Raw genomic sequence first — 63179 nt, 5'->3', positions numbered from 1 at the left:
CTTCCGAGATGAGATCGAGGAGCTCATCCGACGAGGTCGGCTCGACAGATTCATTCGACGCCAGCCTAAGGGTAGAGAAGATCAGCCAAGGGCCCTGCCGCAGCCTGAGCCGCCAAGGAGGGAAGAGCAGCCCGGAGATCGACCTCCAATTGGGATCATCAACTCCATCTCTGGAGGACCTCGACAGGGAGCAGACCTTCCCCAGCGCTAGGATTTGAAAACTTGTAAATGTACAACGAACGACTCTATTTTAAATCAAGATTCCTTTCAGATCTACACATCTTTTCTTTTTGGCACGGACTTGTAACGACAGGGGACGACCCCCTCGGGAAATAAAACAAACCCTAATGTGGGCAAAGTTGAAGGCCCGGTTCTCCTTAGACTGGATGGGGGGGAGAGGCCCTGCAACGCCCACACGTGCCCCCACAACCATGTTAGGGACAGGAGGAAAACCTCACCCTAACATGAGCAAAGTCGAAGGCCCGGTTCCTCTTAGATCGGATGGGGGGAGAGGCCAAACAGTGCCCACATGCGCCCCCACAGCCATGTTAGGGACAGGAGGAGAACCTCGCCCTAACATGAGCAAAGTCGAAGGTCTGGTTCCTCTTAGACCGGATGGGGGGAGAGGCCAAACAGCACCCACATGCGCCCCCACAGCCATGTTAAGGACAGGAGGAGAACCTCGCCCTAACATGAGCAAAGCCGAAGGCCCGGTTCTCCTTAGACCGGATGGGGGAGAGGCCCTGCAGGCCCACATGCGCCCCCACAGCCATGTTAGGGACAGGAGGAGGACCTCGCCCTAACATGAGCAAAGTTGAAGGCCCGGTTACACTCAAATCGGGTGGGAGGAGAGGCCATACAGCGCCCATATGCACCCTCACAGCCCTGTTAGGAACAGAAGGAGAACCTCGTCCTAACCTGAGCTGAAACTGACCACATCAAAAATAGGAGAAGAACCTCGTCGCGATGCCGACTAAGGTCCAACCGTTCGAGACCCGACAAGAAAAAGAAAACTTTCATGACGATCCCTCTACGCCACCGCGACTCCCTACCCCAACGAAAAACGGAGGCCGAACTACATTAAAAGCACAAAGGACCTCGTCTCTATGAAGAGAGAGGAAGAGAAAGTAAGATCTACGGTCGCAAACGAAAGGCAAACCGACACGGCGATAATCAGGAACCTTCAAGCGGCATCGATGTTGAACCAGAAACTCGGCAATGATGACCTAATACACAGATGAACAAGGAATCCTCGAACAATACCTACATCACGTGGGACAAAAATGAAAGAAGTCCGGCACACGACAGTTCAACATGACATACGGGTAAGATAGCAAAGACCTTTTCATTTCATTAGCAAAACATGCGTTACAGAGCCTGGAAGCCCGGAGAAGAAAAAATAACAAAAATAACAACGACAGCGACAACGGCGACAACAAACAGACAAGCGACAAAAGAAGATACTTAGAGGAACAAAGGACAAAAAGAGCCCTAAGGGGCCCCGACTTCCTCCAACCTTGAACTTTCGGCTTCGACCCTCGTCAGGGAGCACTTAAACTTTCGACTTCTGCTTCCAATTCCTTCTCTCTCATTAGTATCTCCATATATCTTCGGTGAAATCGCTGGCTTTTGTTCTCCGTCTCTCGATGTCTTTTTCTCAGGACCTCGGATTCTGCCTCCACGTCCTTAACGGCCTGCTGCTCATATACCAGCTGGATCTTCAATTACTGCAGCTCGACCTTCCCCTCCCCAAGGGCGACAGATAGCTCTTCTACGATTCTTCTCAGGGATTGGAGTTCGCTGGAATCCAGAGCGGGAGCAAGCTGAGCTCCTTCAGCCAGCTGCCTTTGAAGGCGGGCAACCTCATCGACCGACATCCTGAGATTCCTCCTATATTCGTCCACCTGCTTACACCAACCGACCCGGTACACGTCATAGCTCACCTCGGCATCTTGGAGCTGCTGCTGAAGGTCGGAGACTTTCTTCGACCACTCCTGCTCGCTGTCAGCCCGAGTGGAAGCCGGGATGAGCTTCCTTCCAGCTGGCTAATCCTCTCCCGTGCAGCCGACAACTCCACTCTGAGGGAACTGATCTTGGCAGCTTGAGCCCAAGATCGATCGCTGGTGCGCTTCTTGTGTTCCTCAAGCTCCTTCTCGAAGTTTGCTTTCCTCCGACTGTACTTTATGATCCCCTTCACGTGGAGGTTCCGAAAGCGGGTGGCCTCCGCGGTGGCTTCAGAGTGGCTCTCCCTCAACCTGCGAAGTTCGCCATCCATCTTCTTCGATCTCTTTGTCAAATGATAAACTTTCTTCTTCAGACGTTGGATCATGGACTTTAGTAGAATTTCCTGTGGCAGGGAAGCGCTTCGGCAGGACACTGCCATCGGGAGACAAAAGCGTCAAGGCGCGTCCCATTGCAGAAAGAAAAACAAAAAGGAGGAGGAAGGAAGAGTGGGGAAGCCCTCCAAAAGGAGAAATCCGATTTTATTGATTGAATGTTTCTTAAAGACAAGAGGGAAAAGAAAAATTGCAATAAAAGAAAAATACAAAGTCAGAGGTCTCAGACCTCTGAAGTAGGGGCTGGGGAGCTCGGTGTCCCAGGAAGAGGGGTTGCGGTGGCAGTAGCAGTGGGAGAGGGACCGACTTCATCTTCAGATGCCTCGTCCAAGAAGCTGAGGTTGAGCTCGAAAAAACTCTGAACCACCTTCTCCTAGCAGAGCTCGAATTCTTTAATGAAGGCCTCTTGGCCGAACTTAACGTTCAGGTCCCTCATCTCCGCAGAGGCCTTGAACTCCTCCACCGCCAGAACCCTGGCCTCCAAGACCAGAACCAGGATCTGCTCCGCCCAATTGGCGACCTCGGCCTCCGCCTTCCTCGCCGTCTCCTCCGAGGTCTGCTTCTCTTGCTCCAGGGCCTGCTTTTCTTTCTCCAGGGCCTCTTGGAGGTTGGCTACCTCAGCAACCTTTTCTTGGAGGCGGGCGACTTCGGTCCGACGATGCTCCTCCGCCTGGATGGCATCCCTTCTCGTCCGGTTCATCGCCTCGATGTTGGCGAGGAGCTGGTGCCCAATCTGCATGGGCGGCCAGGAGGTCAGAATAAGAGTTGGAGAATTAATTAAACAAAGGCGTGAAAGGAAGGAGGGAGGTGAATCTGTTTACCTCGAGAAAGGACCCAAGAGAGTCCCAAACCCGCTGTTCGAGATCGGCACGATCAATCCTCTGGACGACCTCGGACAGGATGCATCCGTCAATCAGTCGCTTTATTAAGTCCCTGTCATTGAAGGAATTCTCTCCCGGCTCTTCTTCGGAACTGTGGGACTCTTCGATGGTGGCACGGTGGCCACTCGCCCTGCGGACCACCAACTTTCTTCTCCTCCCCCTCTCGACCCCAGGCGCCTCCACGGAACGGACCCCCAGAACGGAAACCTCAGTGGGGGAACTCCTGGAAGAAGCCCGGGAGTCAGAGGTTCGGCGTCCGAAGAACTTCAACTGCGAAGGCCGCCTGGGCAGGTGCGGCGAGCTCGTCTCCTCCACTCTGACCTTCTTCATCGATCCGGAGGCCGCAGCACCTTTTCTTTTGTGGGCCTTGAGACCCCTGGCGAGCATCCTGCTGCTTCGACGTCCATCCCTAAAAAAAAAAAAAAAAAAAGAGAAGAAGAGAGGAAAAAAGAAGAAAAATTAGTGACGGGATAAAAAAGGAAGAAGTGGCCAAAAAAAAAAAAGAGAAGAGAAAGAAAGAAAAAAAAAAGAGGAAAGAAAGATAGGATACTCGCAGGATCCAGGGGGCTCAAACCGATGTTGAACAAAAACTGCTCCTTCAGAAGTTGGGAAGGGAAGGAGCCGAATAACCAAGAAGCCTCCGGGCGGCCTGAAGGTCATCCTCCCCCAGGCTAGGAGCCCGGCGGACAGAGTCCCTTAGGGAGCCCCAAGGGGGCAATCCCAGCCTCAAGGTCGGGCAATGGACGAAGAGGTACTTCCCTTCCAGTTATGGATTGAAGAAGAGCACCTTTCAGCAACCCCTTCTTGCCAAACTGGGGAAAGAAATTCCACCAGTCCTTTGCCGAGGGGTGACACTTGAAGGTGTAAAAGTGCCTAAATAAAGAAAGAGATGGCTGAACTTCGACTACATGGCAAAGGGAGAGGAACCCTATCAAAAATCTAAAGGAATTTGGTGCCATTGAAGCTAAAGAAATATCTAAGAAACAGAAGAGGGCGACAACGAAAGGCGGAAGCGGAAGCCGGAGTCCGGCACGGAAGGCCTCCTGATACAGGCAGAAGCGGCCAGGCGGGGGGGTGCTAGCCCGGTCCGCAGGATCGGAGAGCTTCAGATCGTACTCCGGAGGAACTCCATACTGAACCCTTATCAGTAGGAGTTCATCCAGAGTCAGAGAGCAGGGATGGCACCCGGCACAAAAATCGGGCGAGACCCAGCTCCGGATGTGGGTTCGTCTCAGTGTGGGGGTCCTGGGGGGCTGACGCGGACAAACTCCTGAAACCACTAGAGGCGGAGGTGCCGGAAGATATTTCGAACGAAGACCCTAAAGATCCCGGAGAAATCAGGTGGACAAGGGGCGAAGGGTTGCGGGAGACCAAACCAGAGGAATGCGGCAGAAGAAAAATGGAGGAGAAAAGGCCCCTAAATGGCAAGAAGAAAAATGAAGGTTTCGGGACTAACCTAGATCGCTCTGAAGGATGCAGAGGGACGAGGACAAGGATGACTTGAAGAATGCATGGGGCCAAGGTGGACGCCAAAGGGGGTCAGAGCTTTCGGAGAAAAGGCAGACACCAACGAAACTTTCAGGCGGAATGAGACCTCTAAAGGCGAAAAAGCGGGTTTAAATAGACCCTGAGATCCGGTGCTATAATGATCGCGGATCTCCCCAGGCCGACCCACGCGTGCCACATGTCCCACTTACCACGGCAGGCGGCTAAAAGCGGCTGACAGCTGTACAGAGCCATTACTGCACCATACCTGGGCCAATGTACCAGCGAAAATTTTGAAAGATCCCTTCGAATTGTCCCGATTCGAAAAGACTCCAGCACGCGTGTATTTAATGCCAAAATATCTGGGGGCGATCGTGCGCAGGATTCAAGGGGACAACTTCGGCTGCGAAAATTTTTCTGTACTTCCTTCATTCGAAATTCAAACTCGAAAGTAGGAGGATTGGTGTTGGGTATAAAATATCCCCCAGCCGAAGTTCGTGGCAGGAGTGACCCTCCAGAGATCCAACCGACTTCCGACCTCCGACGACGTCTCTTCAAACCTCCCAGGCGGCCGAGCCTCTGCAACACTCCTAAGTTTTGCTGACGGATAAGCCCCCACCAGCGTCGACCGGATTCTTCGCGATGGACGGATTCTACCCAAATTTTCACGATGATCGACCATCTTCTAGATTTCGCCCGGACTCCTACGGGAGCCGGACCTCGTCCCCAATCCCGGCCGCAGGCAGACTTCGTCCGGACTCCTACGGGAGCCAGACTTCGCCCCCAACTCCAATTGTAGGTAGACTTCGCCTGGACTCCTACGGGAGCCGGACCTCGTCCCCAACTCCGACCGCAGGCAGACTTCGTCCGGACTCCTATGGGAGCCGGACTCCGCCCACGACTTCAATTACAGGTAGACTTCGTCCGGACTCCTACGGGAGCCGGACTTCGCCCCCAACTCCAATTGCAGGTAGACTTCGCCCGGACTCCTACGGGAGCCAGACCTCGTCCCCAATCTCGATCGCAGGCAGACTTCGTCCGGACTCCTATGGGAGCCAGACTCCGCCCATGACTTCAATTACAGGTAGACTTCGTCCGGACTCCTACGGGAGCTGGACTTCGCCCCCAACTCCAATTGCAGGTAGACTTCGCCTGGACTCCTACGGGAGCCAGACCTCGTCCCCGAATCCGGCTGCAGGAAGATCTCGTCCGGACTCCTATGGGAGCCAGACCCCGTCCCTGACTCTGGCTGCAGGAAGACCTCATCCGGACTCCTACGGGAGCCGGACCTCATCCTCGACTCCGACTGCAGGAAGGCCTCGTCCGGACTCCTACGGGAGCCGGACCTCGCCCCCAACTCTAGCTGCAGGAAGGCCTTGTCTGGACTCCTACGGGAGCCAGACCTCATCCCTGACTCCGACTGCAGGAAGGCCTCATCCGGACTCCTACGGGAGCCGGACCTCGCCCCTGACTCCGACTGCAGGAAGGCCTCGTCCGGACTCCTACGGGAGCCGGACCTTGTCCCCGACTCTGACTGCAGGAAGGCCTCGTCCAGACTCCTACAGGAGCCGGACCTCGCCCCCAACTCCGGCTGCAGGAAGGCCTCATCCGGACTCCTACGGGAGCGGACCTCGCCCCCGACTCCGGCTGCAGGAAGGCCTTGTCCGGACTCCTACGGGAGCCGGACCTCGTCCCCGACTCCGACTGCAGGAAGACCTCGTCCGGACTCCTACGGGAGCAGGACCTCGTCCCTGACTTCGACTGCAGGAAGGCCTCGTCCAGACTCCTACGGGAGCCGGACCTCACCCCCGACTCCGGCTGTAGGAAGGCCTCGCCCGGACTCCTACGGGAGCCGGACCTCGTCTCTGACTCCGGCTGCAGGAAGGCCTCGTCCGGACTTCTACGGGAACCGGACCTCATCCCTGACTCCGGCTGCAGGAAGGCCTCGTCCGGACTCCTACGGGAGCCAGACCTCATCCCCGACTTCACCTGCAGGTAGACTTCGTCCGAACTCCTACGGGAGCCAGACTCCGCCCACGACTTCAATCACAGGTAGGCTTCGTCCGGACTCCTACGGGAGCCAGACTTCGCCCCCCGACTTCAATTGCAGGTAGACTTCGTCCGGACTCCTACGAGAGTCGGACTTCATCCCCGACTTCGATTGCAGGAAGACTTCGTCCGGACTCCTACGGGAGTCGGACTTTGAGCTCCTGTTGCAAGCGACCCACTCCAAGTTACCGCTGCAAACGAACTACTTCAAGTTCCTACCACGAGCGGCCTTGGCCGAGACTCCTCGACAATCCGGGCTTCTACGGAGATCGGACTCCAACCGAACTTCGGCCGACAGGCCTGGACCCCCTGGCAGGCCGCAGTAACGGCTACGACTCTGCTCCACTTCCTGCGATGGATTTCACGTGGCTCCATCACTCCCTGGCAGGCTGCAGTAACGGCCACGACTCTGCTCTACTTCCTGCAACGGATTTCGTGCAGCTCCATCACTCCCTGGCAGACCACAATAATGGCCACGATCCTGCTCCACTTCCTACGACGGATACCGCGCGGTTCCTCCACCCTTTGGCAAGTCACGATAACGGACGCCGCTTCACTCCCCGCAACAAACTCCATGTGGCATGTCCCGGTGATAGCCATGATTCCACTCCACTACTCTTCGCAACAAACTCCTCTTGACCCCGGGCAGCCCACTGCCAGATGTTACAAACATCACTATCAGTCTGTTGCTCCCCCGCCTATAAAAAGGAGGACCCCAGATACGTTATTCTCTAAGCTCTCATTTCTTACCTAAAAACTCTGCTAAAATTTTCGTTCGAGCACTCCATTCTTGTTGAGGCAGAGAACTGACTTGAGCGTCGGAGGGTCTTGCCGGAGCAACCCCACTTCTGGTTTAGACTTCTTTTGCAGGTCCCGGCGGCGACCGCGACTCCCTCGACTCCAGCTTCTCCGACGCAGGCGGATTTTTGCACCAACAATACCAATCCCCATAAGGTCGTGTGCCACATAATAGTGCAAACATCATAAAAATCATGACCAACTACTACGGTTCTCGTCTTCACAAATGATAAATGATAGAAGATAGATACTCCCATTTTTATCCATTCCCACAGCTATCATAAGAGTACCCTCATATCGATCGTATAGATACATTATGTCAAAACTAATCAGTGGGCGGCAGAATTGGAAACCCTGAATGTATGGACCAAATATCCAAAAAATTTGGTGGGACACCTCTGTGTTTGCCTCTGTTATAGAAAATTTTATAAAATCTACCACGGCCCTCTCATTGGCACAATGAACTGCAACTAGCCAAGGACCCAATGTATTATAGGACTCTGTCCAATCTCCAAACAGATCGTCCATAATAAGTTGTTTAGCTATCCATTTTTTTTTGCAAGATGCCTCGTACTGTCATGCATCACGTACATAAGCCTGGTAAATTGATATGGATATGAATATCTCTACTCTAACTAATTTTCTGATGATATTGGCAATGATGCATGCATCAAGCTGTGGATGATCTCGCATCACATCTGTGTTCAAGCATGTGTGTGATCTTTTACATACTGTAATCTTCCATCGCTGCGTCTTGATCTAAAGAAATGCATGGAGATACTAACTGCAAGTATCAAACTGTTTACACACGATGCTCTATTTAACTCTATCTGACTCGATGACTTTGAAAGGATGGTGGGTGCGAATGGCATATTGTTTCATGATACATTGGACTTATTCTTTCGATCCGAATACCATTCCCTTTCTTAACTCTTTATTCCCATCAAAGAATAGATGTTGTGGCAATGCTCCATAGGATGCAGCCTTATCATCGTTGGATGCATCAACTAGCCTGAATTTAGGAACAAAGGGTGTCTCATGTGGTAAGACATCCTCTTCTGCACTAGACTCTCTACTATCACTGACATCGGACTCTACATTATCATCCTCATCTTCATTATCAATAGGATTAAGATGATAACTAACAGTGGCTTCATTTTCAAATAAAATTATATTAGCCATTGCAGTTCCCAAACCTTCAAGTCCGACATATGTTGTATGTAGCTGATTAAGTGATATAAGGTCATAAGATTCGTGCTCCACGTGCTCTACGATAGTTGCCACAGAATTAGGATCGGCCACCATATCATCAAATATGGTGTTATATGGATATTGATATGCAGATTCTGTACCTACATATACTAAGGACTATCAGTCATGGATACTGTTGGTCCACCAATAATACATACAAGAATGCCTCTATACTCATCCCAGCTTCATCAGCCATTGGAGCTGCATCAGATAAAAAACCACCCATCCTCGACTGTGTAAGTGGGTAGATACAGTTTGAGACACACTAACATACTGTTCGCCACCACCCGAAACTCCTACCACTACCAGCTCAATAAAAATTTTAACTACTCGAAAATTTTCTCTTATGAGATGCCCAAGATGGTGTTCGTGTTCTGATCATCTTTAATAGATAAGTCAAATACTGTCTAACAATATGCATCATAAATCTATATAGTAGAAAAACTCTACAGTGATTGGGGTTCCATCTGGTGACAGCATAACAGACTTACACAAATTTTAAGTATATTGCATTACGGTCCACTATGGTCATCCAGATCCTTCCACCATCACAATATGCACTGTTAGCATTCTAACTGATCCTTCCATCCCAATAAAAGATAATAGTGACAAGACTTGGATCCATTTTATTGAAAATTATTGTGAGAAAAACTGTATGAACATATAAACAAATATTCACTAGGAGGAAGTACTTAACATTTAAAATGACTTACATAATAAATGCATACTATCACTGTCTAATAGGTAAAGTTAGATCCTATCCCATTCAAAAATTATATTAATTTTATAGATAATTACAGTAATTAAACGATACATAATAGGGGCTGAAAAAAATTTCGATAATATTTTTTCTTAGTTCTCCCTATACGGCTAAAAATATATGGAAAAAACTAAAGAAAAATACTGTCTGAATTTTTTTTTCATACCCTCTGTGTATCATTTGATTACTGTAATAATTTATATAATTAATTATAATTCTTAAACTATCCAAACTGGACAATCAATTAACCAATATACATAATTCTACCATCCATATAAAAATATAAAATATACGAATACCGTAGAATATGTACATTAATCAAAAGACGGATCTATGGTTCTATGCAATATAAATTTTAATATAAATAATATTTATTTATAAATAAATTATTAAAATAATTTTCTACTTGGGGCTTATTTGGTTGGCTGGCCTAAAGTCCCATGGGATTCGTGGCCCAACCATCATAAGTATTGGATTACAAGCCAGCTAAGCCTATGTTTTCAAGAATCCATGGTCACCTTTTGAGTGGTCTGGCTCGAATCCCATAGGGAGAAAAAAATGATCTGCGGAGATCATTTTTTTCTCCCTATGGGATTCAGACCAGCCCACTCAAAAGATGGCCCGGGATGCTTGAAAACATAGGCTTAGCTGGCTTGTAATCCCATACTTATGGTGGTTGGGCCATGAATCCCATGAGATTTTGGGCCCAGCCAACCAAACAAGCCCCAAGTAGAAAATTATTTTGATAATTTATTTATAAATAAATATTATTTATGTTAAATTATCTTCATCCTGTATAGTGAAAAATAAATTTATAATTCATATAAAAAAAATAAATTATAAAAATAAAAAAAATTACCATCCATTTGCTCTCTGGATGGGGATGGGGTGGTGCATCGAGGACTATCGAGGACCATCAGTGGTGGTACGTCAGAGAGGAGGGAGGCAGGCCGAGAGGAGGGAGGGCCATTGGGGACCGAGAGAGAGGGGGGTTCTCATGCTGGGGACCATTAAGAGGAGGAGGGAGGGACGGTGATACGTCAGGGAAGAGGAAGAGGACGGGCCGAGAGGAGGAGGGAGGGCTGTCAGGGGCCGAGAGGGAGAGGGGGGTTCTCACACTAAGAGAAGGAGGGAGGGCCGTCGGGACCGACAGGGGGGCGTCTACACCGAGGACCGAGAGGGAGAAGAGGGGGCTCTTGTGCTGAGAGGTTGAGGAAGGACCGCTGTGGATTGTGAGGGAGCGGGGGTCATCTATGTCGGAGATTGAGAGGGAGAGGTGGGGATCGTGTGGGGGAAAGGGGGGTACCGAGAATCAGTTAGGCTTTTTTGTTTTCCCCAAGTCATGGAGAGAGGAGGAGAGGGATGGAGAGAGGGAGCTATATAGATGACTATAAGAGTCGCCCTTTAGTAAGACGACTCTATAAGTTGCCTTATGGAAGGGCAATTTATATAATCGCACTTCCATAAAGTGACTCTATGAGTCGCCCTTCGGTAAGGCGGCTCTCTTTTTCTGACTTACCTTTTCACATGATGTGAAAAGTGATGAGTTGACATTGATAGGATGATTTTTTTTTGAATAATATTTTGATAAATATTTTTTAAAAATATTATTTTGATAATTTTTTTAAAATAATTATATTTTGATAAAAAATTTTAAATAAATAAACAACACAAGTAAAATAATTTGGTAGAAAGTAGATGGAGAGAGAGTAAGAGGAGTCGTAGAGGATCTGACATTGCATAGAATCTACTTCAGATGGGTATCGCACTGTTGGCGATTGCAAGCCCGAGGCCCGTCCCTTCCTTCCTCTCTTTTCTTTTCCTCTCTACCACGTTGGATAGAGGAAATCGCTCCTGTGATGAGGGTTCGTGTCTTCAGGTAGCACGGACCTGACCCGAATCCAAGAATGTCGGGTGCGGATTTAGAACCCGACAGGAAAGGACCCGTTTTCTTTTACGTGGCGCCTGTCCCAGCGGCCATATCCGAAAGGGGGTGTGGAAGAAAGAAGAAGCCGGGGGGAAATAATTTGTTTGGTTTTAATGGCTACGGCTAGTTTCCAGATCTTCTGGCTTCGATTACCTTCGAGTGGTTACTCCAATAGCTTAAAATTTGATGCTTCTCTCGCCTCCCTTTGTTCTTCTTCTTCTTCTTCTTCTTCTTTAAAGCTCTGCTGTCCTACCGCCTTCCTGAAGAGGGGCAATGAACGATTTCCTCAGCAACCCAGGGTATCATCAGAAGGTACATTAAATTCTTAATTTCTGCGTAGAGTCTGAAATAATTCTATTTTCTAGTGCTTACAGAATAACTATTAATATTTGGTAGACTTCCATTTAAGCGGAGCTAAATATTGAAATAGTTTCATGAAATTATGTCGCATGTCTTTAATATGTGATGCTGAGTTGATGAATGGAGAGATGTTGGTGTGGAGTGATACTTATAATGTTGCTTTTGCAATGTAAAAGATCCCTTTTATTGCAAAAAAAGGAACTGCAAGGAGGTGTTGAAGGGATCAAACAATGGCTTTGTTGTCAACATTTTAGAAGCAATTCTGTTTGCCATGATATGAGATTGCACAGAAACCTGAAGCACTAGTCTCATCTTTGATAGTGTAAGATTGGAAAATTTTGTTTGGCCCCAGAGAAATAAAGTCAAGCTTTTGAAGGTAATTTGGGGGAAAACTCCACCTCCTAGCTCCTAATAGTGCTTTGTTTGCACATCTTTGTGAGATAGGATATAGACTAAGACAAGCAAGGGAAGGCAGAAAGGTTTCCCTTTTTCCTGAGAGGAAGAACTGGGCATGGATTCCTTATTATTCTTAAAAAAACTAAGAATAGTTAAACGCTTTTCTCTTTTCTTTTTCCCCCCTTATATTGGAGGATAAATTGGGCGGTAGACTTTTGTGGAAGGGGATACACTTTGAAGACAATCATGGCCCATAAGGTTATCCATATGGCCGAAATTGGAAAGGGGGATGAGATACAAAGGGAAAATGTGTTAAATTCCCCAAGGTTTTTCACTTAGTTACCTGTAGAAGGAGCTGCTTGGAGTGCCATACGAAGAAACAAGTCTCTCTCTCTCTCAAAGAAAAAGGGAATAAGATTTGCTTAAGATGCAGATGCAGCTTCCTGTATAGAAGTTTACCTAAAAATAATGTTTTCCATATCCTTGGGGAAACTGTGACATCCTAAATCAATGTTTCCTGCTTCTAGGCTTTCTATTTCTTGGGGGAGTTGGGGCCCCTGCTGTTCCTCTAGATCTGCCATTAACTAGTGCCTACAAGACCATTTGCTCTTTCACTAGTAGCTCAAATGATTGACTGTGTCACGTTTTTTCCAATCTTCTTGTTGCTAACCATCATAATCCTACCTCTCAACCAACATATGAGCTGGCATCACATGATGCTGCAGCAAAATTTTCATCTAATAGCCCAAAATGATGAATGTTGAAGATATGGAAGAACATCAGGAAGGTTAATTATATTTATTTTGACAAAAATCTTCGAGTCATATCATAAAAATGACTATGATAGTATTACATAAGGAAAAATGAAGTTCAATTCTGATGATTTTCTATAGATAAATTATATCAAGAGGTGTTAATTTGTTGCCTTCTGTTTAAATTCAGAATAAATATGCATTTATTATTGAAATATGATGAGGTTATAAGTAAATAAGGAATACAGGATATTCATTTCTAGGGCTTTATAAGTGAGGACCTTTGATAGATTGACTAATCTTTTGTTCTCTATAAGGTTTTTGAGCCACTTCACATCTTCAATCTGCTTGTTTTCGCTTCTTACCAAGGTTGATTGTGTTGGTATTGGAGCCCAAACTGATCGACTGGCAGCATGGTTCGGTATGGTCCTATGGCATTCCATGACGGGCCCAAACTGACATAGCAGAGAGGGCCGGGGAGAGGGAGAATGGGAGAGAGGAAGAGAGAGAGAAGAGAGGGAGAAAGAGAGCAAAGGAGTGGGAGAGGCTACTGGAGGGCTGCGGAGACCTTCGAATGATCGGAGAAGCGGCTCTGTCCTTCTTCTTTCTTTCCCTCCCCCCTCTCTCTTTTCCTCTCCTTCTCCCTCTCTTCATCATTTTCTCACTTCGACTGTTGCAATCTACCAGTGGTACGGTTTGGTACATTTAGAATTGGACTATTCAGGATGGTTCCATGAACCATGCTTTTTACAATTTTTCCTCTGACATGCATTACAAATGCTGGTCTTTTTATTGTAAGTTTCAATATTTTGAGAATAAATTGTAACTTTTCTTTGGAGACATCCAATAATATATTATAACATTTTTGAGAATATGTCTTAATATTTTTATTGGAGACATCTGATAAAATATTGTAGCATTCAATTGGACATCGAGTAAATTGATCCATACTTTCTAATATAATGACGTTTCAAAACACTTGTATACAAAATTTTAAATCCCGTAGGATAGGGGTGTCTCAATTTCTCCATAAAATGGGACGCTCTACTCGTGTATCCCGGTAGATATCCTTCATCTCTCTCCTCTTCTGCTTTCCTTTCTTTTCTTCCTTCCTTCTTCCTTTCTTTTCCTTCCTTCTTCCTTTCTTTTCCTTCTACCTTCTTTCTTTTTCTTTCCTTTTTCCTTCTAGTATCCCTTTATTTCTTTTTTCTTTTTCTTCTTCTTTCTCTTTTCTTCTTTTTTGTCTTCTTCTCTCTTTGTTTCTTTCTTGTTTTTAATTATTCTTCTTCTTCTTCTTTCTTTTCACTTTTCTTTTTTTTGATCTTTCTTTCCTCTTTCTTCTTCTCTCCTCATGTGAATAGGTTTTGGACTCCTGATCCCATCCTAGTTCCATTTTCTTATAGAAATTGGATCGGATGGCCAGGTTGCCCCCTTGTCTTCTCGGAACTTAAAACCTTGCTTGTATGAATCTCTCTTTATGGATGTTGGTAGCTATAAACTCTATTATGGTAAGAAAGATGATTTGAAGGTTGAATTTTGGTATCATCATACTTTGATGCAAAGAATTCCGTACTGGCTTGAATTGATCGGTATATCCTGTATCAAGCCAAACTGGCAGGGAATCGAAATGGTTTGGCCGGAGCAAGCGGTATACCGGAGGAGAGAGAGGGAAAGAGAGGAAAAGAAAGGAAGCGAGAGAGAGGAGAGGGAGAGAGAGCAGACGCCATCAGAGATCAGCGGTGGCCTGCTGCGGCCGCTGGAGGGCTGTGGAAGCCTCCACGGCTCAACTGTTGGCCGATAGGGCTTTTAAATGAGTGAGAAAGAGAGAGAGAGAGAAAGAGGGAAGTGACGTATCGGAGGGAGATGTAGTCGATGGAGTGGCCGTCGGAGTTTGTCGGATGGCCGTCGTGGCCACTGAGTGGTAGAAACCGTGCGGGTGGAGCCACGACCCTGGAATAAGGACGACTACCCCTATTCTTTCATCATATTTTTTTAAAAATAATGATGAATAGTGAAGCCGGCAATCGATTTGCCAGTTTGAATAGTAAAACCGGCAATTGATTTGCCAGTTTTACTTAAATGAAGTCGACAAACCCATTGTCGACTTCAGTTTTTGAAATTTTTTTTAAAAAAATCGAAAACAGTGAAGCCAGCAATGCGTTTGTCGGCTTTACTTAAGTGAAGCCGGCAAACCAATTGCCAGCTTCATACTTTTTTGGATTTTTTAAAAAAAATATCCATGAAACAAGGGCATCTGTGGTGCCGCATGCGTGGAATGCACTGTCCGACGGCCATGGCAGTCAATCGGAGGCTGTCCGATGGCCTCTTCAATGGCTTCCCCTCCCTTTTTTCTTTCTTCCCCCCTCTCTCTTTCTCTCTTTTCCTCCTCCTGATTCATTTTCTTTGTCTATGTCAGTTCGCACCGATCTGATCCGGTACGGATTCGTACCAACCTATACCATCGGTCAGTCGGTATGGGTTCCGATATCGAATCCGCGAATCTTGCTTTGATGTATATTAGTACGTGCATAAGTTAATCCTCGTGTTTTTTTGATCACTTTATACGTTTCCTTTTTTTCCCTTTTATCCTGTATAAGTGGAAGACAAAATACGAACTTTTTCTAACAGAAAAAGTAATGCTCTTTGCATGATGGAGTCCTAATCTATGGATCAAAAACTCAAATGCTTTATTTTGTACTAGTAGCTTATGTGTAAAATAAAATGATTAGCAGCTGAAAGAAGCAACTTCAGCTTGAGCAATGCCTACTTGACTATTTGAAATACTGCAAATTATTAAAATGATGTTTCTATGAGGTAAAATGGCATTCATATCTTTTGCTCCGCTAGATTGTATGATGTAACTTACAGGCTATTGTCTCATTCAACTACCCTACAAGTTCAATATGGATTAGTACGGATGTTATATGCAAGCTTATCAATCTATGCTTTGTCCATGCAAATGCTTTTTTGGATGAGATTTGGTGATTGATGGCATGTTGCAGAGTTCCCAAGTGAGTTAGTTGAAGATTCAAAATTCGTTCCTTTGAATGCTGATGATCCTGTGTATGGTCCACCTGTAAGTCTCCAGAGTCTCAATTGATGATTAATTATCTAGACTAGGACTTTGCCATACCCTTAAATCCATGATTATAAGACTATCTTTTCTGAAAAAACTTGCCGTAATACTTTTTATTACAACAACTTTCCACTTTCATGTAAGTACATGTTGAAACAAATTAGATTTCTCCTTGACTTTCACATTTTCTCAGTAAGATTAAAATTCAGTAGGCCGTTACTATTAGTCAGATTGATTAAAGCAGAATACGGGACATGTTTTCTGAAATATTTTTATAAAATAACTCCAAATTCTTATATGATAGGCTTTTCTAAGACATGAACTTAGAACAGTACCATGAAATGGAAGCTTTAAATTAAATTTGTAGAGCTCATCAAAAATGATAAGGAATTGTTCACTCTGAATTTGTTTTGCTCATCATCTAGAGGATTGCAAGCTTTCATCCTATATCTCTTTTGAAGATATCAGTGTTGGTGAACCTTTAAATATATGAATCCTTTCTATTATTTTTTTGGAACAGTGAGTGTTGGAGCATGTCACAAAAAATATTTTCCCTCTCTAGCATTACCAAACAATTTAAAGTTAATTAAAACAAGGTAATGAGATGCCAGGGATTGAAAAACTGCCCTTACTAATGCCATACTGGCCAGTACGTACTATAGCAGTCAAGGACTGGTACAAAGGACCCCAGCATACCCTGATTTTAGCAAGCCATGCCCAAATCACCTTAAGTCATCTATCATTTACAGTGACTGATACATGCCCATTTATTGATATTTAAATCCATAAGGCATGCATGATACATCGATGTAGAGACCTTGCTTATGATGATCTTACTTAATGTTTTTCTCCTTATTTTGAAAAGTGGAAGTCCAGTTCTTTCATTTTTCATGAAATAAAATTTGAAAGATAAAAAGAAAAACATGCAGCAATTGGAGATGCAGGGGATCGAACCCTGTACCTCTCGCATGCAAAGCAAGCACTCTACGTCTCTACCATTTGAGCTACATCCCCATATTAAAATTCAGCAGGCCCTTACAATTAGTCAGATTGATTGAAGCAGAAATGGAACATGTTTTCTGCAATGTTTTTTATGACTCTAAATTATTATATAATAGGCCTTTCTAAGATATGAACTTAGAAGGGTTCGAGAAAATGGAAGCTTTAAATTAAATTTGTAAAGCTTATCAAAAATGATCAGGAATTGTTCACTCTGAATTTGTTGTACTCATCATCTTGAGGATTGAAAGCTTTAATCGTATCTCTTTTATAAGGTATTGGTGTTGGTGAACTTTTAGATATACCATTCCTTGCTTCTAGCCTGGAACAGCAAGTGTTGGAATTAGTTGCAAAAAATATTTTCCCTCTCTAGCATTAGAAAACAATATCCTTGCTTCCAGACTTGAACAGTGAGTGCTGGAATAAGTTGCAAAAAATATTTTCTCTCTCTAGCATTAGAAAACAATTCCAAGTAAATAAAACAATGTAACTAGATGCTGTGGATTGAAAAAGTGCCCTTACTAATGCCATGCCGGCCAATATGTATCATTATAGACCTTATTTATGGTGATCTTACTTCGTGTTTTCCTCTTTATTTTGAGTAGTGCACATTCTTTCACTTTTTATGAAAACATGTTTTAATTGGAGATGCAGGGGATCGAACCTTGTACCTCTCACATGCAAAAAAGCACTCCACCATTTGAGCTACATCCCCATATAAATCTTTTCCAACAAATATTTCTTATTAATCATGGTGGGATGATATCCCGCAATCTTCAACATAGCTCAAATATTTCTCAAATGCTTCTACCGTTTGAGATACAAAAGGCCTATGGAAGATTTCCACAACTTGCTTTCTACGATAGACTAGATGAGAATCACAGTGGCAATAACTGTTCCTCTGCTTCATTTGCACATCAAACTTGAATATCGGTTATATGAATAGCGTGTACTTTTCATGGGACAAAGAATTTTCTTGATCCTGCAGAGATGAACTGTCAATATGGTCTCAAGTTCTTAACAATCACATCTTTGAATAGAGATGGATAGCATAAACTTTTTTACCACACTACCTTGTTACTTTCACAGCTAACCAAATTTGCAAGGTGGGAGGTACTGACAAGGCCTACTTTATTGCTGACACTGCAGAATGTCAAACTGCTGCATCAAGGGTTGCAAGGTCAGAGGAGGCGAAGCTCGATGAGACAAGTAAAAGGCACTAAATAGGCAAATTTAGAGCAAAGCATGGCAAGAAGCTCATATAGAGAGCTAAGATAAGGAATAAGAGTCTGAAAAATACTCAAAGGGATCTTAAGGAATAAGATGGTAATCTTAAAGCTGCAAAATTCCTATGTTAGAAGAAGAACCATTTGATGGCTCAAACATTTGAGTCACCATGTAAAACAAGGGTTGAAAAAGCTACAGAAGGCAAGAAAATTGAACAACACCTATCACCTCTCAACTCAAAGAAAATCAAATAGAGATGAGACTGATTCATACTGATATGTAAGTTTAACCAATTGAAGGAAAAAAAAGATATTTTACTTGGCAAAGTAAGCTTTCAAAGAATATCGGAGGTCATTTTCATTTCTTACATGTAGAAGGCATGCTGAAATATATCACCTAGTGGATGAATTTATCATATTGGGGTTACCGAAGGAAGAAACATAATTTCTTAGATGAAAATATGTCATCACCTTCAAATACCTCATTTGAGAAAAGTTAGAGGTTGAGATGGACAACCACATTCAGATTTCAACATCTGTGATATTTTAGATGCAGCAGACTTGGAGAAGCATCAGTGGAAGTGTCATCAATAAACTCTTGGTTTTACTTTTAGGAAACAATTGGCTAAATCTCTAACATATTTGAGAAATAGTGAATATGAGATCCTCTTGTGGAACCAAACCAATTTTATGTTTTTCTTTTCATAGCTCTAGCATACTTGCAAGCATAAATCCAAAAGGTTATTCCAGCAAATTGACTGCAATTTTTTTCGTTCTTTTTTTTTTTTTTTTTTTTTTTTTTTAGAGAACTGGGATGGGAAGAAGCCCAGCCAAAATCAGGGTGAGGGTGGGACTTGAACCTAGGTCATGGCTACTCAACCACTACTGATTTTACCAATTGCACTAGTTGGCACCCTTGACTAGCATTTTTTTTTTCTACCTAAGTTTTCAATGCAATAGAGAGATTCAAGTGTTGGTTACTTGTCATGACAAGTTTTTGAAGCCATTTTACTTAGCATTAGAAGATAAAACCTAGCTTTTATATCTCTTGAGTTTGAAGAGACATTTAGGAAAAGTTGAAAATGGGGCAAAATCTACTAAAAGGAAGCAATAATTTACCTTATATAAGGTGTATGGGTAAATCATTGCTACTAATGTAACATGTGAATGCAATACATGATCAAAATAAGGAGTTCAAAGACTGTTCCTATTCCTATAAGGACCCATGTGAGCATTTATATGGTCTCATATTAGCTATGTACGGAATAGATCTTGGGTACTTTTGTAGGACTAAGGAACCCAAATAATATGTTATGGCTAGCCATTTTAAGTGAGGTACTAGGTTGTTGCAGATAGTATTGTTGGGTGGATGTCTGGCCAGGACACCACCTCCCAAGATCTTTTCAGTACCACACGATGCAGCAGGAAGAAAGAAGAAACAAAACAAAACAATCAAAATACGTGGATCAGCCCTTTTCACGGGGCATGCAAACTTCACTATGAAAAAGAACTTTTACAAGAGGAGACCTCGCCCTCAACCTTTGTACACCCAATTCTCTCTCACTAGAAGTTTCCCTCTCAAAAGCTCTCTCTCTCTTGGAAAACCCTCTGAACCCCTGAAGTGCCTGGCGTCCACTGTCCAGGAGCCCTGCTCCTCTCTCAGCGGCCTCACGCCTCTCTCTTTCTCTTCTCGGGTTCCGCGCGGCGTCCTCAGCAAAAACCGAATCACCACACTTTCCCTCTGTGCCTCACAGGCCTTTTTAAAGGCTAAAACTTGTACTAGATTAGGATTCTCAATCCTAATCGAACCCAAACACAGCTAAAATAACCCAGATCAAGGCCTTAGACCGTTGGATCAAGACCGGGATGTCCCTGGGCCCTCCGATCGCACTTCGGTCCACGGAATAGTACCATGGACCGCGAGAAACGCGTGAGAAACGCCCACGCGGTCCACAGGCCCAGCCGTGGACCGCCCGGTCCATGGTGGACCGGGGTGCAGGGCCCAGGCAAGGCGCCTGGGCCTGGGCCGCGCCCCCGTGCGGGCCCGGGCATGGGCTGGGCCGCCTGCTCGCTTGGGTCGTGCGTCCCGCGTGTTGGCCCCGCCTGGGCCGTGCGCCGCCACCGCTCCACCGGCCATCAGCGGTCCTCCGCCACCTCGGGTCTCGTGCCGACTTCAAAAGCTCGTATCTCCTCCATCCGAGCTCCGTTTGGGATGATCTTGGTCTCGTTGGACTCCATTTTTCGCTGCGAACCTCATTGTGGGCTCAATATGGGCTGAATCTCGAGGCATCAAATCCTAACAATCTTCATCTCGACTCGATATTCGGCCTCCTCCAAACTCCAAGAGCTTCTGGATCTCCTCGTCCCCATACCCTAGGATAATCGCCTGCTGATCATGGATGGACAAACATGGGAGTCGAGCCAGACTGCTCGATCCCATCTCCGTCGTATGCTGTGCTCCTCCTGACCTGAGACTTGCTCGGGACATCGTCTTGTGGCACTAGAAATCTCATCTTGCGACGTCATCTCTCGTCCTCCCGAGTCTCTTGTCTCGTGCCCGATCCACCTCCTGGAGCTCCACCTCGCTCTGGGCTCCACCTGGCTCCTGAAGCTCCACCTCGCACTGGGCTTCCTGTCAGGTAATAATGTCTTTTGCTCTTTTTCTTCCCCTCCAGCACAATCCTATTGCCGCGTAGCACCCTCAGGATTCCTCCACCAGTTACCGTCCTGTAGCCTCTCGAATCTAGTCTGCTAAGTGAGATAAGATTCCACCTGAAATCGGATATGTATCGAACCTCTCCCAATCTCCTCACTGCACCGTCATGTGTCCTCCAGTTGACGTCCCAATGCCTCTGATTGCACAGTTCGATCCATCCAGCAGATATACAGTGCCCTCACTATTCTTCAGGAAGTCAAACTGCTCCTCTCTGCAATATACATGATAGAGGCATGCAGAATTTAATATCCACTGCTCGAAAGAAGTAGATATCTCATCAGATATCTCCAGGACATCTCCATCAAATCATTGCCGGCCGTCGCTACAGCAGCCACCGTCCGATTTTTGAATTGAGGGCAATTTCTGGCTAGATGTCCCAACTCTTCATATCGGTAACACCTGATTTTGCTCAAGTCCCTCTTGGACTTGGACCGCTCTAGTTGCGATCTCCTGTCGCTCCGTCTACCGTCTCCTGCTCCTCCAGAAGTCATCAAAGCTGAGCTACTGCCATCTGAGCTCGAAGCTAGGTTCTCCCTCTTGAGAACCTCATTCTGGAGTATCACCGTGGTGACCTCGTCCATCTTGATAATGCTCTTCACCACTAGAAGAGCAGTCACCAAGGACTCGTACGAAGGGAGAAGCGACGCCAGCAAAACCAGCACCCTGGTCTTCTCCTCAATATTCTCACCAACGTTGAGGAGGTCGGTGAGGATCTTCTGGAAATGGCTCAGATGCTCTTGCACGCTCTGTCCCTCAGTCATCTGCAGTTGGTAAAACTGCCTCCAGAGGAAAAGAGTGTTGGTGAGAGACTTTGCCATGTACAACTCCTTGAGCTTCGACCACAGCACCGTTGGAGAAGTCTCGCTCAGCACATGGATCACCACCTCATCCGTCAGGTACATGCGGATGGTGCTCACCGCCTGTATCTGTAGCCGTTTCCAATCCCGCACCTCCATGGTGGTCGGCTTCTCATTGCACAAGAGAGTATCGATCAACCCCTGTTGGATGAGTACGTCCTTCACCCTTGCCTGCCACAAAGAGAAATTGCTCTTACCATCGAACTTGTTGATCTCCATCTTGATTGTTCCTGTCTTTTCCATCTTCAGTCTTGCTCACCACCGCTGCAATCTGCATCCTTGTACCGTCTTGCTCTGATACCACTTGATGGGTGGATGTCTGGCCAGGACACCACCTCTCAAGACCTTTTCAGTACCATGCGATGCAGCAGGAAGAAAGAAGAAACAAAACAAAATAATCAAAATACATGGATTAGCCATAAAAGGGCTCGCTTCCACGGGGCATGCAAACTTCACTATGAAAAAAAATTTTTACAAGAGGAGACCTCACCCTCAATCCTTGTACACCCAATTCTCTCTTACTAGAAGTTTTCCTCTTAAAAGCTCTCTCTCTCTTGGAAGACCTCCTGAACCCCTGAAGTGCCTGGCGTCCGCTGTCCAGGAGCCCTGCTCCTCTCTCAGTAGCCTCACGCCTCTCTCTTTCTCTTCTCGGGTTCCGTGCGGCGTCCTCAGCAAAAACCGAATCACCACACTTTCCCTCTGTGCCTCACAAGCCTTTTTAAAAGCTAAAACTTGTATTAGATTAGGATTCTCAATCCTAATCAAACCCAAACACAGCTAAAACAACCCAGATTAAGGCCCCAGACCGTCGGATCAAGATCGGAACGTCCCTGGACCCTCCGATCGCACTCCGGTCCACGAAATAGTGCCATGGACCGCGAGAAACGCGTGGGAAACACCACGCGGTCCACAGGCCCAGCCGTGGACCGCCTGGTCCACGATGGACCGGGGTGCAGGGCCCAGGCATGGTGCCTGGGCCTGGGCCGGCCCGCGCGCACGGGCCTGGGCCGCGCCTGTGAGTGGGCTGCCCACCCGCCTGGGCTGCGGCCTGGGTCGCGCGTCCTGTGTGTTGGCCCCACCGGGGCCGCGTGCCGCCGCCTGCGGCCGCACCCCCGCCGGCCTGCTGCCGGCCGCCGGCAGTCCTCCGCCGCCTCGGGTCTCGTGCTAACTTCAAAAGCTCATATCTCCTCCATCCGAGCTCCGTTTGGGGTGATCTTGGTCTCGTTGGACTCCGTTTTTCGCCGCGAACCTCGCTGTGGGCTGAATCTCGAGGCGTCAAATCCTAACAAGTATCAAGGTGGATCTAGCCCATGTGCATGAATCACAAGCCCTTTTGGGGTTGATCATGAGCCAATCATGGTGTTTCTGATTGGATTTATGTAGATTTGGATCCTTAACTCGGTGAGGATGCCAAGGCTTAAACAAAGAGAGTATGTGAGGACTGGTGTGGACGTGTATTTAGTCTCACATTAGCTATATACCAAGTAGATCTTAGGTACTCATACAACGCCAAGAGATCCAGATAATACCTTCTAGCTAGCCTTTTTGCGTGAGGTCCTGGGTCATTATGATTCTTGCATATGATAACTTATTTAAATTTAGTATAGTAGCTTTTGTGAAATATTGTATATTTGTATGTATTGGGGCCTATATTGGGGTCCCTTCTAATGGAAGTTTTAACATTTCTTGAAAATGTTGGGTGTTGTATCCTCTTTGAAACTCTATAAATAAATTTCTTTTTCTTTCAGTCGCAGCATTCCAATATGTTTGTATTTCAATTTTTGTGAAGAGTGGTGCCTAGATGTTGATTGATAAGAATTTGCAAGATATCTAATGGGTGTTAGGTTACGTCACCATAATACTCTTCATGGCCAGAAGTATTGGCATCATATGTTTGTTGGTACTCTTATGGGTTGCAATGAGGAATCTTGATATGCTGGTAAAGAATCCTATAATCCTTTAAATAAACCTCAGAAGATTCAATGTCTTCTTGTATTTCTTTATTGCCTCTAAACTACTAATGACCAAGATTCATTTAAAATACTCTAAATGTGATTAGGAGACATTGATGGCCTTCATTGGGGTCTACAAATGGTTCCATATGTCTTCAAAAGGTGCTTATTAATTGGTTAGCTATGTCAAATTTTGGCATAATTAGTAGTAGATGTTTAAGTTCGTAAGCAGTTTTGATCCTTATTTTGTGTGGGAGTAGAAACATAATGACAATGGTTTTTCCTTGATTCCTAAAACCTCATATACATGCACATATGATTGTTAAATGAAAGTAGCTATTTGTAGATTCCTATTTGTAGAGTTCAGAAGTCCTAATGCTAGCACAAGCGCACGATGGTAGCTTCCATTCTGTTTGCTAAACAAGATAGATGTTCCATCTTGAGAAATAGTTTTGACTTCATATGACATTACTCTGATGAAAAATCTTATCATTATGGAAATCCCATTTAGTTATCCCACTTTATCAAATTTTGACATGTTGAGCAATTTTCATATTTCAGGCTTTATTGCTACTGGGATTTGAAGCAGATGAAATGGACAGGGTATCTCCCCCCCTTCTCTTTCACACATGCTTGCAAGGAAATTATATAAAAAGTAGGCTCTAGCAAGGATTCAAAAACCGCTACTTGCCATGGTGCCAATGTTCTGTCAGACCAGTTCAATACCAGTTCATCACTTAGTAGCAAGAATCTTCCATTTAGGATGGTGAACCTGCTTCCCAATCTTCTCGGAAACTTGTTCCTGCACTCGCTTTCTATGTGTTTTGTTAGTAATTTTTTTTTAAGAGACCTGCTTATGCATACCTGCACCTCACATGCCTCCGATAACTAAGATTTGCTCCATACCACACATAATATGGCATTGCATATTGGTACTTTAACAATATGCAATTTCGAGTATCTTTTATATTTTTATGCTTTCAATTTTTTGTTTTTTATGCCTAATATGCTTATTAGGGTGACTTTATTCTGTTTTTTAATATTTTAGTGGTATTTGAATGGATGTATGGTATCAGAGTGTTGATACCCATATCGACATCTAAATTCTTTAACAAAAAATGTCATCCATCCAGGATGGCCTTGGTGCCAACCTAACTGGCCTTGGTGCCACCATTACCAGCCTATTGTGACTGGGATGCATGATTTGTGCATCATATTGGCCAAACCAGGCTTGTTATCAGCTGGTTTCAATTGACACAGCTAATACATCTCAATTTGACACATTTTGGTGACTTGGACCCCATCCCAGTCCCATTTTCATGCTACAGTGGTACGGTACTGATGGTACCATCTCGTTCCAGTGGTCATGGGCTCTAGATACCATGTACAAGTTTCTTACAAGTTGCTAAAGGCATAAAAGTGTCAATTTATCTTATCTAGTAAGCAAATATTCACAAAGTTTCTTTTATTTTTTTTCTTATTTTTTTATAATATTTTATATGTGTTTAAAATTAACTTATTTTCAGGTGGGTATGCGCATTAGTAGGTCTTTTATTCATCATCAATTGCTTCCCCTGGTGACTGTTTCCACCTTTAATGTATATATGTTTCTGTTACAGATTAAGAAGTTCCTAAGAGAGCTAGATGGTGAGTTTTTAAAGGTAACTTTCCAACAATCATGCTAATTCTCTTCGTCTCTTGCCATTTTTCGCTCCTAGAAACGTTGATGTTCCAATTATTTGTCATCCATCAATAAACAAATTGCTTCTATTACATAATTATTGGTGTTGCTTCGATATGTTCGATTAAGCATTTATGTTTTTAATATGATGGTTCTCTACGCTTCTTTAGATTATGATGGGAGCCATATTACTTGTGACAAAGCTCATTATGATGTTTCCTAATAAAGCTGATTGCATGATATTGTACTGCACAAATGACATTTTTAGCCATATCTGAAACAAAGTAGCCATAAGTTTTATGCATCCAATTTTGCCACTCTTTCTCATCCAGTTCCATGTCATCTGGCATGAAAAGCCTTCAGAAATCCTATATATTGTCCTTATGTCTAACAACCAGTGAAGTTCTTTACCACTTCACCTGGTTTTATGTTCTTCTTTCTTTTATCTTTAGATGTAAATCCAACCATCCCACTTTGCCAGGGCATCTCTTTTTAGGTCATATACATAACCAGGAGAACTTCCTAGTTTTACCAGACAACTTCTTCACCTCTGCTTCTCTCATTTTCAAGAAGCAAAAATGTATTGATATTTGCCACCTAAAAGTGGTAATATGAACTCTATTCATATGGTTTATTTGTTGGGAAATATGTCCCAAAAGCCAATCGTCAGCCTGTTGACGGTTGAGCAATCTTGTATTATAATTGATTTGTTAATAAATAAAATATATTTTTGATATTTTCATCATAAGTTTTCATCTTCTAATGAACTCCATTGTTGTGATGAAATCTTTAGGACTATTTAGGTTCGATAAAGAGAGGATTTATTGATTAGTCCTTAAAACTGTTCACGATCAAATGATAGACTGTTAATAAGGACGACAGCTTCTATCGAGCATAGGTCGCTGTAGGCCATATGGGTTGGTTGTCCTCTTAACCAAGGAGTGTGGAGACACCGGTATGGCATATAGGTGAGATGTAAGAGTACATCGTCATTGAACGTGACCAACTCCACACTGGTATGGCATACAGGTGAGATGTAAGGGTACATCATCATTGAACGTGACCAACTCCAGAGCATTCTGCTGTCGAGAATATCTCTGATGGGATATAGGTATAAGTGTCCCTTAGACCTGAGATCGCCTCAGTGACTTGCAAGCAACTCACTGTGCTTTGGTACTGAACTAACTGAATTTCTAATTCAGTGACGGAAGGCTTCTGGGCACAGTCAAGTACTTGCGAAGTCGGAGTGTGATCAAGATGGGATTGATCACTCCAAGAATTGGAGAAGAATGAGTCACTGTATTTCAATTTAGCAAAATCTTGGCTAGGGTAATCCATCAGATGGATTTGATATTTTGAAATACAATGTGGGCAACCTGATCAGAGTTGACAGTTGAACTCTGAGGTGTCCTATGAGCATTTTGATCAAGGGGATGAATTATATGGAAACTATATTCGTATGGGTTCTAAGGATGTTGTTCTACACATTCGACCTATCCGGCCGTCGGGTACCATTGCTAGATGGTCACTTCGATTGGTATAGGAATTTATTTCTGTGCTACCGGCTTAGGTTCGGACCTATGAGGTCACACACATTAGAGTTCACGATCCGATCGGATGGTTGATCAACGATTAAGAATCATTTTAGGGTTAAACAATCAATACGATTGACATTTAACCTAGTGCAAGTATTGCAGGAGGATCGATTAGCAATTCGATTGCTAATTGGCTTAATTTGATTAAGCCAATGGGCCGAGATTAAGTCTAATTGAATATGATTTAATTAGATTTGGTTTAGGCTTGATTGGATCAAGTCTAATTGGTTTATTGGATAAGCCAAGTGCAAGGAAAAACTAGTCCTAGTTCAATTAGGACTTGGGTCAACCTAATTTCTAATTCGATTAGAAAATTAAATCAGATTTAAATCTAATTTAATCTGATTAATTGGGTTAAGACCTATTTTAATTGGGTTGATTTGATTTTGGTTTGAAAAACCAAATTTGAACAAGTCATAGATTGAACCCTAGTAAGACTAGGATTCCACCTTGCGCCCTTAGCCCCCCACGCCCACTCTCTTTTATTTTGTGCGACAAAACCTTCTCTCCCAGGCCTTCACGCATGCCCAAAGCTTTCCACTCTTTCTCTCTTACATGGAATGTGGTTGTGGACCAAGTCAAAGTAGGAATTAGTTTGGATTTCAAATTCTATGAGATAGAATTTTAGGAAACCAAAACTTTTTCCTTATGGCACTGATTTTATCCAGATTTTTTTTGGAATTTTCGTAGATTTTATGGCACATATTGTGTGCCCTTTGCTGGTGGTCCATGGCAGAAAAAGGAGGAGGCGCCCAAGAGTTGGGCACCCCTTGTTTTGCCCTGTTTGGATTTTCCTTGACTAGGTATTTAACCTAGACAAGGATTTTTTATATCTCTTGATTTAAGATGAATTTCTTTTTAAAATTTTTGGGGATTACAGAGCATTGAGAGACCTTTGGGACATGTGAATCAAGGAGAAAGAGTGTTGGGGCGTGGAGATATAATGGACACAAAACTAAGTGTCTGGGTTAGAGCAAAGAGAAGAAGAAGAGGGTCTTCTTCTAGGGTTGCTGAGTTCACCTCTTCTCTTCCTCCATCTGTGAGTTTTCTGAGAGTGTCTCACATTTAAAACTCCTTCTCCTACTTCTCATCTTTGAAAGAGTCCAAATCAAGAAGAAGGAGGCATCTGATCGATCATCGAAGAAGGATCAGCACAGTACTAGCATACTGTGCTGATTTCCTGGATCAGGATTTCTGATCATGATTCGTGAGCTCGTGTGGACGACTCCTAGAGACCGGACGCGTGTGCGGCTCGCAACATCATCCTCAAGCTCGGATCAGCAAAGTTAGAACGTCTAACTTGCAAGGTAATAGATCTGATCTATTATATTTTACATATATTAGATGTAGTATACAAACATGTTGATATGATCAACATGTAGTTCTTGCTCTTTATATTTTAATTTTTGATTTAATGTCATGTAATAATCATGTAATAGGATCTTAGATCTAGGGATTCTTTGGTTTTAATAAGATAAATTTTGATTTATTTTAGTCTTCCGCTGCCTGATCTTGAAAAAGTTTCAAGATCTATCCCTGAAACCCTAGATCTGGTTCCTTCAATTGGTATCAGAGCTTAGGTTGTTTATTACATGATTATTTATACATGCTTAGATTATTTCTTAGATTAGATCTAATTTATAATCTGATTGTTAAATCTGAAATTAAAATTTTTAGATCAATCATGAACTGTAGGTTGTCCTGCTGTAAGGTTTACTCCTCACAGTGCAAAGGTTGTCCTAGTTCGTGTAGATCTATTTTTAATCATAAATTTGTTAGATGTGATCTAGATTAAATTTATGATTTATTAGATTTAAAAGGTGTTTAAATCTAAAATGAAATCTCTTTGTTAATAATTCCCGTGCAAAGAACCATTAGCAGTTCTGCTGAAACCAGCTGGGCCGGCTCAGGGATTTATCGAGCCGGCTCGGTGCTGATTCGAGCCAGCTCTCTCAGGCAGACAGAACTGATGCTCGGGCGAAACATCGTCGAGCCAGCTCGACTTCAATAAAGAGCCGGCTCGACCATCATATATTTGTCTGAAAAATTTACACAGTTTAAAGTTGAAATTGTTTCAATTACTTGAACCTGTTTAGATTAGATCTAAAGTAGTTTCATGCTTATTTCACTTGCATTTTGATTATGAATCAAACATACAATTTGGTTGGTAGAACCATGTTGTAAAAATGTTTTACAAACATAAAAATTATTTTCGAAAAGCCGAACCCCAACTCTCAACCCAAAACTTAATTGAGAATTAAGAAGTTGTTTGATTAGATTCTAGGATTGTGAATTGAAGAACCTAAGACACAAACCATAACACATTGGGTTAATGGGTTAGTGGGAATTAGGTCCATTAATTGGGTTAGACCTAAGGTTAGATTAAAGATGGACTTAATTAGAGAATTGACTAAATCTAATCAATTGTTGTCTTAGATTAGGTCAAGGATTCTCTAGATCAATTACAATAGTTGTAGTTGGTCAAGTCCATGTCTTTAACGAGAACCAAATGGACTTGATTCTTGGCTAAGCGGTCTAGCACGAACTGTTAGGTTGATCTAATCGAAACTAATTAAACCAGTTGATGTCTAAGGTAAATTAGGTCGGTGGTTTTTAATTGGCAGCCCGCTTACCTGACCATTTCTGATGGTGTCTAAGGCAAACTTTGGCAGACCCTCCCACCGATTGAACTTATCTGGCCTTTTGGTGAAATTATATTTTGATCGGATCACTTGACTATTCGAGCTAACCCATGTCAGCTAGGTAAATCAGTGTGACTGATTTAGGTGCTCTTAGACCTGCCCTTTTAATGGTCTCTCTTAAGCTGACTTGGTGAAGTTAGTGGGAGGATCATGATAAGCTGGTTCATCTGACCTCCTCTAAATTTATTAAATTCTTTAAAATTATTAGGTCCTTAAAATGAAATAGTTATGGTGATAACTAGATCATAGCCTCCCATTAAGTGGATGATAATGGGTCCATCAGTTGGATAATCATTGGAGGCCCAGAGGTCTGGTGCTTATCGGCTGATGGAATTGTCATTTATAATATGATTTCTTGACTGCATCTTTCTAAATGGTGGTTAGATTAGCCAACCAAAGTTGGGCTTAATCATTCATTGGCTAGATGGACCAAGTATGGTCATGTTAATGGTTGTACCTAACCAGACCTTTTCAGTGGAGGTCAAAGCCTACTGATTAGGGACTGGGATAATTAAAATTACTAAAAATTGTTTAGAGAAACAATTGGTTATGAACCTATCCTTAGATGTACATGAGTTGGCCAACCAAAGTTGGATTTGTGTGCAGTCTAAGTAGATTCTAGTATCCACTAAGGAATTAGGGTAATTCCTCGAATTGGAGGTAGAGACTACCAATTCGAATAAAATAGTGGAAGAAATTTTTTGATTAAAGTCCAAATCTTTAGGTTTAATGAATCAATTACTAATTAGGTTATGGTTTTCCTTTGTGCAGATATGGCCACTTCCCTATCGGTCCGATCATTGTTGGACAATGATAAGTTGGTGGGACCCAACTTCGGTAGCTGGTACCGAAAGTTGAAGATAGTCCTGGAGCATGAATGGATCCTATATGTGATAACAAATCCTGTACCTGAGGAGCCAGCTGCCAATGCACGTGGAACAGTCAGAGACACTTACTAGAAGTGGCTCAGTGATCGGATCACGGTGCGCTGCATCATGCTGGCTGCCATGAGCAACGAGTTCAATTGCAGATTTGAGACGGCTCAGCCAAAGGACATGCTTCAAGTGTTGGAGGATGTCTTGGGCACACCCGATGACGTAGAGAGGTACAAGACTAGTTGTGCCATCTTCAATGCCAAAATGCGGGATGGTGCCTCTGTCACTAATCATGTATTGTACATGATCGAGCTGATTGAGCATTTGAGCAAGCTCGGCTTTCCTTTGCATGAGCAGCTTGGGAAAGATGCAATACTGAACTCGCTGTCCAAGTCTTATCTCCCATTCCTCACTCATTATAGAATGACAAAGCCTGAAGTAAACTACCATGGGTTACTGGGGTTGCTTCAGAACTTTGAGAATGATCACCAACTCCACAAGAAGTCGGTGAATTTAGTGGGAGGTTCGTCTTCTGGTTCTCGACCCTTTAAGAAAGGGAAGAAGAACAAGAAGAAAGTGAAGGTGCAAGTTCAGGCTAGGACATCAGTGTAGGGCCAGACCAGAAAGATCAAGCCTGATAAGAGTCAAATTGAATGCTTCTTTTGTAAGAAGCGGGGGCACTGGAAGAGGAACTATCTTCAGTACATTGCCTCCCTGGACCCGAACAGGTAGAGAAAGAAGCAAGCTGTTGCTGGGCAAGGTATTTATACGATAACTCCTTGCAATTTCTCTATTTGTGATATAACTGACTGGATATTGGATATCGGTAGCCCTTACCATATTTGCAATTCGTTGCAGGGGTTGCAGGTCAGTAGGAGATTCGAGCAAAGCGAGAGGTTCCTGAACGTTGGAGATGGAAGACCAGTTCCAGTTCTAGCATTAGGAATTTTGAAACTAGTATTTGAGTCCCATACCGTTGTTCTTAATGATTGTCATTTCTGTCCCAGTTTCTTTTTACATGTTATTTCTGTAGGCCTTCTGACCAAAAATGATTATAAAATTTTAATAAAGAAACAAGTTTGTAATATCAATGAATGGTGTTACTTTTTTTTGTGGATATTTGAACAATGGTGTGTATATGTTATCACAATCTATTAATGTAGTCTATTCTATTGGCAAGCACCCTAGATTAGGTAGTGTATCAGATATCTACTTATGGCACTATAGGCTAGGTTATATAAACAAGAAAAGGATAAACAGGTTGACTCAAGAGGAAATCCTCGAAGTCAGTGATTGTGAATCACTTCCAACCTGTGAGTCCTGTCTTCTTGGTAAAATGACCAAGTCACCTTTTACTGGAAAAGGTGAGAGAGCTACTGAGCTCTTGGGCCTAGTACATACTGATGTATGTGAGCCCATGAGCACAAGTGCTAGAGGTGGATATTTCTACTTCATCACTTTCACGGATGATTAATGTATTGCATTTTTATAGTAATTATTATTATTAGTTTTTAATGATTTTGATGAAATTGGTATAATAATTAACTAAATAAATATAAGAATCTGATATGTTTTATGTTAATTGCAGGTAATTGAGCCAGGTCACACCTAATTGGGCTTAACCATGTTTTAAAGGTCAAATTAAGTGAAATTGGTTGAGTCCGATTCAGCAGGGTTTGTCATCCGGAGTCATCAGGTCTTGCATCAAAATCAGAGTCTATCTCAAAGCAGAATAACCAAATCAAGATATCAATGGACCCCACACTTTATCCTTTTTGGCATCATCAGCCAGAAAAGAAACTAGAGGTGCAGAAAATAAATCAAGCAGTTAATCTCTCCCATCTAGTCAACCAATCTAAATTCTGGATATTTTGGTGTGAGGATCCCTAAAAGGCAAGCTACAGGACTCCAAATTGAGCAAGATTAGATCCTACAGAATTTTGAGAGAAGCAAAAAAGGAACATAATTTACAGAATTGAATTTGGATTCCAGATGAGGTGGCTACAGTAGGTTGAAGTTGGTAACAATGTTGGACACAACAAGAAACACCCGATACACCCAGATTCTTCTTAGTGTTTCTTGGCACAAAGATCTGATATGGCAACCAATTTTGGGTGGCAAAGAGCTATCTTGGAAAGAATTAAATGAAAGAAAATCAGAGTCCAAACTAATTCTGCTTGAGGAGCAAACTTAGAAAGAATTGGAATCAATTCTTGGAAAACTTGATTTGGGCAGTCGAAACTTTACTTTGTTTTGCAGATTTTGTGGACCCAGGAAGGAAGAAATTCTTCTCCTCTAATTAACCATGCCTCCTTTCCTTCTTTTACTATGGAAATCAGAATAAAATCAGAAAATTTGGGCAACATAAGGAGTAGATGGCTGGTGGTTGCTTAAAGCCTATCCAAAGGAGGAGAGATTCTATATCAAATAGAAAGAATGATATATAGAATAAAATCAAGAGAAAAATACCACCTTAACCCTAGCCCTAGCCCTATTTAAGGATCCTAAAACACCAGCAAGAGGGGGAGGAGAATCATCTTTGAAAGCTAGAAATCAAGCAAGGAGAGTTTGGAGTATCTGGAAGATTTGAAGAGAGGATTCATTCGGCTCTGCAATTCCTTCAGAGTTTTTAATTCTTTCTCTTATTTACTTTGAATTTATTTTCTAGAACTCATTGTTAGGATGATTTTGGAGTTTTATTCAAGTATACTTGAGTTTGATTTTGATATGATGAAAAGCTAAATTTCTAGCTAGGGTACCTGATGTAGCTTGGATTTAATTTCAATTCCAGAATCTTGTATTAATTTTCTTTGTTAATGCAATTGTTTGTTGTTTGCACTTAATGCTTTTAAGTATTATTATCTTTGGTACTTGATTGATTTCGATTTATAATTGGTACTGGGAAAGAAGATTATAAATTGGAGTTAATAACAAACATCATAGGAATAATAATTGGAGCGGGAGCAGAAGATTTGACCTGTGGGATTTTGGAAATAATCACTGTGCTTATTGAACTAATTGAAATCTATTTTACTATTGGAAGATAGATTATAGGTTTTAATTAGTATATTTAATAAGACTCGGGAGAGATTATTAAATAATTTAGGATTATTTATCTTTGCATTAATAATTAAATTTGGATTATTAATCGGAATAGCTGGAATTGATAATTGGTCCAAGTGAAATCAGATATACCCTAGTGCTTTATCAATCGAATTTTGATTCAGCTTTCATTGAGTTCTTTAGAGTTAATTTTATTTTCCACTGTCATTCAGTTTCGATCGTTTAGATATTAGTAAAATTAGCATTCACTTTTGGTAATTAAACTCAGTCCTCGTGGGAACGATCTCTTATTTATCATTATATTACTTGAGCGATTTCGTGCACTTGCGAAACAGGCTATCAATGATCTATCCAGATATGGATATGTCTATTTGATGAAACATAAGTCGGATTCATTTGAAATGTTCAAACGATTTCGAAGTGAAGTAAAAAAACAAACTGGAAAGAGTATTAAAACTCTTCGATCTGGTCGAGTCTGGTGAGTTTCTCACATATCTAGGAGAGAATGAGATTCTCTCCCAATGGACTCCTCCAGGAACACCACAGCATAATAATGTGTCTGAAAGGAGAAATCGGACTCTGTTAGACATGGTCCGATCCATGATGGGTTTTGCCAGCTTGCCGATGTCCTTCTAGAGATATGCACTCGAATCGGCCTGTTATCTATTAAATAGGATTCCAAGTAAGTCTGTAATTAAGACTCCATATGAGATATGGACAGAGCGTAAGCCAGCACTTTCACACCTTAGGGTCTGGGGGTGCCCGGCCTATGTCAAACGGTTAGTTATAGACAAACTTGGATCTAGATCTGACAAATGCACATTCATAGGGTACCCCAAAGAGACCAAAAGATATTTTTTCTACCATACTGATGAACAAAAGGTATTTGTCAGCCTTAAGGCAACCTTTTTAGAAAAGGAGTTCTTTGGTGAAGGAACCGTTGCCTCTAAGGTTGAACTTAATGAAGTTCAACAGTAAAAGGACCGACACCAATAGCTGAACCTGAGTCGGATTTGATTAGATCAGATCCGGAGCCCAATGTACCTGCACCATTAAGGCGATCCGATAGAGTATCGTGTCACCTATATGGATGCAATGTAGAACTAATCCGAGAAATGGCTTGAAGCCATGAAATCGAAATGGAGTCTATCAAACTCGATGAGAACGATGAGGATCCGATCACCTATATGGATGCAATGTAGAGACCTGATTCTGAGAAATGACTTGAAGCCATGAAATCCGAAATGGAGTCCATGAAGGTCAATGATGTATGGACATTGGTTGACCCACCTGAAGGGGTTAAATTCATTGGGTGTAAATGGGTATTCAAAAGGAAGAGGGCGCAGACGAAAAGGTGGAGACCTATAAAGCTCGTCTGGTTGCCAAGGGGTATCGTCAACATTATGGTATTGACTATAACGAGACGTTCTCCCCTATGACAATGCTCAAATCCATTCGGATAATGCTTGCAATAGCTGCCCATCTGGATTATGAGATCTGACAGATGGATGTAAAGACAGCTTTCTTGAATGGAGAGCTAACCGAAGAGGTGTATATGATATAACCTAAGGAGTTTACATCCACAGATGAGTCCAAGGTGTGCAAGCTTCAGAGATCCATTTATGGACTGAAGCAAGCTTCTCGGAGTTGGAACATGCGTTTTGATAAGGTGATCAAAACGTACGGCTTCGTTAAGAACGGAGAAGAGTCCTGCATCTATAAATGGGCAAATGGTCCAGTTGTGGTATTCCTTGTCTTGTACGTGGATGACATTCTCTTAATCGGGAATGACATTCCCGCACTACAAGGAATAAAAGTTTGGTTGTCATCACAGTTCTCCATGAAGGACTTGGTGAAGCATCCTACATCCTAGGGATGAAGATCTATAGGGATAGATCTAAAAGGATGCTTGGGTTATCCCAGTCCACGTACATAGATACTGTGCTGAAGAGGTTCAGCATGGAGAATTCCAAGAAGGCTATCTACCGATAGGCAATGGAATTTCTCTCTCTAAGAAGGATTGTCTAACAACTCCTAGAGAGAGAGCGTATGAGTAGAGTCCCATATGCTTCGGCCGTGGGATCTATCATGTACACCATGACATGTACAAGGCCAGATGTGGCATACTCACTAGGAATAGTAAGTAGATACCAATCTGATCCTAGAGAAAATCACTGGAAAGTGGTTAAAGCCATTCTTAAGTATTTGAGAAATACTAAGGACCAATGGTTGGTTTATGGCGAGTCAGATTTGAAACTTGTGGGGTTCATAAACTCCAGCTTTCAATCTGACCATGATGACAGTAGAAGCGTGTCGGATTATATCTTTACTCTGAATGGTGGAGCATCTGTTGGAAGAATTTCAAGCAGCATACTGTGGCAGACTCTGTTTGTGAGGCGGAGTACATCGCAGCATCGGATGCCGCAAAGGAAGCTGTGGCTGAGGAAATTCATCATCGAGCTAAGAGTAGCACCCTCCTTCGATGATCCGGTCCTGCTTTACTGCGACAGCACTGGTGCCATAGCTCAGGTAAAGGAACCCAAAGCACACTAGCGGACGAAGCACATTTTGCGCCGCTTCCATCTGGTCCGAAGATCATGGATCGAGGTGACGTCGACCTTTAGAAGATCGACGGAAAGGAAAACCTGGCCGACCCCTTCATTAAAGCCCTGGCGATAAAAGAGTTCGACAAACACAAGTCGAAGATTGGTATTGGATACTGTGCGAGTGGCTTTAGGACAAATGGGAGTTGTTGGAAAATAAGTCCCAAAAGCCAATCATCAGCCTGTTGACGGTTGAGCAACCTTGTATTGTAATTGATTTGTTAATAAATAAAATATATTTTTGACATTTTCATCATAAGTTTTCATCTTCTAATGAACTCCGTTGTTGTGATGAAATTCTTAGGACTATTTAGGTTCGATAAAAAGATTTATCGATTAGTCCTTAAAACTGTTCACGACCAAATGATAGGCTGTTAATAAGGACGACAGCTTCTATCGAGCATAGGTCGCTGTAGGTCATATGGGTTGGTTATCCTTTAACCAAAAGTGTGGAGACACTGTATGGTGTACAGGTGAGATGTAAGGATACATCATCATTGAACGTGACCAACTCAGAGCATTCTGCTGTCGAGAATGTCTCTGATGGGATATAGGTATAAGTGTCTCTTAGACCTGAGATCACCTCAGTGACTTGCAAGCAACTCATTGTACTTTGGTACTGGACTAATTGAATTTCTAATTCAGTGACGAAAGGCTTCTGGGCACGGTCAAGTATTGCAAATCGGAGTGTGATCAAGATGGGATTGATCACTCCAAGAGTTGGAGAAGAATGAGTCGCTGTATTTCAATTTAGCAAAACCTTGGCCAAGGTAATCCATCAGATGGATTTGATATTTTGAAATACAATGTGGACAACCTGATCAGAGTTGACAGTTGAACTCTGAGGTGTCCTATGAGCATTTTGGTCAAGAGGATGAATTATATGGAAACTATATCCGCATGGGTTTTAAGGATGTTCTACACATTCGATCTATCCGGCCGTCGGGTACCATTGCTAGATGGTCACTTCGATTGGTACAGGAATTTATTCCTGTGCTACCGGCTTAGGTTCGGACCTATGAGGTCACATACATTAGAGTTCACGATCCGATCGGATGGTTGATCAATGATTAAGAATCGTTCTAGGATTAAACGATCAATACGATTGACATTTAACCTAGTGCAAGTGTTGCAGGAGGATCGATTAGCAATTCGATTGCTACTTGGCTTAATTTGATTAAGCCAATAGGCTGAGATTAAGTCTAATTGAATATGATTTAATTAGATTTGGTTTGGGCTTGATTGGATCCAGTCTAATTGGTTTATTGGATAAGCCAAGTGCAAGAAAAACTAGTCCTAGTTCAATTAGGACTTGGGTCAACCTAATTTCTAATTCGATTAGAAAATTAAATCAGATTTAAATCTAATTTAATCTGATTAAATTAGGTTCTTAATTGAGTTAAGACCTATTTTAATTGGGTTGATTTGGTTTTGGTTTGATTTGGTTTGAGAAACCAAATTTGAACAAGTCATAGATTGAACCCTAGTAAGACTAGGATTCACCTTGCGCCACCTTAGCCCCCATGCCACTCTCTCTTATTTTGTACGACAAAACCTTCTCTCCAGGCCTTCAAGCACGCCCAAAGCTTTCCACTCTTTCTCTCTTATATGGAATGTGGTTGTGGACCAAGTCAAAGTAGGAATTAGTTTGATTTCAAATTCTATGAGATAGAATTTTAAGAAACCAAAACTCTTTCCTTATGGCACTAATTTTATCCAGATTTTTTTTGGGATTTTCGTGGGTTTTATGGCACATATTGTGCGCCCTTTGCTGGTAGTCCATGGCAAAAAAGGAGGGGCGCCCAAGAGTTGGGCACCCCTTGTCTTACCCTGTTTGGATTTTCTTGACTAGGTATTTGATCTAGACAAGGATTCTTTATATCTTTTGATTTAAGATGAATTTTTTTTTGAAATTTTCGTGGATTACAGAGTATTGAGAGACCTTTGGGGCGTGTGAAAATCAGGGAGAAAGAGTGTTGGGGCGTGGAGATATAATGGACACACTAAGTGTCTGGTTAGAGCAAAGAGAAGAAAAAGAGGTCTTCTTCTAGGATTGCTGAGTTCACCTCTTCCCTTCATCGGTGAGTTTTCTGAGAGTGTCTCACATCTAAAACTCTTTTCCTACTTCTCATCTTTGAAGAGTCCAAATCAAGAAGGAGGCATCTGATCGACCATCGAAGAAGGATCAACACGTACTAGCATACTGTGCTGATTTTCTGGATCAGGACTTCTGATCGTGATTCGTGGGCTCGTGTGGAGACTCCTAGAGGCTGGACGCGTATGCGGCTCGCAACATCATCCTTAAGCTCGGATCAGCAAGTTAGAACGTCTAACTTGCAAGTAATAGATCTGATCTATTATATTTTACATACATTAGATGTAGTATACAACATGTTGATATGATCAACATATAGTTCTTACTCTTTATATTTTAATTTTTGATTTAATGCTATGTAATAATCATGTAATAGGATCTTAGATCTAGGGATTCTCTGTTTTAATAAGATAAATTTTGATTTATTTTAGTCTTCCGCTGCTGATCTTGAAAAAGTTTCAAGATCTAATCCTGAAATCCTAATCTGGTTCCTTCATTATTACCTCAAACCAACTATAAAATTGTGATTTGGTTTGGGTGGAATTTCTACTATTTCCTTACTTTTTCAATCATATTTTAGCCTATCTGCATTATAGATTAGCACATCAACTTTTCTGCTTATATTTTGTTGGTATCAGGAATAATTATCTGTTTGTATTCAAAAAGGTCCTGGGGTACTGGATAGCCAAATAGACAATAAATTCCCACTTACAAATCCAAGTCCAGAGACACTAAACACCTGTAACCATCCATTATTGCATCCAAACAAATCTCTCTGGAAAAATCTCTCTTTCTAGGAAAATCCGATTGATTGCCGATCATGAGGTTAGAATAATATAAAGAATTTACATAATGTATAGACTTCAAGTGTCGATCCTTTGTTAAATTCAGATTTTTAGATTTTTTGCGTCCTTTTATTGTGCACATGTTTACGTTTCTCTTGAAGAAACATGCACATGTTTATGTCAATTGCTATTGCATGGAAGAAATGCAAGTATGGATATGTTGATGTGCAATTTCTAATGCTAATTCCGGAACTATATTGTCTTCAGGTTATTTATTGTACCGAAGATATGATTAAGCTATCAGTTTGGGATGCAATGCACATTGAACAACCTGATTTAGAAGATGTGAAGGTTAGGATACTAATTTATTATAATTTATATGTTCATCCAATTTTTTTGGCCTTATTCAAAGTCCATATACTTTATGTACTAACTAGTAGTTACAGTTCCTTACTTTTCCAGTGGTATGTTTTCTCAATCTACAGATTGCAAAATCATTGCCAAGAATATGTTTCTTGTCTGGCTTAAGTGGCGAGGAGATGATGATGTTTATTGATGCATTTCCAGAAACTGGTACGAAATATTCATCCTTATATCAGCATATCTAGATTTCACAGTCAAATAAGTTAAACAACTTATTTTCAAGTTGATATTTAGTTTGATGACAGCTTCCAAATATTAGAAGAGCTAATATTCATAGTTACTTTTTTTTCTTGTGCTAATCTTTATTAAGCATGACTTAATGTGTGTGTGTGGTGTGTGATGGACTATGCTTCTCTCTAGAGGAGAGAGTATCTACTCCCAATTCTAAAAGTCAATACTAGACATCCAATTCAAAGATCTACACCATTGATCATGATTTATCTCACTAAAAACACTTAGAAACCAAAAATCACATGTTTTTATGGTCTCTAATTGATGCATCATGTGGTTACAAAATTAGACAGTTTTCATTGTGCTGGTATACTAAATATATAATAAAAAATTTAAATTGAGAACCCACCATATTGATCATGATTTACACATATTGAATATATATTTGTTGAAAATTAATAAATTTTAATGTTAAATCATAGCAAAACATGTTCTTATATTATTTTCTCCATCCATTTTTGCACCTACATGATGCATAAGCTAGAGACACCAAGACATGATTTTTTGTTTTTAAGCATTTGTAGTGGTATAAATCATAATTAATGGTGTGTATCTTCAATTTTTGGATGTCTCATTATTTTATTTTTGAATCAAAAGGTGTAGATACCCTCTCTTTTAAGAGAAGCATAGTCCATATGGGTGTGTGTGGGTGCTCATGTGCATGTTCACATGCATGTGTGTGCAAATGTGTATATATTGTTATGTACATTTTTTCTTCTTTTCCTTCAAAGATCACTATTCCATCTTTTCAAGTTAAGCATTATAGTTTTCTCGTATTTTACATTTAATGTGTATTAAAGTGCATATAGACTAGTATACGTAGTGAATCATTGTTCTTATGAAGATATGTTCTTTTTTTTTTTTACCACCAATATTTCTCTTACTGATGAAATATTTGTTACAAAGAAAGTGACACTGTCCCGAACTACCCGATTCAGGGTGTACCCAACCGTATCGGGGATGGACCAGTATAGTTCTACCCCTCGATTCGAGAAATCTGGTGAGGGAGGAAAGGGAGAAGATAGAGAAAGAGAGGGAGGGGGGGGGAAGGAGGGGAGGAGGAGAGAGAGAGGAGAGAGAGAGGAGGCGGATGGAGGGCGGAAGCTCTCAGTTCCCCTATTTCGAATGACATAGGAGCCAAGGCCCTTTTTATTTTTCTGTTTTGAGGGCTTCTGGCCCTTTGTCCCTCTCCCTCCCTCTTTTCCTTCTCCCACTCCCCCCCCCTCTCTGGCTTCCCTTTTATCGATACACTGCAGATTGGCACGGCACAATACCATATTGTACCATACTACCAGGCTACCAATATGGGTCTTGGTATTGGTATGGCCATCCACGATATTCTATTAGCTAACAAAGATTTCATCCATTAGATTTAGATAGACTGAGATTAGCTGAAATCTTATTTGTAAGAGCTTGAGAACAACTAAAGTTCAGCTTGAAATTAATTGAGCACTTAAACCTAAGCTCAATTATGATTGAGAAAGCTGAGCATGGTCTTGCTTGCTCAAGCTTAGGTTTGTGACATCCCTATTCTATCTGTAAAGATGTGTTGAGAGAAAACATAAAATAATAAGATAACTAGAGGTTGAATATGTCTTAATGCATAGAACAAGAAGCAGATCTTTAATTCATAGAGACACAAACATGCTCGAGAAAGAAGGATTTTCCACTAGTATGAGATAAGAACATACCAATTAGTCTTTCAGCAAATCTAGAGCTGCGCCCGAAAGCATTCTTCTATTATATTGAGCATGCTTGATATTCTTGCAATACATTATCTACATTACTTCTTGCTGTTTTACATCAGTTCAATTCTGTGAACTTCAATGCCACATATGATGTTATTTCTATGCAGGACTGAAACCAGCTGTATTTGCAGCACTTGTACCTAATAGTGCAGATAAACTACTTGGAGATGTGATTGAAGAGATCATGGGGGACCATGAAATGCTGGTTCGTTTCAATTTTTTGTGATCTTATATTGCTTTGGTCTATGTTATCAATTTAATTTTTGTACAATATTTCTTGCATGATTCAGTCAGGTAAGCCTCAGGCTAGATCACACCATTATCCAACAAGAAAATGATATATAGCTAAAGTAATGTTTGTGCCGAAATGAAGTACTTGACCAATTAGTGCCAGAGGAAAGAACTGCTTCCAGCAAGACTTCATCCTGTTTTTGTAGTCCATGTAAAACCTAAGCATAAAATTTGTTCGAGCATATTAAGTATCATGACCATAGTGGGAAGTTGCTCCCAGAATCACAAGGACTATGTATTTAATATACTATTATATGAAATATCCATATTTATTTGCTCATATTTTAATGGAATGTAAAATTTGTTGTTGAAGTGTGAAAGAAACAGTGAGAATAAAGGGGAAGAAAGCAAATAAGCTGCTCTTTCTAACTGCAATGATTTGGCTAATTCATTAATCTGGAAGGAAATCCTGAGGAAAAGTTCTATGGGAAAATTCAGTTTTTCACATGGTCTTTGGATACAAATTAATCAATAAGCTGTGCATGTCCGATGCAGCCTTCTCTTACCATGACAATGTTAGGAAACTGTTTGATGCAAAGTCCATCAGCATTCTAGGTTATGATTCAGATTTAGCCTCCTAACATGACTTATGAATTGACCTTTCATGTTTGCTAGCTTCAGAAATGCCCTGAAGGTGCATAAACACTACTAGGGCTGAAAGCAGATTGGATTATACTTGATTGTATCCATTTTTGTATCCAATTCAGATCTGATTTGGATACTATTTTTTTGATCCGATCATATCTAGATATGGATCGTTCAAAATATCCCTAATATGGGTATGGATACGGATTTAGATACATGTGGTTTTCTCGGATTTGGATCCAGATATCTGTATAACAAGGGCCTTAATCCAAACAGACCAAATCTTTAACCCGGATGCAATCAGGCATAAAGCTGATTCAACACACTTTCAGCCCTATTAGTTTTCTACTTTCCTTTGAACTCCTCTCCAATTGCCCTTCTTTCCTGTTCGAACAGATGGGTTTTGAAGGTTCCATTTCTTCTTCATTGCTTTTTAGTCTTTCCTCTTCGTTTCGTCTCTTTTTTCGTCCAATGATTGCCATTAGGGACGGCTGTGAGATTCCTTGTAGGCGCCATAAATTCCATCTACTTTGGTGACAAGCAATCATGAGCGATAGAGATAGGCAATCGGTGGCATCAACTGGTCTCATCCACTTCTAAATCTAGGTAGAAGATTGTGAATCTGATATATTCTTCAAATATTTGCCTTTATCCTATTTGTTATAATTATGGTTATATTACTTTAAAAAATAATTATGGTTTTATAAAGATACATCCAATCAACAATATGTTTCAAGTATGATTAAATGTGGGCTGACGATTGCTAAGGTTTTTAGTTTTCTCGAGGAAAAAAAAAAAAAAAAAAAGGGTTGTTTCTCCCATATTGCTACAACACTATCCCCTATCTCTCGATTTTCGTATTCGCTCCATTTTTCACTATTCTGTCACCTAAGCTCGGCCACCTCTTTGTAATACCTCCGCCTCTTTCTCTTAAATACTTTTTGTTATGACCCAAGCCCAAATCCAAGCCCAAGTCCAATCTAAAACTTAGTCTAATAGAAAAACACCAATTCCAAAGCAAAAAAAAAAAAAAAAATCACAATCAGTTGGGAGAAAGAAGACTCCCGTTGAAAGTCTTCTTCCAACCCCAACGAGGAGACCGAATCTGAGCCAAAAAAATTGGAGTGTTCTCTATAAAACGGAAGTCCCCTCCCTTCCTCGGCTGTCAATCACAGGGAAATCCCTCTTCCACTTCCTCTTTCTCCCTATTTTCCTTCCATTTTGTCATGTTTTTGTTCTCAAATTGAAGGCTTTTGCCGATGATTTCATGGCCCAAAACACCACAAAGAGCAAGGTAATGAATCAAAGAATCCCTTCTTCAATTTCTTTTGATTATAAATCAAGATTTCTATCGATTTATCATTGCTCTTTTTTAGAAAAATTTGAAATTTTGAAATCTCTATTTGGCCATCCATGTGTGTGTTTTCCGATGCGATCCATCGCCAGCGAGCACCCGAACATGGAGTCGTGGCCTCGCCGCCATGGGCCCGAACCCTGATCGTTGTTTCTGGCCAGCATCCGCGGGGGTGGGGGAAGATCAAAAGAGGAAGGGAGATCCCCTGTTTCTGTTAACCAAAAGAAGAAAAAAAAAGAAAAAGAAAAAGAAAAAATATGTATATATAAGGATTTTTTTTAATAGCTTAGATTGATTAATCGAAAAATCTTGAGTGCTACTATCTAATCAATCCATGTGGGAATATTGAATTTTAAGAATTTTATTTTAATTGTGATAAAATTTTGATCAAAATATGATATTTTGACATGTCAGGTTTAGAGGAAGATTTTCAGGATTAATAGGATCTGTAGTTTGGATTGCTTTTGAGGTAAGTAGTATTTTATCTTTAATGAATTTATCTGACGAATTATAAATTGATAAATTTTAAATCATATTAATTCATGATATGCATATGATTGAAGATATTTTTTTTGAAATTAATTATGATGATGTATGATCATAAAGATGATACGATTGATTGATTTGAATATTATTTATTTATATTATTATTGAAATAATATATGAAATTGAAAGATGATATGATTTGACAACTTGACTATGTAAAGAACCCCGTCAATGGGAGTTAATACGTTGGCAATTGATTTGTCCTGAGGGTTTATGTCGCCAGCGAGACCAGCAACATGTTGCCAGTGAGACCAGCGACAAACCGTCAGCGAGACCAGTGGTTCCAAAAGACCTTACTGTCAGATGATTTGTTGCTCACCGCAAGAAGATACGTGGTGTCATGACCATGCCAAAGAAAAATATGGTCATAATTTATGGTTGATAAGAAGAACTTAAGAAATTTGATGAATTTGAGATGACAAACATAAGTTGAGTTTGTGATGAATTAAAAATTGATATATGAATATTTAATAGTATGATAAATTAAATTATAAATTTTTGAAATCATATATTTATTATGTTATTACCAGTAAACTGATATGTGTAATATTATTACCTGATTTATTCAGTTAAAGGTATACATTGATTACTGGGCTATATAGCTCATGATGAGCTTTCTATTTTTTTTACACATTCAGAAAATTAGCGTGATGCGGAATTTTTATTGGGAGTGCGATTAAAGATAAAGTTAGCTTACTTTATTTAATTTAGGATTTCCTCAGAATTGATGCAAGATCTTATTTAATGTTGACCTTGTCAAATATTTATTTTTCTTTTGACACTGAGTTTTGATTTTGTTATCTGAACTAAGGTTTGATCATTAAATATTGAAATTTATTTAGCTGTTTGTTTATGATATCATGATGAAATGCCTTACATGCTTATGGAAAGAGTTTCTTATGAGTATGTGGCAGTTGCTACGACCTCCGGCTTACAATCTCAGATCGGAGATGTGACAATTTATATGGTATCAAAACATAAGTAAATAGATAAAGACATGTAGAATTTAATATAAAAATGAGTAAGTGATGGGTAAATATTAAAGATATTTGGGATGTTAGTTTATGATGACTATGACTTGATCTACCTTAAATAAGTTTATGATTTTATTAAGGATAAGTTATTATCCCAATTTGACATAGGTCGATATGCCTCCACGATGAATGAAGAATACTCAAGGAATTACAGGAAGGACATCAAACCCACTTAGTGACAATACTCCCCAACTGAATAGTGGCACCTCTCAGCAAGAGGGAATCATTAACCCCACTAGAAATACTTCGACGGTGCAGCAAGAGCCGAACATGACCTAGTTAATGCAGACCCTAGTCGGAGTAGTGCAAACACAACAACAGTTGCTTCAACAACAACAAACACAACAACGTGCACAGCCACATCAGCATCCCCTACCGACATATGGATATGGAGAATATTCAGTACAGAGGAACAACATAATAAAGTTTAAGAAGCTAGCTTCTCCAACCTTCAAAGGAACCATCGAGCCATTAGAAGCTGACAACTGGATTATAGAGATGGAGAAGGTATTTGCTGTGCAAGAGTGCCACGACGATGAGAAGATCCGCTATACAGTGTATCTGTTATAAGGTGAGGCATACAACTGGTGGTGGATACTTGAACAGAAATATGAACATGATAGGATACCACTCATATGGAAGAGATTTCGAGGTGAATTCTTTGACAAGTATTTTTCTCAAAGTGTCAGAATACAGAAAGAGTAAGAGTTCATTCATTTGAAATAGGAGAACAGATCCGTTGCAGAGTATGAAGCTAAATTCACGGAGTTGGCCAAATTCATTCTAAGATTGGTTGAAGTTGAGTAAGATAGAGTACATAAATTTGAAATGGAGCTGAAGACGAAAATTAGAAAATAAGTTATACCCTATGAGTTAACTACTTATGCCTCAATTGTGAATAAAACTCTAATAATTGAAAGAGAGATTAATGAAGCACATACTGAGAGAGAACGAAATCAGTAGAAGAGAAACATGTTTGGTGAAACTCAAGGATGAAATCATAACAATAAGAGTCCAACAAAGAAGCTAGCAAATGATAAGAGTCATGAGAATGAGGTGGGTAGATGTTCGAGATGCGGTCGAAGAGATTATGAGTCTTCTAATTGCTCATGAAATACTGATTCTTATTTTAGCTATGGACAGAAGAGACACAAAATTGTAGATTGCCCCCAGAGAAATGAGAGTAGATCCACTCAAATAAAGGATGGAGGTCAAAAGTCAAGAACTCAAAGAAGAGTTTATGCACTCATACAATAGGATGCTCAGGCCTCCAATGCTGTGGTGACAGGTACTATTCCTGTGTCTAGTATCTATGCTTTTATTTTGTTTGATTCTGGTACTACACATTTCTTTATATCCACTACTTTTATTTGACAACATGATATAATATATGAATCTATGAAAACTAAATTATATGTTGAGATACCAGTAGATAGTATTTTGAGTACCGAAACTATGTGTAAGTCACGTAGTATCAAATAGGAGAAAAAAAATTACCAGCAGATTTGGTGATCCTAGATATGCATGATTTTGATGTTATTCTAAGAATAGATTGGCTTGCTACTTATCATGCCTCTGTGGACTGTCATGAAAAGAGAGTGAACTTTCAAATATCAGATGAATTAGTATTTAGTTTTAATGAAAGTACAGAAATTACTCTTTTATGTATTATTTCATTTGTGCAAGCCAGACAGATGCTAAGAAAAGGATGTAGAGGTTATCTAGTTTCGATAAAGAATATAGAACATGATGAATTAAGGTTACAGGATATTCCTGTTGTGAATAAATTTTTAGATATATTTATTGATGATTTATTCAGACTACCACAGGATAGAGAAATTGAATTTACCATTAAGTTGACACCTAATGCAGATCCAATTTCTAAAGCTCCTTATCGAATGGCTCCCATGGAGTTGAAGGAGTTAAAAGATCAATTACAGGATTTGTTGGATAAGAATTTTATAAGACCTAGTGTATCTCCTTGGGGAGCTTCAGTTTTGTTTGTGAAAAAGAAAGATGAAAGTATGAGGCTTTATATCGACTATAGGGAGTTGAATAAGATTACTATCAAAAATAAGTATCCTTTGCTTTGAATCGATGATTTGTTTGATCAGTTGCAAGGTGCACAAGTTTTTTCTAAGATGGATTTTCATTTAGGATATCATCAATTAAAAATCAAAACAGAAGACATATTAAAGATTGCATTTAGAACTCATTATAGACACTATGAATTTTTAATGATGCCATTTGGGTTAATGAATGCTCCAACAGCCTTCATGGATGTAATAAACAGAATATTCAATTTCTATCTTGATAAATTTGTTGTCGTGTTCATTGATGATATCTTGGTATATTCAAGAAGTAAATTGGAACATGAGGAATATTTATGGTGTGTACTACAAATATTAAGAAAAGAGAAGCTTTATGCCAAATTAAAGAAGTGCAAATTTTGGTTGGACAAAATAGCATTTTTGGAACACATCGTGTCTAGAGATGAAATTTTTGTAGATCCAACAAAAGTGGAAGCTGTGGTGCAGTGGAACAGACCCACAAATATTTTCAAGATTCAAAGTTTTCTGAGAATGACAGGTTATTACAGATGACTTGTGGAAGGATTCTCTCGTATAGCTGTACCTTTGACTCGTCTTACTTAAAAAAGGATTAAATTTGAGTGGATCGAGGATTGTGAATAAAATTTTCAGGAGTTAAAACAACGATTAGTTTCAACCCCTATCCATACTATACCAATAGAAAATGAAGGATACACAATATATAATGATGCATCTAAAAAGGTGTACTGATGTAATATGGTAAGGTAGTGGCTTACACCTCAAGGCAATTGAAGCCATATGAACAGAATTATTCGACACATAATTTAGAGTTAGCAGTGGTGATTTTTGCCCTAAAAATCTGGAGACATCATTTATATGGTGTGCAGTATGAAGTATTTACTGATCATAAGAGTTTGAAGTATATTTTTATGCAGAAGAAATTAAATATGAGACAGAGAAGGTGATTAAAACTATTGAAGAATTATGATTTAACAATTCATTATCATCTCGAAAAAGCTAATGTTGTTGCTGATGCCTTTAGTAGAAAATCTATAAGAAGTTTGGCTATTTTAATCACATATCAACACCAAATATTAGAGGATATAAAAAAAATTAAAATTAGATATTTGAGTATATGACTCAGCGGTACGATTAGCTAATATGAGGGTTTAGCTAGTACTTATGTAAAGAATTAAAGTTGTCCAGAATGGTGATCCACAATTAGTGAAAATAAGAGATTTAGTAGAAGCTGGTGTTCAATCCGAATTCAAGATACACGATGATGGTTCATTGAGATTCGAAAACAAAATTTGCATACCCAATTATTCAATACTCAAACAAGAAATACTTCAGGAAGCTCATCAGACCGGTTATATTGTCCATCCGGTAGGTACTAAGATGTATAGAGACTTAAAAGAAATGTACTGGTGGAATAATATGAAGAAAAAGATTGCTCAATTTGTGACTCAATGTTTAGTGTGTCAACGGGTTAAAGTTAAACATCAGAGATCTGTAGAACTACTTCAACCCCTCGATATTTCGGTAAGAAAGTGGAAACATATCACTATAGATTTTGTAACTGGACTACCCAAGACTCTAAGTAATGATGATGCAGCCTGGATGATTGTGGACCAATTGACAAAGTCTACACACTTTCTACCAATTAGAGTTAGATTCATATTGGAAAGACTAGCAAAATTATATATAAAAAAATTATAAGGCTACATGAAATTTCAGTGACCACTGTATTGGATCGAGACATCAGATTTGTATTATAGTTTTGAAAGAACTTACACAAGGCATTAGAAATAAAATTAAATTTCAGTACAGCCTTTCATCCACAGATTGATGGCCAGTCAAAAAGAATTATTCAGATTTTAGAAGATATGTTGAGAACCTATATTTTAGATATGAAAGGTTCATGGGATAAGCATCTACCTTTGATTGAGTTTGCTCATAATAACAGTTATCAAGCTAGCATTGGTATGGCACCTTATGAAGCATTATGTGGTAGAAGATATCGATCACCGATTCACTGAGATGATGTTGGCAAACGAAGAATATTGGATCCCGAACTTGTTCAACAAGCAGTCGAGAAGATTCAATTAATCAAAGAGTGACTTCGAACAGTACAAAGTAGGTAGAAAAGTTATACAGATAACAGAAGATGAAAATTAGAATTTTAAATTGGTGACTATGTATTTCTCAAAGTATCTCCTTCAAAAGGAATCTCAAGATTTGGCATTCATGGCAAATTGAATCTCAGATATGTGGGTCTATTCGAGATTTTGGAAAGAATTGGTGATGTAGCTTATAGACTTGCCTTACCACCTTCACTTGCTGGAGTGCATGATGTTTTTCATGTTTCCATGTTGAAGAAGTATCTGTCAGACCCAAGTCACATTGTGGAACTTGAACCCTTGCGAGCTAGAAAAGATCTATCATATGAAGAATGGACCGTAAAGAACAAGTGCTAAGGCATCGTAAAATTTTCTACATCAAGATACAGTGGAGTCATCATTCGGAAAGAGAAGACACTTGAGAACTAGAGGAAGAAATGAAGCAGAAATATCTCCAACTCTTAGAGACCACAGGTATGAAAAATTTTGAGGATAAAATTTCTTTTAGGGGGGAAGAATATTATGACCCAAGTCCAAACCCAAGCCCAAGTCCAAGTCCAAACCCAATCTAAAATCTAGTCTAATAGAAGAACACAAATCTCAAAGCACAAAAAAAAAAACACAATCAGTTGGGAGAAAGAAGACTCCCGTTGAGAGTCTTCTTCTAACCCCAACAAGGAGATCGAATTCGAACCAAAAAAACTTGAGTGTTCTCTATAAAATAGAAGTCCCCTCCCTTCCTCGACCGTCAATCATTGAGAAATCCCTCTTCCACTTCCTCTTTCTCCATATTTTCCTTCCATTTCGTCATTTTTTTCTTCTCGGATTGAAAGCTTTTGCCGGTGATTTCATGGCCCAAAATACCACAAAGAGCAAGGTAATGGATCAAAGAATCCTCTCTTCAATTCCTTTTAATTATAAATCAAGATTTCTATCGATTTATCGCAGCTCTTTTTTTTGGAAAAATTTGAGATTTTGAAACCTCTATTTAGCCATCCATGTGTGTGTGTTTTCCAATGCTGCCCATCACTGGCGAGCACCCGAATGTGGAGCCGTGGCCTCGCTGCCATGGACCCGGACCCTGATCGTTGTTTCTAGCCATCATCCAGGGGGGTGGGGGAAGATCAAAAGGGGAAAGGAGATCCCCTGTTTTTGTTAACCTAAGGAGGAAGAAGAAGAAAAAGAAAAAAAAAAAAAATATATATATATATATATATATATATATATATATGTATATAAATGTATATAAGAGATTTTCTTTAATAGCTTAGATTGATTAATCAAAAAATCTTGGATGCTACCACCTAGTCAATCCATGTGGGGACATTGAATTTTAAAAATTTTATTTTAATTATGATAAAATTTTGATCAAAATATGATATTTTGATATGCCAGGTTTAGAGGAGAATTTTCAGAATTAATAGGATCTGTAGTTTGGATTACTTTTGAGGTAAGTAGTGTTTTACCTTTAATAAATTTATCGGACGAATTATATATAAATTGATAAATTTTGAATCATATTAATTCATGATATGCATATGATTGAAGATATTTTTTTGAAATTAATTATGATGACGTATAATCATAAAGAATGATACGATTGATTGATTTGAATATCATTTATTTATATTATTATTAAAATAATATATGAAATTGAAAGATGATATGATTTGATAATCTCACTATGTAAAGGACCCCGCCAATGGAGGTTAATACATTGATAATTAATTTATTCTGAGAATTTATGTCGCCAGCGAGACCAGCGACAAACCGCCAGCGAGACCAGTGATAAACCGCTAGTGAGACAAGCGATTCTGAAGGACCTTGCTGTCAGATGATTTATAGCTCACCACAAGAAGATATCCAGTGTCATGATCCTACTACAGAAAAAATATGATTATAGTTCATGATTGATAAGAACTTGAGAAATTTGATGATTTTGAGATGACAAACATAAGTTGAGTTTGTGATGAATTGAAAATTGATATATAAATATTTGATAGTGCGATAAATTAAATTATAAATTCTTAAACTCATATGTTTATTATTATTGCTTGATTTATTTAATTAAAGGTATATATTGTTTACTGGGTTATTTAGCTCATACTGAGTTTTTTATTTTTTTACAGGTTCAGAAAATTAGCGTGATACAGAATTTCTATTGGGAGTGCGGTTGAGACGAAGTTAGCTTACTTTTTTTGATTTAGGATTTTCTCAAAATTGATGCAAGATCTTATTTAATGTTGACCTTGTCAAACATTTATTTTTTTTTTTTGACATTGAGTTTTGATTTTGTTATCTGAACTAAGGTTTGATTATTAAATATTAAAATTTATTTAGCTATTTGTTTATGATATCATGATGAGATGTCTTGCATGCTTAGGGGAAGAGTTTCTTATGAGTATACGATGGTTGTCACGATCTTCGGCTTACAATTTTGGATTGGGGGCGTGACACTTTAGCTCTTCAATAAATGCCAGGAAGCTACTTTGCCAACCTCCTTTCAAATAAAAATAAAAAGAAGCAATTTTTTAGAACATGAAATGAAAAGCCAAGGAAAAAGTGGAAAAATCAATTAAGAAAAATAAACTTAAACCTGATAGAATAATGTAGAAGGATGTTAAATTTGAACAAAGAGATTTCCAAGTTCCCTGGAAATTCATTACTTACGGAACACAACCTCAAAGGCATCATACGATGAGGTATTGTGCTTATATCAAAATAAGTTCCAAATTTCTAAGAAAAAAAGCTTAAGTTAATAAAGGCCACTTGCTTCCCCGGCCTCCTTCATCTTCAAAAAAATTATTTTTTTTAGAACATTAAATGTCTTGCATCTTCTCATATTGTATCCTGACAATCTAAAAGGAATCAAGTCTTCAAGCCTATAATGGAAGCAAGAAGCATTATGTCAATAAACCTTATTACTATGGTAATGTGATTTTGCTAACTGGACCATAACTTTCATTATTTGAAGCCATATTTAATTTGGTTCCTATTCATTAAACCCAGAGATGCCATCAGGACTGCCATAATTGCAAAGAAGCGAAAACTAAATGTAGGACATTCATATATAGTTTTCCATTATGTTATATAAATTAAATTCTTTAGAAGTAATTGGCAACAAGAATGAATGGCATTTATAGTCCCTTTCAGATCATAAAAGTCTACCATCTGCTTCCATCAAAATGTGATTGATTGGAACATTGGTCATTAGTTATTTATATTAACCATAGATAATGATCATGCCAATAATGTTTGTATAAGAGAAATTACAGAAAGACTTCATAGAATACTTATATACGATGGCTAATTCTTTCATGTGAGATATGCTGCACATATTATTAATTTAATTGTGTTAGATAGGCTGAAAAAAATTTAATATGACAATTGAAAATATCCAAAAAATGATAAAGATTATTTAAAACTCACCACTATAGTTAAAAAAGTTTGAGAAGAGGGTTAAAAAATGTAATTTAGAGATATACAGAGATTTATCACTTGATATCTTTATACGATGGAACTCTATGTATATGATGCTTAGAGATACTTGTTATTATAAGGAGGCCTTCAAGAAATTATAATGTTTTGATCTTTATATATTTGATATGTATCTAATAAATGATTAACAAAAATCCAAACTACAAATCTCCTTTTTTTAAAATTTTGTGATATCTAATGATATAAATGGTGCACAAGTCCCAAGGATCAATTTTTTCTCTATATGACTATATCTACGAAGGAGAAATTTAATAAATATTGGTAACAATATAATCTTGTGCTAAGGGTGGGTTCGTGCTTAAATCTTTGCTATAAAATGAAGACGGTAGAATTTTATTACTCATAGATTTATCCTTTGAATGGAAAAAAAAGATTAGTGATATTCATAATATCATTCGAAAGCTTTATAGTAAGTATGAAAGAAAATTCTATTCCTTTTTCGTTGTACTTAGTCAAAATATTGGTTCACCAAGAGATAATAGATACATTTTTAATGGGTTTGATGAGATGGAAGGAAAAAAAAGAAGGTCTACACCATTTATGTAGAAAAATGCACAATAGCAGCAAGTTAAAATAGATTTGGATATATATATGTGTGTGTGTGCGCGCGCGCGTGTGCGTGTGTGTGGAGGAACCTGTATGGCCATAGGTTGAAAGTGATGTCTTTGATATTTTTGGTTGATGAAAATCTAATGATCCAATATATCCTATCTTAGTTTGAATTGTACGAGATATTTTGACAATTTCAATATCACGGTAGCATTGAAATCAACATTTAGCATAGGAACAAGTAATAGATGTATTCTAAAGTTTATTAGATCCTAATATTTTTGAGGCTATGATTTATCTTCAAGATTAGGTAAGATATAAGCAAAAAGATAATTTTTTATATATTATATAATATTTTTTGTTAAATTTAACTTATTTGTAGTACTTTACTAATTATTTTTTATTTTGTTTCAGGGACTATTGCATCTATTATATATTGATGATCTTAATTATTCTGTGGTGTCAAATAGCTATTCTATTTTTATTGAAGACTCAAATAAATTAATATCAATTCATATATTATGATAAGATAAATGAATGGCATATAGTTTTAAAAACTTAGTTTATTATTTTTGTTTATATATATTGAAATTATTATACTAATATCATTATTTTTATTGCAAAATGGTTGGAGCATCGAGGATTGTCATATGATGTTATTTCATTAAATGGAACTATTCTACTTCATGGTTTATAAAACTTTTTCTAAAGATATTTGTATTTATGGGATATATTTGAAGTTTATCTTTGAATGATATTAACTATTGTGGATGGTTGTGTTTTTGATACTATTTATATATTTAAATTCTTGCTCTTACATCAGTTTGTTAGAATGTGTGGTGGTTTCGTACGTGTAATTTTAAAATTTTTCATAAATCAGATTTATGTATGCAGTAAAAATAAAATAAATTAAAATTTTTTAATTTAAATTATATACCAGATCGGATCTGAAAAACCATGCATTAGATCTTGATACAAACACATCACCAAAATTTGAAAACTAAAAATAAGAAATAAAAGGATAAACAGGAGATCGAATCTCCATACCTGATTGCTTCGGATCCTGCCGATGTCCAAGGTTCGCATCTGAGCCGCGCAAGTACCTAGCCTCTACTGGTATCCACACAGAGATAATCTCAATCAGAACTTTGAAGCCACTAGTGTGCTAGCATCCTTGCAGGTTTCGTTCTTCAGCTTGGACCAGGATCTTTTTCCTTATATCACTTGAAGCAGCCCTGTTGTTTGATCCTGGAGTTTGATCCTAACCACCAAAAAATATCAAGAACCCTTCTTAATTTTCTTTTTCCTCTCTAAAGCCTCTCTCAGATCTGATCTAGAGTGAGAACAAGGATGTGGAGAATAAGAGGAAGGGGCATGAAGGAGGAAGAAAGAGGGCGCCAAGATCTCACGTAACTAACTGCTTAGCGCACACCCACTTCCCCTCTTTTATTTTGTCACACAAAATTCAGAACTCCACACCCACTCCAACACCCAACAAGATAAGAAATTAATCCTTAATTAACTCAAATCAAATTTAAATTAATCAATACTTATCCTTATCAAGAACCAAGGGAAGTTTGCGCTTCCTCTTATTTTCTCACACACGCCAAAATAGAGGGGGTGGCAACTCTTGTGCCCTCTCTCCCTTTTGTCAGCAAATCAAGAGAGATAAGCTTAGATAAAGTGGGCTTAGGTGGTCAAGATCAATTGGATCCAATTTGGGTTCAATCCGAATCCAATTTGAGCCCCATTCGAATCTAATTCGAGAAGACTGTCAAACCTGATCCAATTAGGATTGACATCCAAGTCTAACTTAGATAATTAAATCTAATTAATCTTAAATTAAGTCAAATTTAATTAAATTAAATCTGATTTAAATTAATTAAGACTTGATCTATAATTTAATCAGCTCTAATTAAATTATAATATTTATAATTAAGTCCCTCTGCTAATAATTATTAGTTCCTACATCTGTAGCACTTACAAATTAGTAATTTTTAAATTCAAACCATCAATCCAATTGATAATTCGAATATGATCCAAACCATTTATCAGGTCAAGCTCTTTTTGTGTGTGATCCTGTTGGAAATTATGTCTCAAAGTCAATTGTCAGCTTGTTGACGGTTGAGCTTATTATTATAATTGTATATAAATTGATGAATTAATAAATATTATTTATTTTTTCATCACTGTGTACATCTTATTTTGAACTCCTGTTATATGATGAAGTCCTTAAGACTATTTGATTCGATATAGGAGAATATATTGTTTAGTCCTTAAACCTTAAGTTCACGATCAAATGATATACTATTATTAGGATGATAGCTATATCAAGTATAGGTCGTTGTGTGCCATGTATGTTGGTTGTCTTCTTAACCAAGGAGTGTGGAGACACTGATATGGCATATAAGTGAGACGTAGGAGTATATCTCACTAAACGTGTCCAATTATTGAGCACTCTGCTGTCAAAAGTAGCTCACAAAGAATATGGGTATAAGTATCCCTCCGATCTGAGATCACCACGATAATTTGCAAGCAACTCACTGTGCTTTGGTGCTGGACTATCTGAATTTTTAATTTAGTGATGAAAGATTTTTAAATACAATTAAGTATTTGCGAAGTCAGTGTATGAGTCAAGATGGAATTAATCCCTTCGAATAAGGAGTTAATGTATCAGTGTATTTCAATTCAGTAAAACTTTGACCGGAGTAATTCATATAATGGATTTTGAAAATTAAAATACAATATGGATGACCATATCAGGGTTGACAGTTAAATCCTAGGTCACCTTGAGCATTTAGGTCAAAGAGATGAATTATACAGTAATCATATTCTAATAGATTCTTGAATGATGCTTTGCACTCTTTCGACCTATCTGGATGTTGGGTATCATTGCTAGATGGTCACTTTAATTGGTATAGAAAGATTGTTCTTATACTATCGATTTAGATTCGAACCTATAAGGTTACATTGAAAAAAATTTCTGACTGATCATATGGCTGATCAATGGTTAAGAATTGTTCTAAGATAAAACAGTCAATTCGATTGATGATTAATCCTATGCAAAAGTTGCAATAAATCAATTCACTAATTGTTGATAAATTATAGGAGAATTGATTAGTAATTAAATTATTAATTAACTTAATTTGATTGAGTATTGAGTTTTAGATCAAATCTAATTGAATTAGATTTAATTTGATTTGATCCGATTAGGTTATGAGATGACCTAATCGCTGAGGGTGTTCGATTCCTGATATGATCAAGATTTGAGCTCGATTAATTTTTGATTTGATTAGAATTTAATCGAAACTATTTACTATCTAATTAGATTAAGTTTAGTGATCCAATTGGATTTAACCTAATTTGATTGGATTAAAAATCTAATTGGATGTGAAAATAATTTGAATTCGAATCTCTTGCACCTCCTTTCTCTGTGCCCTCTTATTCTTCACGTGAGAAATATTTTTATATAATTTTTTTTATATCTAAAAGTTTTTTCTACATCTTCATCTAATTTTTTTTGAATTAAAAATTGATTGATTTAAATTTGAGTTCAAATGGGTTTGAATTTGAATGAAAATCTAGAGTCCAAATCAATTTGGACTCTCCTCTTCATGCCACCACCTTTCTCCATGCATAAAGTATTTTGCATGAGATTTTTTACACCATTCTAATGTTGGTCGACCTCTCTTTGAGTTTATAAGATGAGGATATAATTTGATTCAAAATTTAATTCAAATTTGATTTGAATTGGTGAAGGATCAACTAACATTAAATTTGAACTAAAACTACCTCTTTCTTATCCTTATCTCCATGGGACACCAACCTTAAAAGGGGATCGATTTTATATGAGGTGAAGAGTGATTTTTGGTGGAAAAAATTTGAGAGTGCGGACATGAAAAGTTGAGAGTGGGTTGGGCTTCCATGCATGAGAAACGGAGGAAGTGTTCTTCCTCTCGAGCGTGAGCTATGGATTCTAGGGTTTCAACTCTAAGTTTTATGAGAAGAAAATACAAGAGTGTGCCTTGTCCAATCTTCTACACCACCACCTCTTTGCAAAGCTTTATCTTCTGATCTAGAAGAGACTGGGAGATCTAAAGAAAGGAGCTTAGATCAGCCATCCAGAGCCTTCGATGCGAGCTAGTACTCCTATGAAGAAAGATCCGATCAGAGCTTTGAGTGGATGATCTGTAGAGGCCAGACGATCTGTGCAGCTGCTAGACATCAGTGAGAGCTTCGTACCCCACCTACCAATAGTAGAGATCATCGATCCATAAAAAGATGATGAGTTTTAAACTCAGTCAACATGATCTAAAGGTTAGATCAGATTCAGGACATCGATGTGATCGATGTAGTTTTTTATTTTATATCATATTTTATATATAAATTTTTTATATCATAGATCCTTAATAGTAGTCTAGATCTGATCTAAGGTATGTTTAAAAGATTAAAATATTTAATCTTTTATTATTTTGTTATAAAATTTTAAAAATACATGCTTTGAACTATCCATTTTTTCTTCAGAGGCAGGTTCTTATGACATAAACTTTTTGTATATAATCTAATTTTAATTATTTAGATTAGATCTAAATAATTAATTTTGAATCTGAGTAGTATAGTAATCTGATTGGATAGATCCTCATAGTCGTCCGATCATAGGAGAAATCAGGATTTCACAATCATATTTACCTATTCGATGGGATCTCCTATGGCATGTAGGGGTGCAACGCGATCTTTTCTATGATGATGAATAATAAAAAAAATTTTAAAATTTTATTTTAGATTTAAAATAATATATATTAGATCTGAAGTTAGTGTCTTGATCATTAGATGATTGATTATAAAAAATATTTTATAAAATTAAAAACTATTTTCAAACATTGAATCCGAACCCATGTCAGTCCAAAACTTAATTGAGAATAAAATGATCTAGATTTGAAAATCAAAGATCTAAGGCATTAATTTTATAATTTATAGGTTAATGGGTTAGCTCGAATTAAGTTTATTTAACTAAATTAGATCTAAGGTTAGAAATCATTGATAATGGATCATGTTAGTAATTGATCAAATTTAATTAAAAGTTAATTCTGATTGGATCAATTTTTTCTCTTGATCAATTTTAATAGTTATAGTTGGTCAAGTCCATGTCATTGATTATACCAATATAGACTTTGATCGTAGCTCCATAGTCGAATCCAAGTCTTTAAGTTGATCAAATTGAAAATGACTAACCAGTTGGTGTCTAAGATAAGTATGGCAACTTTGATCGGTGGTCATTAATTGAGAGCTACTCGCATAGATTGAGTCTATGTCGAGTTAATGACATATCTCTTTCACCGATCTCACTTACCTGACAAACATGGTAAATCATATTTTGGTTAGATCACTTAATGATTGGAGTTGACCCATGCTAACTAGAAAATCAGTATGACTGATTTAGGTGCTCCTAATTCAACTTGTCTTGAGTTTTCTTCATGATTTGGTAAAATAAGTGGGAGGATTTATGACTGATTGGCTGGACCAGCTTTTGCCTTATCTTTTTTAATCTGACTTGGTGAAGTCAGTGGGAGGATTAAGATTAACTGATCAAGTCTTTTCTCTTCTCTCAATTCAACTAATTAAATCTTCTAAAATTGTTAGGTCTCTAAAAATAAAATAGTTATGGTGATAACTAGATCATAGCCTCCTATTAAGTTAAGTGATAATGAGTCCAACAGTTTAGATGATCATTAGATGTGCCATACGCTTGGTGCTCATCTGGCTGTCAGAATTATCATTCATAATATGTTGATTTAGTTGTATTTTTCTGATGATGGTCAGGTTGGTCGAGTCACATTCAGACCTGGTCACTTATTTGTTAGATGCACTAAATTTTGACATGTTAATGGTTGGACCTAACCAGAACTTTCAATGGAGGCACCACATGCCTGCTGAAGAGGTGTCGGGGTAAAATTGAATACTAAAAATTATTTGGTGAAACAATTGGTTAAGAATCTATCCATAGATGCACAAGGGTTGGCCGAGCTACACTCGGACCCATCTGTAGTCCATGTGGATTCTAGTACCCACTAAGAAATTAGTGTAATTTTTCGAATTGAAGGTAGAGGCTATTAATTTGAATAAAATAGTGAAAGAACCTTTAGACTAAAATTCATATCTTTAGACTTAATCAATTCATATACTAATTAGGTTCTGATTTTTTTTTTTGCAGTTATGGCCACCACCTTATCGCTACGATCACTATTAGATAGTGATAAACTAATGGGACTAAATTTTGATAGCTAGTATCGAAAGCTCAAAATTATTCTGGAGCACGAACGGATCTTGTATGTGTTGATAAATCTGACACCCGAGGAGTCAGCTCTGAACGCATGTAGCACAGTCAGAGATATTTATCAGAAGTGGCTCAACGATCAAACTACGGTTTGTTGTATTATGCTGGCGGCAATGAATGATGAGTTCAGCCATCATTTCGAGAATATTCTGCCACAGAACATATTGCAAATATTGAACGAGTCCTTTGACACACCCGATGATGTTGAGAGGTACAAGACTAGTTGTACCATCTTCAACGCTCGAATGAGGAAAGAAGCATCAGTCACTGATCATGTATTGTACATGATCGAGATGATTGAGTGCCTAAGCAAGCTCGACTTTCTCCTGCATGAGCAGTTGGAGAAAGATGCTATTCTGAACTCTCTGTCCAAGTCCTACCTTCCTTTTCTTACTCATTTTTGAATGACAAAGCCTGCAGTCAACTACCACGGTTTGCTAAGGTGCTGCAGAACTTTAAGGGATCACGAGCTCCATAGAGAGTCGGTGAATGTTGTTGGAGGGTCTTCTTCTGGACGTTGACCCTTTAAGCAAGGAAAGAAGAACAAAAAGAACAAAAAAAGGGTGCAAAGTGCTGGGGCACCCAAACCCTGTCAGACTAAGAAATTCAAGTCCGACCAGAGTTAGGCAAAATGCTTCTACTGTAAGAAGCAGGGGTACTGGAAGAGAAATTATCCTCAATACATTGCCTCCCTGGATCCAAACAGGCCAAAAAAGAAGCAAGTTGTTGCTGGACAAGGTAATTATATGATAACACTTTGTGATTTCTCAATTTGTGATTCTACTACCTGGGTATTAGATACCGAAAGTCTTTTTAATATTTGTAATTCATAACAGGATTTGCAGATCAGTAGGAGATTTGAAGAAGATGAAAGATTTCTTAATGTTGGAGATGGAAGACCAGTTTCAGTTCTAGCATTAGAGACTATTAAGCTTGTATTCAAGTCTAATATAATTGTTCTAAATGAATGTCACTTTTATCCTTCTTTTTTATTGAATATTATTTTTGTAAGTCTTTTGGCCATGTACGGTTATGAAATTTTAATAAAAAATAATTTTAATACCATTATGAATGGTGTTAATGTGATGAATGGATAGCTGAATAATGGTATTTGCATATTGTCACAATCTGTTAGTATAATATACACATCCAGCAAACGTCCTAAAATTAGTGATGTCTCCGATATCTACCTTTAGCATTGTAGGTTAGTTCATGTTAACAAAAATAAAATAAACAGGTTGACACAAGAGAAAATCCTCGAAGTCAGTGATTGTGAATCACTCCCAACCTGTGAGTCCTATTTTCTTGAAAAAATGATCAAGTCACCTTTTATTAGAAAAGATGAGCAAGTCAGTGAAGTTCTAGGTCAGATACATACTGATGTATGTAGACCGATGAACACTAGTGCCAGAGATGGATATTATTATTTTATTATATTTACAGATGACCTATCGAGATATGAGCACGTCTACTTAATGACACATAAGTCAGAATTAGTCGAAATGTTCAAATGATTCTGTAATGAAGTAGAGAAACAAACTGGAAAGAGTATTAAAGCTCTTCAGTCCAATCGAGAAGGAGAATACCTCTCCAGTGAGTTTCTGACATCCTTAAAAAAGAATGAGATTCTCTCACAATAGATCTCTTTGGAACACCACAGCATAATGATGTATCAAAAAGGAGAAATTGAACCTATTAGATATGGTTCGATCTATGATGGACTTTATAAATCTGTCGATCTTCTTTTGGGGATATGCACTCGAGTCAGCTTGTTATATTTTAAATAAAATTTTAAGTAAGTTTGTAAGTAAAATACCACATGAGATGTGGATAGGGCGTAAGCCAGCACTCTCTTATCTTAGGATTTGGAGATGTCCAACTTATGTCAAACATTTGAAAACCGACAAGCTTGGACCTAAGTCTAATAAGTATCTATTTATAGGATACCCAAAAGAGATCAAGGGATATTACTTCTACCTTACTGATGAACAGAAAGTGTTCGTCAGCAATAGGGCAGTCTTTTTAGATAAGAAGTTCTTTGGTGAAAGAACTAATATCTCAAAGATTAAACTTGATGAAGTTCGATTGGTAAAAAAACCGACACAATCTAGTAAACCTATAGAGTCAGACTTAATTAGATCAAATCTGAAACCTATTGTAGAAACATTCTTAAGGAGATCTAGTAGAGTACCGCATCAACCGGATAGATATTATGATTTTTTTTGTCTAGTACGGAGATCCAGTTGAACTCAATGAGAACAATGAGAATTCGATCATCTATATGGATGCAATGCAGAGGTCTGACTCCGATAAGTGGCTGGAAGCCATGAAATCTGAAATGGAGTCCATAAAAGTCAACAATGTATGGATATTGATTAACCCACATGAAGGGATAAAATTCATAAAGTATAAGTGGATCTTCAAAAGGAAGAGGGGTGCAGATAGAAAGGTGGAGACCTATAAAGCTCATCTGGTTACCGAAGATTACTATAAGAGTTATGCTATTGACTATGACGAGATATTTTTTCTTGTGGCAATGCTCAAGTCTATTCAGATCATGCTTGTGATAGCAACACATTTGGACTATAAAAGCTAGCAAATGGATGTGAAAACAGTCCTCTAAATGGAGAGCTAGAAGAAAAGGTGTATATGATATAACCTGAAAGTTTCATATCCATAGATGAGTCTAAGATGTACAAATTTCGGAGATCCATCTATAGACTTAACCAAGCATCTCGGAGTTAGAACATGTGTTTTGATAAAGTGATCAGAATGTATGGCTTCATTAAGAATGGAAAGGAACCCTGTATATATAAGTGGGTTAATAACTCTGTGATAGTATTTCTTATTTTGTATGTCGATGATATTCTCTTAATTGAAAATGACATCTCTACATTACAGGGAATACAAATTTGGTTGTCATCACAGTTCTCCATGAAAGACTTGGAAGAAGCATCCTTCATCTTTGGGATGAAGATCTATAGAGATAGATCTAAAAAGTTACTTGGATTATCCTAGTCGACGTACATTGATACTGTGCTGAAAAGGTTTAGCATGAAGAATTTTAAAAAAGACTATCTTCCGATGGACCAAAAAATTCTTCTCTCGAAGAGTGATTGTCCGACAACTCCTCAAGAGAGAGAGCGTATGAGTAGAATTTCATATGCTTCGATAGTGGGATCTATTATGTACGCC

General features: G+C 39.3%; 1 protein-coding gene across 4 annotated transcripts; it reads left to right on the top strand.

Moving 5' to 3' along the window:
• The first annotated feature begins 11548 nt into the window (after positions 1–11548).
• LOC105033592 (uncharacterized) lies at positions 11549–51842 on the top strand. 4 transcript variants are annotated; one of them, XM_073246082.1, is made up of 9 exons: positions 11550–11799; positions 15998–16071; positions 24383–24424; positions 25441–25482; positions 39488–39571; positions 39706–39793; positions 41730–41827; positions 44267–44321; positions 51733–51829. In XM_073246082.1, the coding sequence occupies exons 1-8, from the start codon at positions 11601–11603 to the stop codon at positions 44270–44272; spliced, it is 633 nt and encodes a 210-aa protein (XP_073102183.1). In that variant the 5' UTR covers positions 11550–11600; the 3' UTR covers positions 44273–44321; positions 51733–51829. The 4 variants fall into 4 exon arrangements, with proteins under 4 accessions (XP_073102184.1, XP_073102183.1, XP_073102182.1 ...); XM_073246081.1 differs by lacking the exon at positions 44267–44321 and having other exon boundaries at positions 51733–51842; XM_073246080.1 differs by lacking the exons at positions 44267–44321; positions 51733–51829 and adding an exon at positions 41913–42195.
• Positions 51843–63179: the final 11337 nt, after the last annotated feature.

The sequence above is a fragment of the Elaeis guineensis genome, chromosome 11 (assembly GCF_000442705.2).
Source record: "Elaeis guineensis isolate ETL-2024a chromosome 11, EG11, whole genome shotgun sequence".
Taxonomy (NCBI): Eukaryota; Viridiplantae; Streptophyta; class Magnoliopsida; order Arecales; family Arecaceae; genus Elaeis; species Elaeis guineensis.
The sequence above is the reverse complement of the archived record's forward strand: the minus strand, read 5'-3'. Positions and strand labels throughout refer to the sequence as shown.

Coding starts and splice junctions, on each gene's coding strand:
- LOC105033592 (XM_073246081.1), top strand. CDS start 11,601: ATGGCTACGGCTAGTTTCCAGATCTTCTGGCTTCGATTACCTTCGAGT. Junction 16,072..24,382: donor ATCCTGTGTATGGTCCACCT/GTAAGTCTCCAG, acceptor TTCATATTTCAG/GCTTTATTGCTACTGGGATT. Junction 25,483..39,487: donor TAGATGGTGAGTTTTTAAAG/GTAACTTTCCAA, acceptor TATTGTCTTCAG/GTTATTTATTGTACCGAAGA.